General features: G+C 44.8%; 1 protein-coding gene and 1 long non-coding RNA gene across 2 annotated transcripts; one reads left to right on the top strand and one right to left on the bottom strand.

Moving 5' to 3' along the window:
* The first annotated feature begins 25,922 nt into the window (after nt 1–25,922).
* Nucleotides 25,923–37,413, top strand: LOC119272366. Its single transcript, XR_005134738.1, has 4 exons — nt 25,923–26,436; nt 26,674–26,727; nt 27,430–27,768; nt 37,205–37,413. It is a non-coding gene; the product is annotated as an uncharacterized LOC119272366 (long non-coding RNA).
* Nucleotides 37,414–53,823: 16,410 nt separating this feature from the next.
* Nucleotides 53,824–54,731, bottom strand: LOC119272365 (RING-H2 finger protein ATL73-like). The gene has a single exon (XM_037553869.1). The coding sequence runs from the start codon at nt 54,685–54,687 to the stop codon at nt 54,061–54,063; it is 627 nt and encodes a 208-aa protein (XP_037409766.1). The 5' UTR covers nt 54,688–54,731; the 3' UTR covers nt 53,824–54,060.
* Nucleotides 54,732–72,089: the final 17,358 nt, after the last annotated feature.

The raw sequence follows: 72,089 nt of genomic DNA, 5'->3' as shown, positions 1-72,089 counted from the left end.
CTCAAAGCACCTCTCGCAAAACTGCTTGGGGAGATTGTTCCTTGGTATGTGACTCCTCCATTGGTCCAATTAGTTTTTGTTCTAGTGATTTATTCTTTGCAAATTTGTGTTGCATAGGTGACCATGTTCTTGAGCTTGCATGTCAAATTTATATGGTTCCAAGTAGTTCTAATGCTTGATATAGGCTCTAGGCACTTGTAGGAGTAGTTGCTATCAATATTATTGAAGTTGGTTCACTTTTGTTTGAAGTTACTAAAAATTTCAGAATTTTTCAGAAAAAAACAATATGCTTAGGAAGATGTTCCAAGGTGGTTCCTCTAAGAAGCAAGGACCCAGGATTGCTATGCGCGATGCTGACGAGGATCCACCAAGAGACGCTCCAATACGGCCTTGCAAATGGTCGTCAGAAAATTTTATGGACCGTGTGGGAATTAAAGAAGAATTCAAAGCATATTTGCGCAATGCCGGTCTTGAGGATTTTGAGCTTAACAAATGCCCCCAGTATCATGATCTCACAAGTTCATTTGTGAGGAGGTTTGAGTATTCATCTTCGCGTAATTATCCTTCAATCATGTTTGATCTCTATGACAAATCTTATACCATGGACTTAGAGGATTTCACTTCTACTTGCAAACTTCCATCATGGGGTAGTGTTAGGGATCTCCCTAAATCTGAATTTAGAAACTTTCTTGCTAGTATAACTATGGGGGAATCTAGAGATATAACGCAGGCTACCATAGGGAGCATTCACTTTCCTGCTATACATTATTTTGCTCTCTTCATCGGTAGATGCATAAATGCTAAGGATGAAGCATGTCACATGAGTGTCCCTGATCTTGGCATTCTTAGGAGTGCTGTGTTAGGAGACCAATCTTATCATATGGGAGACAGTGTAGCTCGTAGGTTGCATCATAATAGACATAATGGAGATTCCTTTGGAGGAATCTATGCAACCCGCTTAGCTCATTTTCTTGAAATAGACATTCGTGAGGGTGATACGGAGTTGCCTCCTGCATATTTAGATTATAACTCTATGGCTTTGCACTAGTTTGTCGAGAGGCCTGAATCACCTCTCTTATATCGTTTAATTTTTGATAAACGACGTGTTTTCCGTATTACTCTCCCTGCTCCTGCCTTCTTTGATTCACAGACAAAAAGAAGATATGTTATTACCAGAGAGGGGGCAGAAGAGTACGAGAGGAGAGCTGAGGCAGCTCGACTCCACGCTGCAGCTCAGCAGGCGATAAACGCTGCACAACAGTATGATCCCAACTCTTCCTCATCGCAGTACGACCCCAACTATTATTATGGATATCAGCCAGGCCAGCCATGGCCATAGACCAACTTAGGCCAAAAGCCTAAGCTTGGGGGAGTACGTATTTCCACCGACATTACATTTATGTTCACACACACTCATTGCTAGATGTCGGTGCTCATACTTTTTCATTGTATCATCCATGCTAGTTTATTTTTCCTTTTTATGCTTTCCTCTTGTGTGTTTGTTAAACCTTAAGAAAAACCAAAAAATTAGTAGTAGTCTATTTTTCTGCTGTAGTAGTAATAATTAAAAAGAAAACCCAAAAATATTTCTCGTTCTTCTTTTGCTTGTTGGGAGCTTTCCCGTGTAAATAGTTTTATTTCTTTTCTTTTCTTTGGGGGTCAGTAGGAGAAGACCATGATTAAATTGTTGAAGTGGCTCTTATATGCATTATTGATGATTTAACCCGGAGCCCATAATGCCTTGTCTTCTCCTGTTTATTTAATGCTCGCAGATTCCAGCTTAGTCCAATGCACGTACACTCTTATTATTATTCACACCGTTCGGTCGTGCAAGTGAAAGGAAATTATGATGATATATGATGGACTGACTGGGATGAGAAAAGCTGGTATGAACTCGACCTCTTTTGTTTTTGTAAATATGATGAGTCCCTCATTCTTGATTCAGCTTATTATGAATAAACATGTTTGCAATGACAATTAGAGATCGTAGTTGCTTGTACCATGCTTGATTAGCTATGAGTTATAATGATTTACCTTGTGTGCCAACATGCTATTGAGATGGTTATGATGTGGTATGATGGGGTGGTATCCTCCTTTGAATGATTTAAGTGACTTGACTTGGCACATGTTCACGCATGTAGCTGAAACAAATCAACATAGCCTTCACGATATTTATGTTCATGATGGATTATATCCTACTCATGCTTGCATCCAATGTTTATTAATTTTAATGCATGTACATGGCTGTTGTCGCTCTCTAGTTGGTCGCTTCCTAGTCTTTTGCTAGCCTTCACTTGTACTAAGCGGGAATACTTCTTGTGCATCCAATCCCTTAAACCCCAAAGGTATTCCAGATGAGTCCACTATACCTTCCTATATGCGGTATCTACCTGCCGTTCCAAGTAAATTTGTATGTGCCAAACTCTAAACCTTCAAACAAACATTCTGCTTTGTATGCTCGAATAGCTCATGTATCAACCAAGGATGACCTTATCTTCCATTTTAGGTGGGTTATTCTCAAGAGGAGTGGACTCCGCTCCTCACTCACGAGAAAATGGCTAGTCACTGGGATGCCCAGTCCCATGCTTTATGCAAACTAAATCAAAATTAATTGCAAACAAAACTCCCCCTGGGACCTGATGTATGTTGGAGGCACTCGTTGTTTCGAGCAAGCCATGGATTGATGCTTGTTGGTGGAGGGGGAGTATAAACTTTACCATTCTATTTGGGAACCGCCTATAATGTGTTTAGCATGGAAGATATCGCCATCTCTTAGTTGCTACGTTAACAATGAAAGTATACGCTCAAAATACAATTTATCTCTATTTCAAAACCGAGCTCTAGCACCTCTACAAATCCCTGCTTCCCTCTGCGAAGGGCCTATCCATTTGCTTTTATGTTGAGTCATCACCCTCTTATTAAAAAGCACTAGCTGGAGAGCACAGCTGTCATTTGCATTCATCACTATTAATTTATGTTGGGTGTGACTATGATTGGATCTCTTTTACCATGAATTACAATGTCTAGTCAGTCCTTGATCTTTAAAGGTGCTCTGCATTTATGTTTTGCGGTCTCAGAAAGGGCTAGCGAGATACCATCTTGTTATATCATATTATGATTGTTTTGAGAAAGTGTTGTCATCCGAGATTTACTATTATGGCTTGCTAGTTGATTATGCTATTGATATGAGTAATTATGAGACCTGAGAATTATTGCAAATGTGGTTAGTTATGATCTATGCTGAAAACTTGAATGTTGGCTTGACATAGTTACAACAACAAGAGCAAACAAAGTTTGTAAAAGTTTTTCTTTCTTTCTTTCAGTTTGTCAACTGAATTGCTTGAGGACAAGCAAGGGTTTAAGCTTGGGGGAGTTGATACGTCCCCATTGTATCTACTTTTCCAAACACTTTTGCCCTTGTTTTGGACTCTAACTTGTATGATTTGAATGGAACTAACCTGGACTGACGTTGTTTTTAGCAGAATTGCCATGGTGTTGTTTTATGTGCAGAAAACAAATATTCTCGAAATGACCTGAAACTCCACGGAACATCTTAGAAAAAACAATAAAAAAATCCTCTCCAAAGATGAAGGCCAGGGGGCCCACACCCTTCTCACGAGGGTGGGGGGCGCCCCCTCCCCCCTCCCCCAGGGCGCGCCCCCCTACCTCATGGGCCCCCTGGAAACCCTCCGACGCCAACTCCAACTCTATATATTCGCTTTCGGAGAGAAAAAATCAGAGAGAAGAAATCATCGCGTTTTACGATACGGAGCCGCCACCAAGCCCTAAAACCTCTCGGGAGGGCTGATCTGGAGTCCGTTCGAGGCTCCGGAGAGGGGGATTCGTCGCCGTCGTCATCATCAACCATCCTCCATCACCAATTTCATGATGCTCGCCGCCGTGCGTGAGTAATTCCATCATAGGCTTGCTGGATGGTGATGGGTTGGATGAGATTTATCATGTAATCGAGTTAGTTTTGTTAGGGTTTGATCCCTAGTATCCATTATGTTCTGAGATTGATGTTGCTATGACTTTGCTATGCTTAATGCTTGTCACTAGGGGCCGAGTGCCATGATTTCAGATCTGAACCTATTATGTTTTCATGAATATATGTGAGTTCTTGATCCTATCTTGCAAGCCTACTATGTGTTATGATCCGGCAACCCCGAAGTGACAATAATCGGGACCACTCCCGGTGATGACCATAGTTTGAGGAGTTCCTGTATACACTATGTGCTAGTGCTTTGTTCCGGTTCTCTATTAAAAGGAGGCCTTAATATCCCTAAGTTTCCAATAGGACCCCACTGCCACAGGAGGGTTCGACAAAAGATGTCATGCAAGTTCTTTTCCATAAGCACGTATGACTATATACGGAATACATGCCTATATTACATTAACAAATTGGAGCTAGTTCTGTGTCACCCTATGTTATGACTGATACATGATGAACCACATCCGGCATAATTATCCATCACTGATCCGGTGCCTACAAGTTTTCCATATACTGGTTTATGCTTATTTACTTTCCCGCTGCTACTGTTACAATCACTACAAAATACCAAAAATATTACTTCTGCTGTCTTTACTTTTGTTGCCGCTACTTTCCTACTAAACACTTTGCTGCAGATACTAAGTTTCCAGGTGTGGTTGAATTGACAACTCAGCTGCTAATACTTGAGAATATTCTTTGGCTCCCCTTGTGTCGAATCAATAAATTTGGGTTGAATACTCTACCCTCAAAAGCTGTTGCGATCCCCTATACTTGTGGGTTATCAGTCACCCAATTGATCACTACTCTAGGCTCAGCACACTTAACTTGGGAGTTCCTCCCATCCGGTCACCCATCTGATGGCTAATCTACCCTCAGCACACTTAACTTGGGAGTTCTGTTAGATGAGCTATCGGTAGGGAAGCTGGTCCTTGCTGCTATAGGATCCCTCTTTGCATCCTTTATTGGGCACCCTGATGACCGACTATTGCCGCCCAATGGTCAATGCCACATCCCCCGGATGGCAGTTTTTGCAGCGGGTAACTGCATCGTCGCGCCGCGCCCGGCGCAACCACATGTACACGAACGTGCGTTGATCGTGCGCCGGCCCCAAATACTTGCAGCACAACTTATAAATTGACGGATAGAGTACTAGTTATAGTGATGCATATAATTAAGCAAAGGGATCTCACATGTCTGTATTGACTAGAACGAGAATGCAATAGCACAATAAGAATTAAGGCCACGATGATGTGATCGTAGTGGTGGTTACAGGAGGCATGAAGAAAGATGCATCCAGCAACGTACGACCTCATCTTCCTCAACTCAGTTCGTCGGGTCACCGACCGGTGGCTAAGGAGCGGCGACTTTTGTGGCGAGGTCAAGGTGCTTCTCAGCAATGGCATCCAAGGCTTCCAGCCGGTTGAAGAAGGCCAACATCGTAGCGTCCTCACTGGCCTTGTAGATACCTATGTACATGATTCGCTCGTACACATGGATGTGTAGGTCGACGGTTTCTTGCAAGGCGAGGCGCCTCACGGCGAGCGCGGCCTCCAGGTGGACATTCTTCGTGGCGTCGGCAGGCAGTCGCAGGGCCACCAGTGCTTGAAAGAGGTTCATACCATGGAGGCCGATTAGGGTGGTAGGCAATGAGGAGCCTGGGCGCGCGGGCTGGAGGAGTACGGCGATGTCGTTCGCGAGCTTCTTGACGATGGTGAACCTGTTGGTGGTGCAAACGATCAGCTGGTCGTACTGAGATTCATGGTTGGCGTCGACAGCGGCCATCCACCAGCCGGTCACCAACATAGTGTGGAGACGATCCACGGTACCATGCCGCAGGCCGGCGTCGTGGACCATCTGGCACAGCCGCTGGCCACTCGCGCGCATCGCCACCATGGGTCCGGAGTGAGCACTTTTGCGCTTATTAGTGTAGGTGCTTAGGCAAATGCTTAGGTGCGTACGATGTGGTAGATGCATTGGAATGGAGGGCCGCCTTTATATGAGTGCAAACTGCGTTGCATTCACATCATGCTGCCTCTTTTCCTGGTCCTCCTCACATTACTTCGCTCATGCATTCACACGATGCTAATTGAAGGAGGATGCATCATTGGCCGTTCAACATTTCAGGAACCGCTACCCTCTCCCTCGTCTGCACTAAAGCTGTATCGGGAACTGCGCCGCCCGCTATCAAATTGAATAGTATTGCACCGCTCGCTGCACGCCCGACTGAACACGCCTCCTCGCCTCCATATATGCTTAATTACTGAATTTTATTTGCAAAAAGTAGATACTGCTAGTTAGTTTTAGCTTCATATTTTGACAAATCGCAGTGTTACAAGGTTGGAAAATGGCAATGTTACTAGATCAACAAATGTCAATCTTTCTAGTTTAAAAAATGGCAATATACCCAATATGATAGATGCAAATCTTACCAAAAATTTTGTAAGTGGTTCACACGGGTCATCCAAAAGAACTGTTTGTGTTCACGATATGCACAAATCCTACTCCCACTTTGCATAAGGGTGTTCTATTTAAAATGATTGCGATCAAGAGCCATTAAAACCAAGACACGTGGCGTCACGTGAATGGTTAACATAACGCACACGGTTTGAATTATACAAATGTTTAAGATATTAAAGAGGCAGCTATTTTTTCAAAATGCCTTTGTTGGTTGTTATTCAAGTGCGCCTTCCCTCAAAATGGACACAAAAAATACCAGAGCATGTCGGGTGCCACTCCATGGTAGCATGCCAAGTTTCATGAATTTCAGATTAGCTTTAGATTTACTAGAATTTAAAAACCTGGTATCTCAATGTTTCCGGCCGAGTGACGGTGGCAGGGTATTTGATTTTCATTCCCATTTCTTGCATGGTACCTAAGCATGCACCCAAGGATAAAGATTTGATTTTTAAACCAATTTATATGCACTAGAGCATGTGCATGTAGTTCAAATTTGAATTATGCACATAAATGCATTGAAAACTCACTTAATGCGTAAAATGTCCAAACGAACTCCGAAAAATCACAAAAAATAACACAACACTCCTGTTGTCCTATGTTGACACGAGAAAATTTTTGAAAGCAATAAGAGGCAATGGATATCGTTTTGTCCCCAAAGGTGGGGCGTTCCCTACCGAAACCATCATGCTTGTTGTGAGAAGCTCTGGTTTGTGAGAAGCATATACCCAAACCTGCCACAAATGGGACAAAAAATTTACCATGACATGTTGATGCCGCTCCATGATAGCATTCCAAGTTTCATGAATTTCAGACGAGTTTTGGATTTACTAGAATTTAAAAACTAGGTATCTCAATGTTTGCGGCCGAGTGACAGTGGCAGGGTGTTTGACATTCATTCCCATTTCTTGCATGGGACCTAAGCATGCACCCAAGGGCAACGATTTGATTCTTTTAACCAGTATATATGCACTGGAGCAAGTGCATGTAGTTCAAATTTTAATTATGCACATAAATGCGTTGAAAACTCACTTAATGCATAAAAATGTCCAAATGAACCCCAGAAAATCACAAAAAAAACAACACTACTATTGTTCTATTTTGACATGAGAAAATTTTGAAAGCAATAGGAGGCAATGGATATAGTTTCGTCCACAAAGGTGGGGAGTTCCCTACCGAAACCATCATGCTTGTTGTGAGAACCTCTGGTTTGTGAGAAGCATATACCCAAACCTGCCCCAAATGGGACAAAAAATTTACCAAGGCATGTTGATGTTGCTCCATGATAGCATGCCAAGTTTCATGAATTTCAGACGAGTTTTGGATTTACTAGAATTTAAAAACCAGGTATCTCAATGTTTCCGGCCGAGTGACGGTCGCAGGGTGTTTGACATTCATTCACATTTCTTGCATGGGACCTAAGCATGCACCCAAGGACAAAGATTTGATTTTTCAACCAATTTATATGCACTGGAGCATGTGCATGTAGTTCAAATTTTAATTATGCACATAAATGCATTGAAAACTCACTAAATGCATAAAAATGTCCAAACGAACCCCGAAAAATCACAAAAAAATAACACAACACTCCTTTTGTTCTATGTTGACACGAGAAAAAAAAATTGAAAGCAATAAGAGGCAATGGATATCGTTTCGTCCCCAAAGGTGGGGCGTTCCCTACCGAAACCATCATGCTTATTGTGAGAAGCTCTGGTTTGTGAGATGCATATACCCAAACCTTCCCCAAATGGGACAAAAATTTACCACGACATGTTGATGCCGCTCCATGATAGCATGCCAAGTTTCATGAATTTCAGACAAGTTTTGGATTTACTAGAATTTAAAAACCAGGTATCTCAATGTTTGCGGCCGAGTAACGGTGACAGGGTGTTTGACATTCATTCACATTTCTTGCATGGGACCTAAGCATGCACCCAAGGACAAAGATCTTATTTTTCAACCAATTTATATGCACTGGAGCATGTGCATGTACTTCAAAGTTGAATTATGCACATAATTGCATTGAAAACTTACTTGATGCCTAAAAATGTCCAAACGAACCCTGAAAAATCATAAAAAGTAACACAACACTCATGTTGTTCTATGTTGACATGAGAAGATTTTTCAAAGCAATAAGAGGCAATGGATATCATTTCGTCCCAAAGGTGGGGCATTCCCTACGGAAACCATCATTGTTATTGTGAGAAGCTCTGGTTTGTGAGAAGCATATACCCAAACCTGCCTCAAATGGGACAAAAAATTTTACCACGGTATGTTGATGCCGCTCCATGATAGCATGCCAAGTTTCATGATTTTCTTACGAGTTTTGGATTTACTAGAATTTAAAAACCAGGTATATCAATGTTTGCGGCCGAGTGACGATGGCGGGGTGTTTGACATTCATTCACATTTCTTGCATGGGACCTAAGCATGCACCCAAGGACAAAGATCTTATTTTTCAACCAATTTATATCCACTGGCGCATGTGCATGTAGTTCAAATTTGAATTAGCTCATAAATGCATTGAAAACTCACTTAATGCATAAAAATGTCCAAACGAACCCTGAATAATTCCAATTCTTTTATGACACACATATAGTTGCATGTTCATTGCAGATCTAAGGTCTAGTGGTTCAAACACCATACATGGCCACTATGACCCCATTATGTAATTCAAATCAAGACATAAAATCAAGTAGATCCCACACAGTTTATTATAAGCAACTGTGTGAGATGCAGCAGAAAATATCTTGGAGCACCATCGGAGTATAGTACGCATACGGCTTACGCGAGAAGGTGCGACAGCTACAGTCCACAGCCCACTCTGAATAAGGGACCATTTCTGATGACACTTTGCGCGCCAGTTTTTTCGCTGAAGCAATTCCAAATTTTCGGCTTTCGCAGAAATATCTACCTCCCCGCCTCTCCCCCTTACCAAAAGCCACATTTCCCATGCTTCCACCTTCCTTTCCAATTTGAAACCTTCACTCCTTGCTTGCAGCGCCACCTCCTCCCCTCCGGCCCTCCTTCACGCTGCTCGGCCTCGCCTATCCAGGCAGGTAATCCACACCCGACCCCCATCCTCCTCCTCCTTCCACATCCCACATGCCCCAACTGCCGGCGTGAGCGTGACACCTTCCACCCAAATCACCGACCCCTCCACCAAATAAGCGCCGGCCTAAGCCATGGTGCACGCAGTATAGCCAGGATCTCAAGGAGCATTTGGCAGTGGAGAAGCAAATCGCGGCCGCACGCGCGGATGAGGTCACAATGGCTACCATTCGTGCCGACCCCCGGATCTTGGAGGAGCACCTTGCCGTCGAGGCCACTGTTGGCACCTTGCGCGCCGACGCCATGACATGGTTGGCTGCTTTAAATGATAGTTCATGGCGTTTTAGCGAGGCCACCGTTGGTGCCTTCGACGAAGACTACGAGGTGTTTTCTCAACGTGCACGTGCTTACCTCATCTCGAGAGCCAGTAGGTTGGTGCCCGGAGCGGCTCAGGCAACTCACCACTACAACGAGGGCACCCACGATGCGGAGGCCTCGCCCTCTTCCATGTCCAAGGAGCCAATCGTCATTGATATCTCCAACAATGAGGAGTATCTTGTCTTATTAGCTCACTATAAGGACCTATGGGCAGTTTGCTAGCTACTGCCTTTCCTTAACAAATTCTAGTGAATTGTGCTATCTACTTTTACCATGCAATCTTATGCTATAGTGTATATGTTCTATATGTCGTGCAATGTGGTGTTCAGTTAACTGCTTGGTTTAATTCTGCAAATGTGATGTTCAATTCTTCAGGGTACAATATTTCCAAGTTGTTAAGCATGCTTAGTTTGGTTAACTGTCTGATATTATATTAGGACTATGTTATATTGTGCAATGTGGTGCTCAGTTAATGTTTGGTTAACTGTCTGATATTCTATTAGGACTATGTTATATTGTGCAATGTGGTGCTCAGTTAATGTTTGGTTCATTTGTTGTGGTGTTTAGTTAACTACTTGGTTCAATTCTGCAATGTGATGTTCAATTGTTGTGGCTGCATTCTGTTATTGTATACCATGTGAGAAATAAATCGAATTTGGCTGTACTAAATACATGAGAAACAAATACAATTGGTATATTTCCAAGTTGTTAAGCATGCTTCGTTTGGTTAACTGATTGATCTTCTATTAGGAGTTTTATATTGTGCAATGTGGTGCTCATTTAACATTTGGTTCATTTGTTGTGGTGTTTAGTTAACTACTTGGTTCAATTCTGCAATGCGATGTTCAATTGTTGTGGCTGCATTCTGTTATTGTATACCATGTGAGGAATAAATCGAATTTGGCTACACTTAATACATGAGAAACATATACAAGTGCTATATTTCCTAGTTCTTAATCATGCTTGGTTTGGATAAATGGGTTTTCCATGTGGCTTGAATTAATCTGATGAATCTGCAAAGTGCTTATTTATGATCAACATATTTTACTGATAGCATGTGAACCCTTACTTAAACTGATGACTAACTGCCTTATATGTGTTGTAGGGAAACAATGGGAAGCACTGAGGTTTACAAAATGGTACTAACTATTATACCTTGCCTTTTTTATTCCTTTGCCCCATTTCCAATATAGAGAAGATATTTATGCACATCCTTGTTTTTAGGGTTGACTGATGATTACATATCAAACCACCTCTGTGCTCAGGAGGCGAGGAAAGTTTTCATACAACACCCATGGTTCAATATTGAAGTGTTCCTAAAGAGGTGGAAGGATGGACGGTCAATCATCCACAGGCACTGGCCTAAAGTTGCAAAGACCTTCAACATGAATGAAGGCTCAATATTCGCCTTCCGCTTCAGAAGTTTTCCAGATGAGATGCATCTCTCTATGTACCGTCTATGATGCTAATTTTGAAAGGTTCTAGATGATGAATGTGAAACTTGTTGCTGGTGTAGTTGTGTATGGGGTAGCTGAGTGCTAAAGCCATATCATGTTGTACTCCTATGTATTTCAATTATGAAATCCAGCTTCCCTAATATGGAAATGGAATATATTATGTGCTTAATATGAATGTCAATTAGATTAGTAAATGGATTATTAATAATAGGGCAATTAGCCCGCTAATTGGCTAATTAGCTTGCTAATTGGGTTTTCCTATTGCAAATGGTCATTGAGAAAACACCATGGGCGATGACCTCAGGCAGCGCACATAGTTTCTAGGAATAAACCGTGTTGGATCAATGAACAATCACACACGACATTCTCTTGAAAACTGTTGCGTTATGCCACCTTGCGCAAACGTTTTCCTTGGAGTGACTGTGTGGGATGTATATACGAACGGAAACGTTTAGCGGTGACTGACTGTGTGGGATGTACTTACAACCGGAAATGATTTCACATGTATAATTGTATATTTTTAGCACTACTGTACGTATTTCTATATTGGAGTGCTTGTTGGTCGCACACGACCTGATTTTGCTGAGCGTGTGTGCCACGAGGGCATATCCCCGATGGTTTTTGGGTCGTGTGGGAAGGACCCTCCTATCGCCCACACTCACTAGGTGATGGTTCCGAACACCATCACGAAAAGGGGTTAAAACTGTTTGTATAGCACCGACGTGTACCAGTGTCACCTCATCAAAACAGCCTGAGAAAAATATTTTGAGTGAAACGTAATATATTTTTAATGGTATATATGTATATCAAAACAAAAGTGTTTTTTTCAAGTTTGTGAACAAGTACTATGATTCTACTACTTTGGATCTGTTGCAACGCACGGGCACATTGCTAGTAAAAGGAAAAGGCATGCCGTGTTTGTGTCGCACCCCCACACGCCCGGGAATCGGGAGTACTCCACGGCCCGTCCGGCACGCCACATAGCTAGGGAAGGCGTCTTGCCTAGAATTTTCACTTTCATGTGGGACCGCAGTTGAGCGAACCGAGTATTGGCAAACCGCACCCCGCCCGCCGCGTTGGAAAACAGAAACGAGGAGGGGAAGATCTAGCTGTAGCACGAAAGCCAAGAAATTTGGTGTCGGATGGGGCTCGTTGATAGAGTAGGAGCATTCCATACTACTACTCCTACTAGTACGAAGTTTGTACTACCACTATACAACTAGGTACATGCACGGCACAACATCGTAGGAACAAAAAATGGGAAGATCTTGTTTTGGGTTATTTATCTTTTTTCAGTCAATGTAGTATGAATAATATGATGTGGGGGCACCCATGAAGCTTATGTGGCTTGGTTGCCTGGCTAGGAAAGGCTAGAGAAAAATAAATAGATAATGTGTTTAGAGTGCACTCCACTAAATAGATATACTTTGGATCCATTGCAATGCACGGGCCGACACATTGGTAGTAGCAAGAAGCAAATTCCGGGTTTGGCACGAGTTCGTACTGCGGGAGCACCACATGGCCTGCCATAGGAGTTACATTTCGCTCTCGGGGCCCACAGGACCGAGCTTAAGTGGTTAGTGCACCGGCCTATGAGTTAATGACATGTGGACCTTAAATGTGGTTGGCCCACATGTGGTGGCGTGGTTCGCGACTCACTCATTCGAGATGAACCGGCCGGTGGTGGCATGGTCATGGCGAGGGTGCCACAGCTGGGCGTTGGGGCATTACGAGGCGTAGATGGCCACACCGACAGGTACTACATGTAATACAGAAGTACTCTAGCTGAGGATTGATGCTCGGGACGAAATGTGTCACAGCCGCTGGACGAAACTTCGATGGTGCGGGAGTACGGACCGGAGCACGTGAGTGGAGCAGGCAACCCGCATCCAATCGGGTGTGGCTATGGTAGAAACTTGATGGTCGCCACAGTTCAGCTGGCCTGCATGTCATGCGCACAAAGGCAAAGGAGCGGTGGGGCCGAGAGGGATGAAGCGCACGTCGGGGGACGTCGTGCCGTGGGTTGGAGCGGCGTCGTGGGAATCACGTGTGGCAATGGTAGAAACGTGATGGTCGTTGTGGTTCAACTTCCATGGACAAGATGTTACGTATGCTGACACATGCATTGCATACCGCTCACTGCAAGGAGCAGTAGTAGAGAAAACTTGTTCCAAAGATACCATTTTCCGATAAAATTCTTGAGATGTCATTAGTTTTTACACATGGGATTACTCCTACATGGGTCAATCACAACAGGTGTTTTGTAAAAAAATGCATCTTGATGTTCCCTGCAATGCACAGGCATCTTGCCGTTGGGTGTGCCACCGACCCAAACTCAATTTTTTTCAGACGCTTAGGTGCACCGGATGCCGTGGCACGCTACAAAATGTAAAAGAAATAGCTCCAATTTTTTTAAAACCTGTCATCTTCAAACCAGCCACACCCGTCCCTCACCTCATCAAAACAGCCCGAGGAAACCACTAGATTGAGGATGATAGGGCAATGCAATTATATGGTTAACATCATATTTAGCAAGCATTTTACGGAAATCACCATGACTAAAGTGTGAACCACCACCAGTCATTAAATATCTAGGGACTCCAAACCTTGGGAAAATAACTTCTTTAAGCATTTTAATGGAGGTGTTATGATCAGCACTACTAGTTAGAATAGCTTCTACCCATTTAGTGACATAATCAATATCAACCAAAATATGTGTATACCCATTAGAGGAAGGAAAAGGTACCATATAATCAAAACCCTAAACATCAAATGGTTCAATAACAAGTGAATAATTCATAGGTATTTCTTGACGCTTATTGATATTACCTATTCTTTGGCATTCATCACAAGACAAGACAAATTTACGGGCATCCTTGAAAAGAGTAGGCCAATAAAAATCGTACTTTAATACCTTGTGAGCAGTTCTATCTCCCGTGTGATGTCCTCCATAGGCTTCGGAGTGACATTTTCATAGGATTTGTTCCTGTTCATGCTCAGGTACACAACGTCTGACAATACCATCTACTCCTTCTTTATAAAGATGTGGGTCATCCCAGAAGTAATGTCTTAAATCATAGAATATTTTTTTCTATTTTTGGTATGTGAAACTAGGTTGTATAAATTTAGCAACAATGTAATTAGCGTAGTCATCATACCAAGGAGTATTATAAGAAGCATTTATTACAACTAGTTGTTCATCAAGAAAGCTATCATCAATAGGTAGTGGGTCATCAAGAATATTTTCTAACCTAGACGAGTTATCAACTACGGGGTTCTCAGCTCCCTTCCTATCAGTAATATGAAAGTCAAATTCTTGTAGCAAGAGAACCCACCTAATTAGTCTAGGTTTAGCATGTTTCTTTTCCATAGGATATTTTATAGCAGCATAATCGGTGTGAACAATTACTTTCGAATCAACAATGTAGGATCTGAATTTGTCACAAGCAAACACAACTACTAAAAATTATTTCTCAATAGTAGCATAATTTCTTCGGGCACTGTCTAGAGTTTTGCTAGCATAGTGGATAACATTCAATTTCTTATCAACTCTTTGTCCTAGAATAGCACCAACAACATAATCACTAGCATCACACATAATTTCAAAAGGCAAGTTCCAATCAGGTGGTTGTACAATAGGTGCAGAAATTAAGGCTTTCTTAAGTGTTTCCAAGGCTTCTACACAATCATCATAAAAAACAAATGGGATATCCTTTTGTAAAAGATTTGTAAGAGGCCTAGAAATTTTAGAGAAGTCTTTAATAAACCTCCTACGGAAACCAGCATGACCAAGGAAACTATGAACACCTTTGATGTCCTTAGGACATGGCATTTTTGTTAATTGCATCAACTTTAGCTTTATCCACCTCAATACCTCATTTAGAAATTTTATGCCCCAAGACAATGCCTTCATTAACCATAAAGTGGAACTTCTCCAATTCAAGACAAGATTATTTTGTTCACATCTCTTCAAAACTCGATCAAGGTTGCTTAAGCAATCATCAAAAGAAGTTCCGTAAACGGAAAAATCATCCATGAAAACATCAACAATCTTTTCACAAAAAATAGAGAATATAGGAGTCATACATCTTTGAAAGGCAACATGTGCATTGCAAAGGGCATACGTCTATAAGCATAAGTTCCAAAAGGGCAAGTAAAAGTGGTTTTCTCATGATCAGGTTGTGAAACGGGTATTTGAGAGAAACCACAATATCCATCAAGGAAATAGAAGTGTGTGTGCTTAGATAATCTTTCTAGCATTTGATCAATAAAAGGCAGAGGGTAATTGTCGTGGTTTTGTCACGGCAGATGTCCTAGCATGAGGACTTAGTCATTAGGCCAACGCATCTATGTGGTAGCTTGAGAGGGGTTGAGCGGAATCAAGAGACGCAACACAAGACAGGGATTTAGATAGCTTCGGGCCCCGGGAAACATCATCCGGTAACAACCTTACATGTTGTTTGAGGCTAGGTCTCATTATCATCACGAGGGGGTCGCCGTAAACCGACTCTCCTCTTTATGTCTAGCCCTAAGATTGTTTCTTCTTGCTTCTCCCCCTTTGAGGAGCCATGCCCCTCCTTATATATGTTGAAGGGGCGGGTTTCATGTGGAGTCCAACTCGGACTTTAACTTAAACTATTTTGACTTCCCTTCCTGGGCTTGTTAACGTCTGTCGGTTTAACATTGCCTGCCGGTTTAACATCAGCCGGTTTACCGTCTGTCTTAGCCATCTTGTCTTGACTCTCTGTCTTAACTCTCCACTGGTTTACAACTCCAGCCGGGTCATACCGCGGGGTATATCCCCGACATTAGCCCCCAGTTTAATTTGGATTTATCCATGTTAAACTGATCTTGATTATCCTTAAGTCCTTGTCACTTCCTTCTTCTATAAAATCCGAGTCAATAGACCAGCTTCATAATCAATTTGCTGACATCGGTTTGTCATAGAGAAATATTATGAAGAATAACTCCTTTGACTTCAGCTCCCAATGCTTAACAAAAATATTTGCCTTTGAAATACTCATTTGATCTTTAGCCGGTTTAAGAATGTAGAATTTGCCGGTTTGAGAATGTAGAACTGTGCTGGTTTAAGACTTGAACTTGCCGGTTTATCATTGCCGGTTTACAAATATTGATGGCACCAGGTCATAATTGTAGTTAACATGAAGCTTGAAAATATACCTCTTATATGCCTATCACTTGTAGCCCCCAAGTCTTAAGAAGGTAGCATAGCAACAGCTTAAGACTTGCTTCAATATGAATATCACAATCTTGAAGAAATCCAGGTTGTTCATCAATCACTAGGCAGAATTGAGTATTCTACATATGTAGCCCCCAAATGTCGGGTTGTCATGCTTGCAGCAACCTGGGACTTGAAATTGCCTTATTCTCATAAAAACTTCAACCAGTGTAGCCCCCAAGGGCCGGGTCATTATGCAATAATGAGCAGGGACTTTGTAAATATAATCTTGTAAACTTTGATCATCAACGTGTAGCCCCCAAGGGTTGGCTCAGTAAGATAATATTGAGCTGGGACTTTGATATATTCTTCAAGGAAAATAACATCATATGATGTAACCCCCATCATGGGGCTTGAATTCACATCCACAAGGTTAAGAGCCTTGTGCTTTACCAACTGAGCAATGGACCCTTCAATGTAATGGATAAAAAGCTTTGTACCTTAAATTGTTGACAAAGGCAATTGGTAGCCCCCAAGGGCCGGCTCATTACCATGTGATGAGTCGGGTCTTCAATAAGGTGAGCAAAAAAATGACTTTGCATTAGCCCCCAAGTGTCATGGTGCATGCTTGCAGCGACATGAGACTTGTGTATTTTAATGTAATTTCAACTGAAATAATGTAGCCCCCAAGTGCCGGGTCATAAGCCTGCAGCAACTCGGGACTATTCCTTCAATTGTAGAATAAATCATATCTATTGATAATATGATAGCCATTTGCGCTAAAGCGACTTTGAAAACCTTAATCATAATACTGGTTATTAATAACCATAATAAAAATCCAGCCATGTTGGCTATTTGAATAATATACCCAATGATTTATAAGCGCATAATTCCAATGGCGCAATCCAAATATATATTGGCGACTTATAGTCCAAAGCCAGGCCGGGTCAATAAACACCGGATTATAAGTGATTATGTACTGACAACTTTTAGTTGAAAGTCGAGCCGGGTTAACAAACACCGGGTTAATTTGATGACTGATAGTCATGCCGGGTCAATAGACACCGGTTCAACATAAAATTTATCAAAAGAGAAAAAATCTTGACAAAGGCAAATAAAACCGTGTAGTCGAGGCTTTTCAAGGGCTGACAGGCCCAAATTCGAGGCTTTTCATGGGCTGCCAGGCCGCTGAGTTAAACCATTTGACAAAGCCTTTTAAGATGGGCCTCCAACTAACCAATCGTCGTTTTAACTTTGACAAGTTCAGGGTCTCAATGAGAGTAACTGTCAAACGTTTGGCGGGTCATGCCAGGATTACGTGGATAGGAGTGGCTTACTTGATGAAGACAGGTTAACCCAGGGTTTTAGGTGAATACACCAGGCTTCCAAGCCATGGGTCGATACCCAATTACAAGGGTTCTTTCAAGCTCTTTGTTACTTTACACAAAGAGCCCCCAAGTAACTTTGTGAGCTGTGCTCAATGGGTGCCTATGTTTGAGCTGTGCATAGCAACAATACTCTCTTTGGCCCCTTGGGTGTGAAGCTCCCAAGCTTTGTTGTGGCGTGATAACCGGATTAATGGACAGAACTTCCGCTTTGTCAGCTGAAGCCCCCATGTAATCAATAATATGATAAGCCAATAAGGTGGGATACCCATGTTTGAACCGTACATCATGGCAACAGGTCCTCTTCGGCAACTTTTAACTTTTTGCAAGAGATAAATTCTTCTTGAACCGGGATTTTAAACCGGATATTGAGAGCTTCAAAGCTTGGGAGATAAATTTCCCTTGAACCGGATTTCAAATCGGAATCCTTCTTTTTAAGCTGGAAATTTTCTGACGGCCTTTAAATTTGCACCAATATAGCGGTGTAGGGTCCTCCATTAGATAACTTTGCACGCCGGAGTAATTGCTCTTTTAAAAGAAAGCAACATATAATATAAAGACATACTGGATGGATTTCACCTGATATGTTAGGCCAGTTAATATCCACCGTAGGGTTGCTGGTTGCCATGGTGAGGCTGAAAGCAATCATGGCCGAGTCGGCCGTGACAGCTGGCAGATGAGTCGGCCGCGGCGTTTTAAATCGGTGCGGACGAGAGAGTCGGCCGCGACGTTGGAAGACGGCACGAGCGGGAGAATCGGCCGCGGGGGCGGACGAGTGAGTTGTCTGCGGTGTTGTAAACCGGCGCGGACAGGCGAGTCAATCACAGGCGTGGTCCCAGTGAGTCGATGTAGCCCGGGCCGCAGGGGCGGCGTCTTGCGCACGTCCACTGAACAACAATCAAGCGTGATTCCCGGCAAGCTGATGTAGACCGAGCCGCAAAGGCGACGGCTTATGTGCGTTCATTCACCGTGTAATATGTCATAGACAAACGCCGGGTGAAAAGTTGCTAGTGCGTGATCCACACCCGTAGCATAAACCATGTTTGTAGCAAGTACCTGTCCTGTATACAAAAATATATAGACCAAAGTATTGTTCTTTGATGAAAACAGTATGTACTAAATAAAAATATATAGAAAAAATAGCATCTGGTATTTTTTATTTTTTTTGTCGGATGACCATACGACGTAAAAACAGCATATGTGTACGCCAATCTGATGGGACGTGAGAAGCACATTTGCTTGACATCACATGGCTAGCTTGGCCGCTCCTTCTCTGTATTTCTTCTAATGGTTTCGGCCAGGTTTACCTTTGCCATGTGTAACGATTGTCATCAGCTGGTAGTTTCATGGAGTTGTCACATCGCCATCCAGTAGTACTAGTGCTTGAGACTTGTGCCAATAAACAATGTAGTGGAGATCTTTTGCATTCCCAGTTTTTCATGCATGCGCCTTACCGGAACGTCCCCATCCATGGAGACACATCCAGCCGCACCATATTCCTGTCTCCGACTCACTTTCCTTCTCTTTCTTTTTTCTTTTCTGCTCCGATAAACAGCCGCAGCAGGAGCGCTCAAAGATGGCTTGTGCGGACAACTTAGACACGGGCACGGCGGCTCAACAGAGGCAAGCAGGGGCGGAGTCCAGCGCAGCAGGCAGTGAGGCCGGCTTTGTGCAGAGGAGGCCGGCTTGCAGACGGAACCACAGGTCGCGACTCGGCAGTGCAGAGCCGCGCAAGGCGGCGCAGGAGAGGTAGCTCTACCAAATCACGGGGCGCAGCCGGGGCGGCTCGGAGATGAAGAGGACGGCAACTAGCAGCGGTGACCCGACGGCAGAGGTGAACCGGCGATAGCTTGAAGTGGTGGATTGAAGCTGTACTAGCGAGTAGAGCAGAGCAGTGGTGAACTCGGACGGCTGTACGTACACGCGCGAGTAGAGCAGAGCAGTGGTGAGCTCGGACGGCTGTACGTGCACGCGTGAGTAGAGCAGAGCAGAGGTGAACTCGGGGCGAGGCCGCAGGCGTCGAGGAGATACGCCATGGCAAACCTGGATGGTAAACCGGCTCGGGACGTTGCTGTGTTTGCTCGCCTTAACACTGGGGAGCGAACCGGCGTGCGGCTGCGTTGAGAGTACGAGCCGGCAATGCGGCGCAGTGCGAAGAGGCGCAGCGAGGCAAATCACAGAGGGACGGCTTGAGGCGCTGTGGCCAGCCGGCTTGACGAGAGGCCACAGCAGCAGGGCGGTTCCAGGCGTGGGTCGAGCTATGGCGGCCCTGAGCGGAGGAAAACGAGTCCGCTGGCATCTCGAACTCGTCACTGCGACTCAGCGATAGGGCAATCCATAGAGGGTGGCCTTGCGATGCGGAAGCAGCGGGAGGTGACAGGCAGCGCCGGTTTACGGCGACGGTGCAGTGACGCCAGCGGTTCGACCACGGAGACGGGGGAAACGACTCAGAGCCGCGAGCTCGGGCGGTTTAGAAGCAGCACAGCGGCTCCAAGCAAAACGGTGGCAACTCGACGAAACTGGCTGGCTCAGCGGCGGCGACCCATAGCCGTAGAAACAGCAGCATCGGGCAGGAACGGCATGACGCGGCCGCGCCGACTCAGTAGCCACTGGCCATAGCACGGTGGAGCTGGCGACTCGAGGAGCGACGGGTCAACAATGGCTCGGAGCAGAGGGCGGGGCGGCTTAGGACCAGGCCGTGGCAGCGGATTAGTCCGGGGCTGCTCGACGGCAGAGACGAACCGGGCGGCTCGGGGCTGGTCTTGCAACTTGTAGAGGGGCCGGTGCGGGTCACGTTGCAGCTACGGGAACACTACGCAGAGGCGGGCGCTCGGCACAGGACTGGGAGCACCGTAGCGATGACCCGGGGGCGGCCCGGTGGAGACGAGGTGCGAACGCGGCCTGGAGCAGAGGAGCAGCCGACCACGGCAGGTTAGCAAATCTGGCGAAGCAGCATCCGGCTTGAGGCTGAGGTGAACCGGCAATGGCGATTTGACGGAGGCGCGGGATGATTTCGCAATGAACGAGGCAGAGCAATTGGAGGCTCGGAGGAGAACCGGCTGAGATCAATCGGAACAAGCTATGGCGAGTCTCGGTGGTGGCAGTTCAGGCGCTCGAGCGAGGCGTAGCTGCGGAGGACGCCTCAGAGGCAAGGCGAGGCGGCCGCGGCGATTTGACTGGGCTGCGGCCACGCTGTAGAGGTGGCACTGAGGCCCACCGGAGGAGACGGGATAGGCGAGAAGGAGGCGACCCAACAACACGGAGATCGAGCCGGTTTGCGACTGTGACTTGGAGGCTTTAGTGAACCGGAGCGAGGTGTGGGTGAGGCCTGTGATTTAATAAAAAACACTAATCGAGCAACGGACTCGGCGGCTCGGTGATTCTTCTCAGCTGTGGAAACGAGGTCGGCACGACCCTGCTAGCTTGGCGGGCGTAGGGTGACTCGAAGGCTGCAGCGAGGCGCTCGGTCGGGCGACTCAGAGTCCGGATTGCGACCGTGTTCTTTTTTTGATCAGGATTGACTTGCCAAGTTTTTTTTGAAAGAACCGACTTGCCAAGTTTTGTGTGTCATCGTTGGACCATGGATTAAATCCTCCTTTTCTTTTCTCTTGCGAATCAACTTTCTAGCAGTAGTACATGTTGATACGGATTGATCTTGACCCGCGTGCGGCGATTCAGGATTTTTGTGTCCCTCGGTGACGCGTATCACGCCGATAGCACACAAACCGCCAAACCCTAATTTCTTTTGAACTCAAACTTATACTGGCCTTCGATCTCACAATTTGCCTTCGAAAATACAAATCCTTCTTTGATGATTCTTCTTCATCCGAAAATTACTAATTTCTCGAACCTTCAGAGAGATCCCTTCAAGAATTCAACACCATCGTGCGCGAGCCCCACGGTGGGCGCCAACTGTCATGGTTTTGTCACGGCAGATGTCCTAGCATAAGGACTTAGTCGCGAGGCCAACGCATTTATGTGGTAGCTTGAGAGGGATTAAGCGGAATCGAGAGACGCAACACAAGACAGGGATTTAGACAGCTTCGGGCCCCGGAAAACATCATCCGGTAACAACCCTACATGCTGTTTGAGGCTAGGTCTCATTATCATCACGAGGGGGGCGCCGTAAACCGACTCTTCTCTTTGTGTCTAGCCCTAAAATTGTTTCTTCTTGCTTCTCCCCCTTTGAGGAGCCCTGCCCCTCCTTATATATGTTGAAGGGGCGGGTTACATGTGGAGTCCAACTCGAACTTTAACTTAAACTATTTTGACATCCCTTCCTGGGCTTCTTAACGTCTGCCGGTTTAACATTGTCTGCCGGTTTAACACCAGCCGGTTTACCGTCTGTCTTAGCCATCTTGTCTTGACTCTCTGTCTTAACTCTCCGCCGGTTTACCAAGTCCCAGCCGGTTTACAACTCCAGTCGGGTCATACCGCGGGGTATATCCCCGACAGTAATGATCTTTTCTAATAGCTCTATTTAATTTTATAAAATCAATTACCATTGTATAACCAGTAACAATTCTTCGTGGAATAAGTTCATTTTTATCATTAGGAACAACAGTAATACCTCCCTTCTTAGGGACACAATGAACATGACTTACCCATCTACTATCAGCTATGGGATAGATTATACCTGCTTCCAGAAGTTTTAGTATTTTAGTTCTCACCACTTCTTCATCTTAGGATTCAATCGTCGTTGGTGATCAACAACGGGTTTAGCATCAGGTTCCATATTAATCTTGTGCTGACAAAGAATGGGACTAATGCCCTTAAGATCATCAAGAGTATACCAATAGCGGCACGGTGCTTCTTCCGAATTTTTAATAATCTTTATTCTTCATGTTCTGGAAGGTTAGCACTAATAATAACAAGATATATCATCAAGATAAGTATATTTCAAAGTGTGAGGCAAATGCTTTAATTCAAACACAGGATCACCTTTAGGTGGATGAGGACCTGCTAGAGTTTCAATAGGCAAATTGTGTTTAAGGAGAGGTTGATGTTCAAAGAATATTTTATCTATCTCTTTTCTTTCATGCAAGTGCATATCATTTTCAAGGTCTAGCAAATATTGTTCTAGTGGATCACTAGGAGCCATGACAATAGAAGCAAGACCAATTATTTCATCTATACTAGGTAATTCTTTATTACGAGGTTGTCTATGATACTTAGAGAAATTAAACTCATGAGACTCATCACCAAAGCTAACACTGACAGTTTCTTTGTGGCAATCTATTGTAGCATTTACAGTGTTCGGGAAAGGTCTACCAAAGATAATGGGACAAAAGTCATCTTGTGGGGAAGCAAGAACTAGAAAATCAGTATGGTGTTTTATTTTCCCACATAAGACTTCAACATCTCTAATAATCTCAAGTGGTGTGATGGTGTCTCTGTTTGCGAGTTTAATAGTAACATCAATGTCTTTTATTTTAGTGGGTGCTATATCATTCATAATTTCTTGGTATAAGGTAAAAGGAATAGCACTCACACTAGCACCTAAATCACATAAGTCATGATAGCAATGATCTCCTATTTTAACTGAGACAACATGCATGCCAACAACAGGTCTATGTTTATCTTTTTCATCGGGTTTGGCAATTCTAGCAACTTCATCACAGAAATAAATAACATGCCCATCTATGTTTTCAAACAAGAGATCTTTAACTGTAGCAACACTAGGTTCTACTTTGATTTGTTTCAGCGGGTTTTGGTGCTTTAATATTACTTTTGCGAACCACAGTTGATACCTTTGTGTGTCCCTTTATCCTAATAGGGAAAGGTGGTTTTTCAATATAAGCATTGGGCACAACTGGATCAACATTGTAAATGATAGTTTCATCTTTAGCGATAACTGATTCTTTAATTTCTTCTTTAATAGGGGGATCATACTTAAACCACTTCTCCTTAGGGAGATCAACATGAATAGCAAATGACTCATATATATAATGAGGCCACTATCTCAGAGTCAACTCCATATTTAGTGCTAAACTTGTGAAAAGCATCGGTATTCATAAAACATTTAACACAATCAAACTCAAGCTTAATACTTCACTCTTTACCTTCATCGAGTTCCCAATCTTCAGAGTTGCATTTAATTCTTTCTAAAAGATTCCATTTGAATTCAATAGTCTTCATCATAAAAGAACCAGCAACGAAGTATCGAGCATGGATTGATCATCACGAGAAAGTCGAGCATAAAAATTCTGAATAATAATTTCTCTTGAGAGCTCATGATTGGGGCATGAATATAACATTGACTTAAGCCTCCTGATGACCCACAAGTATAGGGGATCAATTGTAGATCTTTTCGATAAGTAAGCATGTCGAACCCAATGAGGAGCAGAAGGAAATGACAAGTGGTTTTCAGCAAGGTAATGTCTGCAAGTGCTGAAACTGTAAGTAGTGGAGTAGTTTGATAGCAAGATAATTTGTAATGAGCAAGTAACGATAATAGTAGCAAAAGTGCAGCAAGGTAGCCCAATCCTTTTGAGTCAAAGGACAGGCCAAAACGGTTTCCTATGATAAGCAAAGCGTTCTTGAGGGTACACGGGATTTTAATCTAGTCACTTTCACCATGTTGGTTTGATTTGTGTTCGCTACTTTGATCATTTGATATGTGGGTGGACCGGTGCTTCGGTGTTGTTCTTACTTGAGCAAACCTCCTACTTATGATTAACCCTCCCGCAAGCATCCGCAACTATGAGAAAAGTATTAATAATAAATTCTAACCATATCATTAAACTTTTGGATCCAATCAGTTCCTTATGGAATAGCGCATAAACTGGGGTTTAAGCTTCTGTCACTCTCGCAACCCATGGTCTAATTGCTACTCCACAATGCATTCCCTTAGGCCCAAATATGGTGAAGTGTCATATAGTCGATGTTCACATGACACCACTAAGGGAATCACAACATTCATACTATCAAAATATCGAACACATATCAAGTTCACATGATTACTTGCAACATGATTTCTCCTGTGACCTCAAGAACAAAAGTAACTACTCACAAATGATAATCATGCTCAAGATCAGAGGGGTATTAAATATCATATTGGATCTGAACATATAGTCTTCCACCAAATAAACCATATAGTAACCAACTACAAGATGTAATCAACACTACTAGTCACCCACAAGCACTAATCTATAGTTCCGGTAACAAGATTGAACACAAGAGATGAACTAGGGTTTGAGATGAGATGGTGTTTGACGGGGATATACCCCGCGGTATGACCCGGCCAGATGTATAACCCGGCCGGACTTCGCGACTTACTAATGACCCGCCTGACTGGACGACTCACTAAGTGACCCGCCCGAGCCTGGCGACTTATGGGTGACCTGGCAAGCAGATCAAAGGAGCGACAAGACCCGGGGGCCCAAGAGGCTCAAAGCCCAGAAGGCCAGCTACGTTATGGTAGGCCGGCTTAAGAGAAAAGGCATGAGGAATATCTCCTTTACGAGGAAGCAAGACCCAGACTTGTAATCAACTTGTAAGAGAAGATAGACTAATCCTAGTCCTACTAGGACTCCACATGTAACCCGCCCCTCTAACTTATATAAGGAGGGGCAGGGCTCCCCAAAGAGGGACAAGCAACAAGAAACAATATCTAGGGCTAGACACCAAGAGGAGAGCCGGCTTACGGCGACTTCCTCATAATCATAATGAGACCTAGCCACAAACAGCATGTAGGGTTATTACCGGATGATGTTTCCCGGGGCCCGAAGCTGTCTAAATCCTCGTCTTGTGTGTTGCGTCTCTTGATTCCACTCAACCCCTACAAGCTACCACATAGATGCGTTGGCCTCGCGACTAAGTCCTTACACTAGGACATCTCACTACAAGAAATCAGTTAATACATGACGGATTTCTCGTGACGTTCTGGGAATCCATCATGAACCGGCCTAGTACGGCCCCAAAGCCTGCCGAAGCCCGCTAGAGCCCGTCTAACCCATTCCTCATATAAAATCTAACCCTAAGCCTCTCCCTGCCCCCATCTCGTTCTCCCTCCCCCGCCGCCCCATCATCTTCTTCCTTCCCCCAGATCCACTCCTTTCTGTATTTCCTTCCTCGACCCAATCCCCACCTCCCCGGCCTCTCCCGGCCTTCCTTCACTCGCAATCCTAGTGGCAACCATCACCCCCACACACCATTGTGTACCTTTCCGGCTATCCCCTCCCCCTCGGAACTATCTTCACGACGATGGTTGATCTGCAGCATGTGCAGCTGATCTGCCGAGTTTGACGGCGGCAGCAGCCCGAGTGATGAGATCCGCGTCTTGGGCGCGCGCAGATCTAGCAAGGGCTCAACCCCCGATGTTGGCCTTGTCGGAGAGGAGCGACCGTGTGGTGGCCGGTCTAGGACAATGGCTCGCGGGAGGCCGTAGTGTACCCTAGCCGCCACTGGATTCCGGTGTGGCTTCCGCCCCTTCTGTTGGCTTCCTCGACATCATGGCTGCTTCAACCACATGTCAGGTTCATTTGCCTAAGCTGGTACCCATAACAGCCGTTCGTGGGCAAGGTGCGAAGCCTAAGGCTGGTGCGTGGCCACCCTCTTCAATAGATTGCTTAATCTTGGCTACTGCCTTCTCCAAATCTTATGGTGTTGTGTGTGTGTGTGTGTGCTGACATGGCGGCGGCAGCGGCTATCGAGGGCTAGTCATGTATACGAGTGAGATGTGTGTGTGTGCAGCAGCCGGTGTGTTGTGTTTCCGGGTTTCCTCTCTGAATCTTTAAATCTTTAACACTGAATTTTCTCTGTATCTTTACACTGCAGGGTACCCAGTAGAGACAAAAGGCACATGTTCGTCAACCGGCTACACTGTGCTATGTGGGCTTCTATCAAGATCTAATTTTCTTTAATTTTCTACCAAGATCTAATTCAGTTTATATTTTTCTGAAAGTTTGATGTATCTATGTTCTCTAAGTCAATAAAATTCAGTGTTTTGTATGCATTCAGTTTAGTTTTCTATCAAAATATAATTCAGTATGAACCAATGTAATCAAGTAGTGAATAATAAGGAGACATGATTTCTGTTATTGTTAATATGGCGACATGTTCTGTCTAGAATTTTATCCATACACTTCTATCCATATTGTCAACTGCATCTCAGTGAATATATATAACCAGAATTAGGTTTAGTCTGAATCTAAGAAGAAAATTACATCGGTACAGTGTGGCAGTCCTACAGTTATAATATAGAGGTTTAAACCTGTTCATTTGTGTAATAAGCACATGTAGGACTGCTACTATTAGTTGTGTGCCTATTAGTACTAGAACCAAAGCCACGTTAGTTCACTCTACCTCAACCTAGAGGCACACACCAAGCTAGCACTTGCCAACAGTGACACACATTTCTTCTTCAACTCATGTGCTCCCTGCCTCCAAGCCAGGTCGCCCTCCGCAATTGTTTTGCTGACAATGGTTGATGTCTACTGTCTGATCCTATTTATTTTCCCTGATGTTCTCCCTTTTTAACGATAAATTAACACTGTTATCTCCCTGATTATGATCTCTGTTTTTGGGATGTAGGTCTAGGTGGTGCTATACAAGCCGTGCGGCTGCATGGCGCACAATAGGGGGCTGTTTGGTTGGGAGCCCCAGTCTGCCACGCCAAATAATTGGCGTTGACAAAGGGCTCAGGCGTCGCTTGGATCGTAGCCCAGGTTTTGTCTCGCCAATGCAACCCTCGCTTCATCAGTTCATTTTTGCGCCAACGATTGGCTGAGATGCGGGTAGCGAAAAGCTGCGCCAATATTTTGGCTCGCCTGTGCGTTGGCACGGTTAGCCTGGGCAAAAAAAACAGCCCCTAGAAGCTCGAGAGGGCGGCCGTGATAACTGTGGTGGAGCTACTCCGTGATCAAACCAGGGGTTGGTTCTGTACTGCCACTCCTATTATTCTCCAGTATTTCCATTCCCCAGCTCAACTGCTACTGAAATGCACCTATTTAGTTTATCTAGTTCTGAGTTAGGCATTTTTCACCATGGTGTTATTTTCTACTAATTTGTTTGTGCCCCTTGGATCTTGGTGGTGAAATTTATCTTCTCATGCACTTGAATTAAAAGTAACCCCATCATGCATGTTGTTAAGGGCAATAACTAATACATCCTATCTAGTATCTCTTAAGAGAACCATTTGCCACTTTGTTCTATAGATTTATTAGTGGCCATGGCTCATAGTTATTTTGCATGCCATTTGAAGTTTACTTGACACGCAATTTTTTTACTACTGTAAGTGCCTCAGATAAACATTTAGTTTCATGTGTATACTTGTTGACACATGAAAAATTTGAAGCTTACGCCCACCAGCTCGATAAGTAGCTGATGAGTAGCGGTTGCGCTTCATTTATATTGTTTGTTAGTGATGCCATTTTCTCGGCGGGTTTATATGGCCTTAACTGCTATTAAGTACTTGTGTTCTGTGATGTATGTTCTATTACCTTGTCACTTATATGTCAACTTGACTAGACTTTCACTTGACCCACTTTTATTTGGATTAATTTTAGGCAACCTCATGTTTATTTTTGTTTTAAAGTAGATGTTTTGTTATTCTTATATGTAGGCATGATAAAATTTAAGAATTTTGAATAACAAATAATTTATTTATGAAGTCTGTTCTAATTCTCTTATTTCTACTATCTGGTATCTAATGTTGTTGTAAATGTTGGAAATATGCCCTAGAGGCAATAATAAAAGTGTTATTATTATATTTCTTTGTTCATGATAATAGTCTTTTATTCATGCTATAACTTTATTATCCGGAAATCGTAATACACGTGTGAATACATAGACCACAATATGTCCCTAGTGAGCCTCTAGTTGACTAGCTCGTTGTGATCAACAGATAGTCATGGTTTCCTGGCTATGGACATTGGATGTCGTTGATAACGGGATCACATCATTAGGAGAATGATGTGATGGACAAGACCCAATCCTAAGCATAGCACAAAGATCGTGTAGTTCGTTTGCTAGAGCTTTGCCAATGTCAAGTATCTCTTCCTTTGACCATGAGAGCGTGTAACTCCTGGATACCGTAGGAGTGCTTTGGGTGTATCAAACGTCACAACGTAACTGGGTGACTATAAAGGTGCACTACAGGTATCTCCGAAAGTATCTATTGTTTTATGCGGATCGAGACTGGGATTTGTCACTCCGTGTAAACGGAGAGATATCTCTGGGCCCACTCGGTAGGACATCATCATAATGTGCACAATGTGACCAAGGGGTTGATCACGGGATGATGTGTTACGGAACGAGTAAAGAGACTTGCCGGTAACGAGATTGAACAAGGTATAGGTATACCGACGATCGAATCTCGGGCAAGTAAAATACCGCTAGACAAAGGGAATTGTATACGGGATCGATTAAGTCCTTGACATCGTGGTTCATCCGATGATCATCGTGGAACATGTGGGATCCAACATGGGTATCCAGATCCCGCTGTTGGTTATTGGCCGGAGAACGTCTCGGTCATGTCTACATGTCTCCCGAACCCGTAGGGTCTACACACTTAAGGTTCGATGACGCTAGGGTTATAAAGGAAGTTTGTATGTGGTTACCGAATGTTGTTAGGAGTCCCGGATGAGATCCCGGACGTCACGAGGAGTTCCAGAATGGTCCGGAGGTAAAGATTTATATATGGGAAGTCCTATTTTGGCCACCGGAAAATGTTCGGGATTTTTCGGTATTGTACCGGGAAGGTTCTAGAAGGTTCCGGAGTGGGGCCCACCTGCATGGGGGGCCCACATGAACGTGGGTAGTGGGGGAAAGGCCCCACACCCCTGGTCAAGGCGCTCCAAGATCCCCCCTTAGAAGGAATAAGATCATATCCCGAAGGGATAAGATCAAGATCCCTAAAAAGGGGGGATAGCAATCGGTGGGGAAGGAAATGATGGGATTTCTTTCCTCCCACCTTGGCCAACGCCCCAATGGACTTGGAGGGCAAGAAACTAGCCCCTCCACCCCTATATATAGTGGGGAGGCGCATGGGAGCTTCACCACGAAGTTCTGGCGCAGCCCTCCCCCTCTCCAACTCCACCTCCTCCTGAGTAGTGCTTGGCGAAGCCCTGAAGGATTGCCACGCTCCTCCATCACCGCCACGCCATTGTGCTTCTGCTGGATGGAGTCTTCCTCAACCTCTCCCTCTCTCCTTGCTGGATCAAGGCGTGGGAGACGTCACCGGGCTGTACATGTGTTGAACGCGGAGGTGCCGTGCGTTCGGCACTTGATCATCGGTGATTTGAATCACGACGAGTACGACTCCATCAACCCCGTTCACTTGAACGCTTCCGCTTAGCGATCTACAAGGGTATGTAGATGCACTCTCCTTCCCCTCGTTGCTGGTCTCTCCATAGATAGATCTTGGTGATACGTAGAAAAATTTTGAATTTCTGCTGCGTTCCCCAACAGTGGTATCAGAGCCAGGTTTATTGCGTAGATTCTTTGCACGAGTAGAACACAAAGTAGTTGTGGGCGTTGATGTTGTGCAATATGCTTACCATTACTAGTCCAATCTTGTTTCGACGGTATTGTGGGATGAAGCGGCCCGGACCAACCTTACACGTACTCTTACGTGAGACAGGTTCCACCGATTGACATGCACTTGGTGCATAAGGTGGCTAGCGGGTGCCAGTCTCTCCCACTTTAGTCGGAACGGATTCGATGAAAAGGGTCCTTATGAAGGGTAAATAGCAATTGGCATATCACGTTGTGGTTTTGTGTAGGTAAGAAACGTTCTTGCTAGAAACCCATAGCAGCCACGTAAAACATGCAAACAACAATTAGAGGACGTCTAACTTGTTTTTGCAGGGTATGCTATGTGATGTGATATGGCCAAGAAGAATGTGATGAATGATATGTGATGTATGAGATTGATCATGTTCTTGTAATAGGATTCACGACTTGCATGTCGATGAGTCTGACAACCGGCAGGAGCCATAGGAGTTGTCTTTATTTATTGTATGACCTGCGTGTCATTGAACAATGCCATGTAATTACTTTACTTTATTGCTAACCGTTAGCCATAGTAGTAGAAGTAATAGTTGGCGAGACAACTTCATGAAGACACGATGATGGAGATCATGATGATGGAGATCATGGTGTCATGCCGGTGACGATGATGATCATGGAGCCCCGAAGATGGAGATCAAAAGGAGCAAAATGATATTGGCCATATCATGTCACTATTTGATTGCATGTGATGTTTATCTTGTTTATGCATCTTGTTTACTTAGGACGACGGTAGTAAATAAGATGATCCCTTACAAAAATTTCAAGAAGTGTTCTCCCCTAACTGTGCACCGTTGCTACAGTTCGTCGCTTCTAAGCACCACGTGATGATCGGGTGTGATGGATTCTTACGTTCACCTACAACGGGTGTAAGACAGTTTTACACAGCGAAAACACTTAGGGTTAACTTGACGAGCCTAGCATGTACAGACATGGCCTCGGAACACGGAGACCGATAGGTCGAGCATGAGTCGTATAGTAGATACGATCAACATGAAGATGTTCACCGATGATGACTAGTCCGTCTCACGTGATGATCGGACATGGCCTAGTTGACTCGGATCATGTAATCACTTAGATGACCAGAGGGATGTCTATCTGAGTGGGAGTTCATAAGATGAACTTAATTATCCTAAACATAGTCAAAAGACCTTTTGCAAATTATGTCGTAGCTCGCGCTTTAGTTCTACTGTTTTAGATATGTTCCTAGAGAAAATATAGTTGAAAGTTGATAGTAGCAATTATGCGGACAGTAGAAAGCTTATGTCCTTAATGCACTGCTCAGTGTGCTGAACCCCAAACGTCGTTTGTGGATGTTTCGAACATCGAACATACACGTTTTGATAACTACGTGATAGTTCAGTTAAATGGTTTAAGTAGAGGCACCAAAGACGTTTTCGAAACGTCGCGGAACATATGAGATGTTTCGAGGGCTGAAATTGGGATTTCAGGCCCGTGCCCACGTCAAGAGGTATGAGACCTCCGACGATTTTCTTAGCCTGCAAACTAAGGGAGAAAGCTCAATCGATGAGCTTGTGCTCAGATTGTCTGAGTACAACAATCACTTGAATCGAGTGGGAGTTGATCTTCCAGATGAGATAGTGATGGTTCTCCAAAGTCATTGCCACCAAGCTGCTAGAGCTTCGTGATGAACTATAACATATCAGGGATAGATATGATGATCCTTGAGGTATTCACGATGTTTGACACCGCGAAAGTAGAAATCAAAAGGAGCATCAATTGTTGATGGTTGGTGAAACCACTAGTTTTAAGAAGGGCAAGGGCAAGAAGGGATACTTCATGAAACGGCAAATCAGCTGCTGCTCCAGTGAAGAAACCCGAGGTTGAACCCAAACCCGAGACTAAGTGCTTCTGTAATAAAGGGAACAACCACTGGAGCAGCATTACCCTAGATACTTGGTAGATGAGAAGGCTGGCAAGGTCGATAGAAGTATATTGGATATACATTATGTTAATGTGTACTTTACTAGTACTCCTAGTAGCACCAGGGTATTAAGATACCGGTTCAGTTGCTAAGTGTTAGTAACTCGAAATAAAAAAGCTACGAAATAAAAGGAGACTAGCTAAAGGTGAGCTGACGATATGTGTTGGAAGTGTTTCCAAGGTTGATGTGATCAAGCATCGCACGCTCCCTCTACCACCGAGATTGGTGTTTGCATTAAGCATAGACATGATTGGATTATGTCTATCACAATACGGTTATTCATTTAAGGAGAATAATGGTTACTCTATTTATTTGAATAATACCTTCGATGGTCTTGCACCTAAATAAATGGTTTATTGAATCTCGATCGTAGTGATACACATTTTCATGCCAAAAGATATAAGATAGTAATGATAGTACCACTTACTTGTGGCACTGCCATGTAAGTCATATTGGTGTAAAACGCATGAAGAAGCTCCATGTTGATGGATCTTTGGACTCACTCGTTTTTGAAAAGTTTGAGACATGCAAACCATGTCCATTGGTGTATACGCATGAAGAAACTCCATATAGATGGATCATTTGGACTCACTTGATTTTGAACCACTTGAGATATGCAAATCATACCACATGGGCAAGATGACTGAAAAGCCTCGTTTTCAGTAAGATGGAACAAGATAGCAACTTGTTGGAAGTAACACATTTTGATGTGTCCAGTCCAATGAGTGCTGAGGTATGCAGTGAATATCGTTATGTTCTTACTTCACAGATGATTCGAGTAGATGTTGAGAATATTTACTTGATGAAACACAAGTCTGAATTATTGAATGGTTCAAGTAATTTCAGAGTGAAGTAGATGATCATTGTGACAAGAGGATAAAATGTCTATGATATGATCATAGAGATGAATATCTGAGTTACGAGTTTTGGCACACAGTATTAAGACATTGTGGAAATTGTTTCACAACTAATACAGCCTGGAACACCATAGTGTGATGGTGTGTCCGAACATCATAACTGCACCCTATTGGATATGATGCATACCATGATGTCTCTTATCAAATTACCACAATAGTTTATGGGCTAGGCATTAGAGACAACCACATTCACTTTAAATAGGGCACCACGTAATTCCGTTGAGATGACACTGTATGAATTATGGTTTAGAGAAACCTAAGTTGTCGTTTCTTAAAGGTTTGGGGCTGCGACACTTATATGAAAAAGTTTCAGGATTGATAAGCTCGAACCCAAAGCGGATAAAATGCATCTTCATAGGACACCCAAAACAGTTGGGTATACCTCCTAATTCAGATCCGAAAGCAATATGAATTGTTTCTTGAATCGGGTCCTTTCTCGAGGAAAGGTTTCTCTCGAAAGAGTTGAGTGGGAGGATGGTGGAGACTTGATATGGTTATTGAACCATCACTTCAACCAGTGTGTATCAGGGCACAGGAAGTTGTTCATGTGGCACCTACACCAATTGAAGTAGAAGCTTATGATAGTGATCATGAAGTTTCGGATCAAGTCACTGCCGTACCTCGTAGGGTGACAAGGATACGTACTACTTCAGAGTGGTACAGTAATCCTGTCTTGAAGGTCATGTTGCTAGACAACAATGAACCTACGAGCTATGGAGAAGCGATGGTGGGCCCGGATTCCGATAAATGGCTCGAGGCCATAAAATCCGAGAGAGGATCCATGTATGAAAACAAAGTGTAGACTTTGAAAGAACTACTTGATGGTCGTGAGGCTATTAGGTACAGATGGGTTTTAAAAGGAAGACGGACGATGATGGTAAATGTCACCCTTAAGAAAGCTCGACTTGTCGTTAAGATGTTTTCTGACAAGTTCAAGGAGTTGACTATGGTGAGACTTTCTCACTTGTAGCGATGCTAAGAGTCTGTTGGAATTATATTAGCGATTACTGCATTATTTATGAAATCTTGCAGATAGGATGTCAAAACATTGTTTCCTCGACGATTTTCTTGAGGAAAGGTTGTATGTGATACAACCGGAAGGTTTTGTCAATCCCGAAAGATGCTAATAAGTATGCAAAGTTCCAGCAATCCTTCTAAGGACTGGAGTGAGCATCTCGGAGTTGGAATGTATGCTTTGATGATGATCAAAGATTTTGGTGTATACAAAGTTTATGAGAAACTTGTATTTCCAAAGAAGTGAGTGGGAGCACTATAGAATTTCTGATGAGTATATGTTGTTGACATATTGATGATCAGAAATGAATTTCTGGAAAGCATATAGGGTTATTTTGAAAGTGTTTTTCAATGGAAAGCCTGGATTAAGCTACTTGAGCATTGAGCATCAAGATCTATAAGGATAGATCAAAACGCTTAATGGTACTTTCAAATGAGCACATACCTTGACATGATCTTGAAGGTATTCAAGATGGATCAGTCAAAGAAGAAGTTCTTGCCTGAGTTGTAAGGTACGAAGTTAAGACTTAAAGCTCGACCATGGCAGAATAGAGAGAAAGGACGAAGGTCGTCTCCTATGCTTAAGACATAGGCTCTACAGTATGCTATGCTGTATACCGCACCTGAAGTGTGCCTTGCCATGAGTTAGTCAAGGGGTACAAGAGTGATCCAAGAAGGGATCACAGACAGCGGTCAAAGTTATCCTTAGTAACTAGTGGACTAAGGAATTTTCTCGGTTATGGAGGTGATAAAGAGTTCGACGTAAAGAGTTACGACGATGCAAGCTTAGCACCTATCCGGATAGCTCTGAGTAGAGATACCGGATACGTATAATGGAGTAACAATTTAGAATAGCTCCAAGTAGAACAGTTATTTGGAATGGCTCCAAATAGAGCGTGGTAGCTGCATCTAGGAGATGACATAAAGATTTGTAAAGCACACACGGATCTGAAAGGTTCAGACCCGTTGACTAAAAACCTCTCTTGCAAGCAAAACATGATCAAACCCCTGAACTCATTGAGTCTTAATCACATGATGATGTGAACTAGTTTAGTGACACTATTAAACTCTTTGGATGTTGGTCACATGGCGATGTGACCTGTGAGTGTTAATCACATGGCGATGTGAACTAGATTATTGACTCTAGTGCAAGTGGGAGACTGTTGGAAATATGCCCTAGAGGCAATAATAAAAGTGTTATTATTATATTTCTTTGTTCATGATAATAGTCTTTTATTCATGCTATAACTGTATTATCCGGAAATCGTAATACACGTGTGAATACATAGACCACAATATGTCCCTAGTGAGCCTCTAGTTGACTAGCTCGTTGTGATCAACAGATAGTCATGGTTTCCTGGCTATGGACATTGGATGTCGTTGATAACGGGATCACATCATTAGGAGAATGATGTGATGGACAAGACCCAATCCTAAGCATAGCACAAAGATCGTGTAGTTCGTTTGCTAGAGCTTTGCCAATGTCAAGTATCTCTTCCTTTGACCATGAGAGCGTGTAACTCCTGGATACCGTAGGAGTGCTTTGGGTGTATCAAACGTCACAACGTAACTGGGTGACTATAAAGGTGCACTACAGGTATCTCCGAAAGTATCTATTGTTTTATGCGGATCGAGACTGGGATTTGTCACTCCGTGTAAACGGAGAGGTATCTCTGGGCCCACTCGGCAGGACATCATCATAATGTGCACAATGTGACCAAGGGGTTGATCACGGGATGATGTGTTACGGAACGAGTAAAGAGACTTGCCGGTAACGAGATTGAACAAGGTATCGGTATACCGACGATCGAATCTCGGGCAAGTAAAATACCGCTAGACAAAGGGAATTGTATACGGGATCGATTAAGTCCTTTACATCGTGGTTCATCCGATGAGATCATCGTGGAACATGTGGGAGCCAACATGGGTATCCAGATCCCGCTGTTGATTATTGGCCGGAGAACGTCTCGGTCATGTCTACATGTCTTCCGAACCCGTAGGGTCTACACACTTAAGGTTCGATGACGCTAGGGTTATAAAGGAAGTTTGTATGTGGTTACCGAATGTTTTTCGGAGTCCCGGATGAGATCCCGGACGTCACGAGGAGTTCCGGAATGGTCCGGAGGTAAAGATTTATATATGGGAAGTCCTATTTTGGCCACCGGAAAATGTTCAGGATTTTTTGGTATTGTACCGGGAAGGTTCTAGAAGGTTTCGGAGTGGGGCCCACCCATGCAGGTGGGCCCACATGAACTTGGGTAGTGGGGGCAAGGCCCCACACCCCTGGTCAAGGCGCTCCAAGATCCCCCCTTAGAAGGAATAAGATCATATCCCGAAGGGATAAGATCAAGATCCCTAAAAAGGGGGGATAGCAATCGGTGGGGAAGGAAATGATGGGATTTCTTTCCTCCCACCTTGGCCAACGCCCCAATGGACTTGGAGGGCAAGAAACCAGCCCCTCCACCCCTATATATAGTGGGGAGGCGCATGGGAGCTTCACCACGAAGTTCTGGCGCAGCCCTCCCCCTCTCCAACTCCACCTCCTCCTGAGTAGTGCTTGGCGAAGCCCTGTAGGATTGCCACGCTCCTCCATCACCGCCACGCCGTTGTGCTGCTGCTGGATGGAGTCTTCCTCAACCTATCCCTCTCTCCCTGCTGGATCAAGGCGTGGGAGACGTCACCGGGCTGTACGTGTGTTGAACGCGGAGGTGTCGTGCGTTCGGCACTTGATCATCGGTGATTTGAATCACGACGAGTACGACTCCATCAACCCCGTTCACTTGAACGCTTCCGCTTAGCGATCTACAAGGGTATGTAGATGCACTCTCCTTCCCCTCGTTGCTGGTCTCTCCATAGATAGATCTTGGTGATACGTAGGAAAATTTTGAATTTCTGCTACGTTCCCCAACAGTAAATATGTTAGGTACGATTTGGTAGCGGGCTTGGTGATGGCCATCACAATCTGCTATGACATGATACTTACCATCAGGAGGGCCGATGACAAGACCTGAATAACAACCTCAATAGTATCATATGTTCTGTTGTTGTAAATTGGATTGTACTAGTTCCTAACCTTGTTGTGTGATATATTTTGTCAATATATTATGTAAATTATCATTTCATGGAGGATTTTGTTAACTGATGTGGTGTAGATACCAATGCATGGTTGCATATTGAATATCCGTGTAATATATGATCACACTTTGTCTTGGCCCAGATTTGGTATTATAATTTGTGTAATGCATCATGCTAAAAAATGTATTGGTTCAAAATTGGTGCGGGAGATGTTTGCTGGATGAAATTAAAATTGCGCCTAAATCCATGACGATTTCTGTGACGAAAAATGATGTCCACGTAGGCAGCCACGTCATTCCAATTGGTCGATCAGAAATCCTATGTGGCGTTGGTCCTGTGACAGTTTGTTCCATCATGAATGGCTGGGCCTGGTTTGGGCTGGGCGGGCTTGGGGGCAGATCCATGACGGCCAAGGACTGTCATGGAAGACCTGATGTCAAATTATGACGCGATATACATGATGGAATACAAATCCATCATCGATGGGCACCCATGACAGTTTTGCACTGATGCGTGACGGACGAGTACCGTCATGTATTAACACGTTTCTTGTAGTGTCTGCCGTGTTAATTCCACGACAGTTGGCGCCCACCGTGGGGCCTGTGCACGGTGGTGTTGAGTTCTTGGAGGGTTCTTTCCAGGGTTTTGAGAAGTTCGCGATTTTCAGATGAAGTAGAGCCGGATTGCGTCTATGTGCACCGTGACACGCAACCAGGCGATCTGTCTTGGCGGGATCACTTTCCGCTGCTTCATCGTGAGAAGCTAAGGCAGAGGAGGTTCCGTCAGTATGGATCAAAATCATCAAATTACAGTTGTTTTGGTTTGATTTGGCAAGTCGCCGCCGCCGCGTACAGGGGTCGCCGAGACCGAGGCGCTGCCAGATTCGGACGCACAACCGTGTTTTTTCCGTTTCACAAGTAATTTCATGTCGTGAGGGGCTGATCTGGCTGGCTGTTCGCTTCCCTAGCATACGCCCGCCGCGTCACGCGGGTGCCTGACCGCTGCTTGGCTGTTGTTGCTTCTCCACCCGTGATGCACTTCCATCTGACGATCTGCTAGTCGGTCGCAGCCTAGCATCCTGTATGCGTTTCTGCTGTTACTACACCTCCGAGGCTGAATCATGCTAGTCCATGAGAAGATCGAAGCCAACATCTATTACTACGTTGTTTACACCTCAAGTCAAAAGAAAGAAAACAAAGCCAAGAGGAGACGTATTCAGCTACTCCCGTGTGAAAAAACAGTTGAATTGGTCAAAGCAACTACGACCCGGAGAAAGACAGGGATGTGGACAAGGATTTGGCCCTGGCCTGTGATGCTCTAGCTTCTGCCTGTGAGCCGGCCGAGCGGACATCTGAGTCGCCTGACCCGCCGTAGCTACCGCCTTCGCCGGCCCTGCCTTCGCGGTCCTCTGCCCACGCCTCGTTGGAGTCGCCGAGCCGCTGCTCCTGTCGCTGCATGTTGCGCCGGGGCCGCCGCACCCCGCGCCCACCTCTGCCGCAAGGCTGCCTGTATGAGCCGCCGGTTTCAATATCGTCGCCTTGTCGCGTCCTCTGCTCCTCTACCAGGACCTCGACTGCCTCCGAGCAGGCGCTGCTGTGTCCTCGCCTCTGTACGAGCCGCTGCGCTGGGCCGCCCCTACCGCAAGTCGGCCCTGCCTCGCCGACCTCTGCTAGCGTCGCCGGCGAGTCACCTTAAGCCGCCACTACGGCCAGGGACCCGCCTCAAGTCGCCACTGCTCATGTTGAGCAGACATCATCGTTGTGTTTTCTTGGCCGGCCTCCGCTGTCGTTTCCTGCACCGTGAGTCGCTGTTCAGTTTCCGACCCACCGCCTTTTGGGTCTGTCCTTGACCCGGCCTGACTGCCGTGCCGTGGGCCGCCTTCACCGTCGTTTCCTTTGCAACACAGCATACAGCCAATGCTGGAGCTAATGGTTCAAAACCACAGCCTCGATGGTACTTCAATCAAGACGTTCTGTGAACGTGCAAGTTCACCCTATGTGAAACAAGAAAAAGACAAAGAAGGAAAGGACGGGCAGGGTGTTGTTATCATTTTGCCACTTAAAGGAATGAGGAGATAAAATTTGCCCAGAGTCACGTCAAAGATGCCAGGCAATTTGACCTAGCACTGGGTTGCTGGATGTTGTCCATAATTTCAACTGTGGATTTATCGGCGTGTTGAAACTTGGTCTGCTCCGTCTTTGTCTGTCTGACAAAAAAAATGCCAGGTGATATCAATCAAAGTTTATTTTATTAAACATATTGTTTTCATCAAAAGAATAATTACTTTGGTCTGTATATTTTTATGTGCAACAAAGGTGGTGCCATGTTGTGCCTATGAAGTGTACGTCAGCACCATCACGCATTGGCATCTGCGCCTGCTTACTGATGGAACAGGTTTGCGCAAGTCGCCGCCCGTGCAGCTTAATCTACGTCAACCCGGCGGAGCCGCGCTGAGCCGCCCTTGCCGCTTTGAGCCACCAGGGTTATATTAAGTCGCTGGTCTGCCTGAGCCACCTCTGTCGCGATAAACGGATCATCCAACGTCCAAACAAATCAGGTGATATCCATTCAAGTTTGATTTATTAGCACATGTTGTTTTTGTCAAAGAACAAGTTTATCTTTGCCTTGGTCTGCAATATTGTTTATGCAAGGCAATTATTTATGACAAAAAGTGATATTATACCGCGGAGATGGAGGCACGCCAACATCTTTTGGCACAGGTGGTCGTCGTTACTCAAGGAATTTCCGCACCGGTTTACATCACCGTGGCCGCCTCTCGTGACCGCACCAGCTTACAACGCCGTGGCCGTCTCTCGTGACCGCACTGGCTTACAACGACGTGGCCGTCTCTCATGACCGCACCGGCTTACAACATCGTGGCCGTTTCTCGTGACCGCAGCGGTTTACAACGCTGCGACCGACTCTCCCGTCCACACCGGTTTAAAACGCCGCGGCCGAAAAATCTGTCAGCACCCGCGGCTGACTCGGCCGTAATTGACTTTAGTTTCACCATGGTGATCATCAACTCTGCGGTGATAATTGCTGACCTGACGCATCAGGTGAAATCCATCCAGCATATTTTTATATATTATATATTGCTTTCTTTAAAAAAAGCAATTACTCTGGTTTGCAAGTTGTCCCATGTAGGATTCAAACCGATCTATATCATGGTTAATTATGAAGAATCTCAAGCCAACTCCTCAAGTTGGCTTAAGACTCGGGGGCTACAATGGTATGGCTCGGCAAAACTTAGCCGGTTTCAATGAATTCAAGAACTCCGGGTCATTGAAGGGAAGATAACCCGACCCCGGAGGCTACTCTTTATTGGCGAATATTTAAAGGCCGTCAGAAAAATTTTCGGCTCAAAATGAAGATTCCAGTTTAAAATATAGCTCAAGAGACATCTCTCTCCCGCAAAGCTTTGAAGCTATCAAATCCGGTTCAAAATCTGGCTCAAGGTAAATTTGTCTTTCACAAAGTTTCGAAGTTTTTAAATCCGGTTTAAAGTTCCGGATTCAAAAAGATTTAAATCTCTCGCAAGTTCGAGTTCTCAGAAAAATTAAAGGTTGCCAAAAGAACTTGCTGCCATGATGCGCGGTTCAAACTTGGATATCCTGCCTTACGGCTTATCTTATTATGGTCACTTGGGGGCTTCCTGTTCAAACATAGGTCGTATTCGAACCAAAGAGAACATAGCTGTCGATACCCTTTTGATTAGCAAATTGCTGAACCTACTTGGGGGCTTCTTGATCGTATCCGAATCATAGCTCAACCCCTTTGGGAATCGACGTGGATCGTATTCGAATCAGCGTCGTTAAACAACTCTCAAGGTCATTTGGGGGCTTCCTGTTCAAACATAGGTCGTATTCGAACCAAAGAGAACATAGCTGTCGATACCCTCTTGATCGGCATCGCCAAAGCCACTGGGGGCTATATGATCGTATTTGAATCTTAGCTTAACCCCTTTGAAACGGTTTACTGATCGTATCCGAATCAGAAGCCTCAAAAAGTTTTATTCTGTCTCTGGTAAAGTTTATTGCAGCCATAGTTACTTAACTTGAGACCTTTTTGGGATTATATCTCAAATATATATAAGTGTTTTATGCTTAACCCGACTTGACTTTTGATTTTAAGTCGCCAGTTTATGACAATCATCATCTATGTGGAAGCATTGGCTTCTAAGGATTGGGTTATCACCCTTACTGCACAGGTTATGTAAGCCGGCAGTACAAATTCAATATCACAGTAGTTATATGTGAGATATTATGACCCGCCCTGGTTTTGACGTTAAGTCCCCAGGGCATATGTTGTTTAAACTCTCTGCAGGATTTGCAGAAATATGACATGTAAATGATTAAGTTCAAGCTCATTACCAAAGTTGATGCTTCAAAATGCTTATCCGTTCTGGATTTTTCTCAAAAGGCTATAAGCCACCGGGTCATGAAAATTCCGGTTTACAATGAAGGCGTATTGAATCGCCATCGGCCAAGAGCCGCCGGGTATTTAAACTCCGGATTTACTTATCAACAGATAAGGTATTTGAATTCTTTAAAATAGCCAACATGGCTGGATTTTCAATGATGATATTGAATGATTGAGGTTTTCATACCGGATTATATTATTCAAATTTTGAATAGCCAACATGGCTGGATTTCTATTATGATTATCAATAACCGTTATTATGATTGAGGTTTTCAAAGTCGCTTTAGCACCACAGCTATTATCTTTATCAATGGGCATGATTTATTTTACAATGGAGGAAATAGTCCCGAGTCGCTGTAGGCTTACGACCCGGCACTTGGGGGCTACATTATTCAAGTTGAGGTTACACCAAATATTCAAGTCTCATGTCGCTGCAAGCATGCACCATGACACTTGGGGGCTAATGCAAAGTCATTTTTATTGGCCTTATTGAAGACCCGACTCATCCCATTGTAATGAGCCGGCCCTTGGGGGCTACCAATTGCTCCTGTTAAAATTCAAGATACACAAGCCTTATTCCATTATATATTGAAGGATCCACTGCTCAGTTGGTAAAGCATAAAGCTCTTAACCATGTGGACGTGGGTTCAAGCCCCAGGATGGGGGTTACATCATATGATATTATTTTCAATGAAAAGTCCCAGCTTAGGATTATCTTACTAAGCCGGCCCTTGGGGGCTACATGTTACTGCTCAAATTTACATCATCATATTTACAAAGTCCCTGCTCATTATTACATAATGACCCGACACTTGGGGGCTAATGCATATTACTCTTTGCTTAAGACAATTCTAGGATGACCCGGCTACACAACTGGATTTCATTTAAAGCCATGGTGATACGTCTCGGCTTATTCATGCTGATTAAACCAGCCCTTGGGGGCTATAGGTATTATGGATATAAGGGAGAAATATCTTCAAATTTTTAGTTTGAGTAAATCAGATTGACCTGGTGTCTGCAAAAATCATAAACCGGCGTCGACGACAATTATGACTCAGCATCATCTATTTATAACCCGGCAATTTTGGTAATCATAAACCGGCAAGTTTTATATCTCAAGTCGGCTGAGTATAAGTTGAATATTTGAAGACCAATATTTTTGTCAAGTCAGAGCATTGAAGGCCGACTCAAATGGATGCTTTATTTACAATATTTCTTCTACAAGCAAATTGACTACAAAGTTGGTCCATTGACCCGGATTTTCCAAAAGGAGGAGATGACAAGGACTTAAGGATGATCAAGTGCCGGCTTACAAGAATATTTAACCCGGAGTGCAACCTGTCAATTTGTTCTTGTGTTTATGTTGCAGATCAGTTTAACATGGATAAATCCAAATTAAACTTGGGGGCTAATGTCGGGGATATACCCCGCGGTATGACCCTGCCAGATGTATAACCCGGCCGGACTTGGCGACTCACTATGACCCGCCCTGACTGGACGACTCACTAAGTGACCCGCCCGAGGCTGGCGACTTATGGGTGACCTGGCAAGCGGATCAAAGGAGCGACAAGACCCGGGGGCCCAAGACGCTCAAAGCCCAGAAGTCCGGCTACGTTATGGTAGGCCGGCTTAAGAGGAAAGGTGTGAGGAATATCTCCTTTACGAGGAAGCAAGACCCGGACTTGTAATCAACTTGTAAGAGAAGATAGACTAATCCTAGTCCTACTAGGACTCCACATGTAACCCGCCCCTCTAACTTATATAAGGAGGGGCAGGGCTCCCCAAAGAGGGACAAGCAACAAGAAACAATATCTAGGGCTAGACACCAAGAGGAGAGCTGGCTTACGGCGACTTCCTCATAATCATAATGAGACCTAGCCACAAACAGCATGTAGGGTTATTACCGGATGATGTTTCCCGGGGCCCGAAGCTGTCTAAATCCTCGTCTTGTGTGTTGCGTCTCTCGATTCCGCTCAACCCCTTCAAGCTACCACATAGAAGCGTTGGCCTCGCGACTAAGTCCTTACACTAGGACATCTGCCGTGTCAATTCCACGACAGTGTTGATGAAGATGTTGATGGAGATTGCCCTCCCCAAGATAGGAGAGTTGTTGGTGATGATGATCACGATGATTTCCCCCTCCGGGAGGGAAGTTCCCCCGATGGAATCGCTCCGCCGGAGGGCAAAAGTGCTCCTGCCCAAGTTTCGCCTCAAGACGGCGGCGCTCTGTCCCGAAAGTCCTATCCTTATTTTTTCTAGGTCAAAATGATTTATATACCAGAAGATGGGCACCGAAGGTGGGCCTGGGTGAGCACAACCCACCAGGGCGTGCCTGGGCTCCCTGGCGCGCCCAGGTGGGTTGTGCCCACCTGGTGGGCCCCCTCTGGTACTTATTTGCTCCAATATTCTTCATATATCCCATAAAAATTCTCCGCAAGGTTTCAGCTTGTTTGGAGTTGTGTGCAGAATAGGTAGCCTGGTGTAGCTTTTCCAGGTCCAGATTTCCAGCTACCGAAATTCTCCCTCTTTGTGTATACCTTGCATTTTATGAGAGAAAAGGCATTAGAATTACTTCAAAAAGCATGTATGAGATGCATATCAGGATGCAAAATGGACGTATCACCTCCCCCAAGCTAGAGCGATACTTTCTCCTTCACGAGGTCGAAAATTATATATATATATAATTCCGATCACGATGAACTAGATGCATAGGATAATTTTTTGGTGAAATTCCAATTTCAATCGATTCCAGTTCCAAGATCCAGTATCATCGCATAGCCTATACCATGTCAATGCTTTTCCCTTCAAAGATAAAGGTAAAACCTTCTTCTTAACTTCATCTCTGGTAAACCTGCAAGCTTAAATAATCCACAAATTTCATCCACATATATGAGATGCATATCAGGATGTTCAGTTCCATCTCCTACATAAGGATTAGATAGCAGTTGTTCTATCATACCCGAAGGAATTTCATAACCAATATTTTCAGTAGGTGCAGTAGGTTGCGGGGCAACTCTTTGTGTTTCCAGTCGAGGTGAACATACCCCGAACAAACCCCTCAGATGATGGTTTTCCATAGTAGCAAGTGATAATAAATTTTAGCACGTAATATAAGTTTTTCCTTACCGATTTCCACTTACCAAGAGTGCTTCACTCCCAGGCAATGGCGCTAGGAAAGAGTCTTGATGACCCATAAGTATAGGGGATCAATCATAGTCCTTTCGATAAGTAAGAGTGTCGAACCTAACGAGGAGCAGAAGGAAATGGCAAGTGGTTTTCAGCAAGGTAATTTCTGCAAGCACTGAAATTGTTGGTAACATGTAGTTTGATAGCACATAATTTGTAACGAGAAAGTAATGGTAATGGTAAATAAACTACAACAAGGTAGCCCAATCCTTTTTGTAGCAAAGGACTGGTTAAAACGGTCTCTTATGATAAGCAAAGCATTCTTCAGGGCACACAGGAATTTCATCTAGTCACTTTTCATCATGTTGGTTTGATTCGCGTTCGCTACTTTCACAACTTGATATGTGGGTGGACCGGTGCTTGGGTGCTGTTCTTACTTGAACAAACCTCCCACTTATGATTAACCCCCTCGCAAGCATCCACAACTACGAGAAAAGTATTAAGATAAAATCTAACCATACCATTAAACATATGGATCCAAATCAGTCCCTTACGAAGTAGCGCATAAACTAGGGTTTAAGCTTCTGTCACTCTAGCCTCCCATCATCTAATAACTACTCCACAATGCATTCCCTTAGGCCCAAAGATGGTGAAGTGCCACGTAGTCGACGTTCACATGACACCACTAAGGGAATCACAACATACATATCATCAAAATATCGAACACATCAAATTCACATGATTACTTCTCCTGTGACCTCAAGAACGAAAGTAACTACTCACAAATGATATTCATGCTGAAGATCAGAGGGATATTAAATAGCATAATGGATCTGAACATATAATCTTCCACCAAATAAACCATATAGTAATCAACTACAAGATGTAATCAACACTACTAGTCACCCACAGGTACCAATCTGAGATTCTGGTACAAAGATTGAACACAAGAACTAGGGTTTGAGAGGAGTTGGTGATGTTGAAGATGTTGATGAAGATTGGCCTCCCAAAGATGAGAGGGTTGTTGGTGATGACGATGGCTTTGATTTCCCCCTTCTGGAGGGAAGTTCCCCCGGCGGAATTGCTCTATCGGAGGGAAAAATTGCTCCTGCCCAAGTTCCGCCTCGAGACGGTGGCGCTCCACCCCGAAAGTCCTCTCCTTATTTTTTCTAAGTCAAAAGACCTTATGTACCAGAAGATGGGCACCGGAGGTGGGCTGGGCTAGCCACAACCCACCAGGGCGCGCCCCAGTGTCTTGTGGTCACTAGGTGGCCCCCCTCTAGTAGTTCTTTTCTCCAATAATTAATAAATATTCCAAAACCATTCTTCGTAAAATTTTAGCTCATTTGGAGATGTGCAGAATTTCAGCTGCCGGTATTCTCCCTCTTTGTGTAAACCTTGCATATTATGAGAGAAAAGGCATTCGAATTACTCCATAAAGTATTATTATGCATAAAAAATTATAAATAACTGTAGGAAAACACGATGCAAAATAGACGTATCAGTGCGGTGCTTGGATCGGATTGGATTGCGACACGAGTAGGACTACGTCAACTATGATCTTTAGATCGTTAACGCTTTCGGCCTACTAGGGTACATAGACCATAGACACACTTCCGTCTCTTGTTGCTAGCATCTCCATAGATAGATCTTTGGGTGTCTCGTAGGGAGTTTTCTTTTGATTTTCCATGCAACGTTCCCCCTCATAAACATGCGGTCATGATTATCGAGTAGAGCATTCACTTGAGGACAAGCGATGTCTAATTTTGGGGGAGTTGATACGTGCATTCTGCATCATTTTTTCCTAATGTTATTATAGTGTTTTTGATCAATATTTCACTTTATGATGCAATTCTAATGCCCTTTCTCTCTTATTATGCAAGATCTACATGAAGAGAGAATTTGCCGCAGCTGGAATTCTGGACCTGAAAAGACCTATAGCACAGATAGCTATTCTCCATAGCTCCAAATGACTTGAAAATTTATTGAGATTTATTTTTAAATTTATAAAAAAATACTGGAAGAAGAATCACCAATAGGGGCCCCACCAATGAGCCACAAGCAGGTCTTTGTGGCCCATCTTCTCCTATATGAAGCCATTTGCCCTAAAAAAAAATCAGAAAAATACTTTCGGGATGAAGCGCTGCCGTCTCGAGGCGGAACCTGGGCAGGAGCACTTTTGCTCTCCGGTAGAGCGATTCCGCCAGAGATACTTCCCTCAAGACGGGGGAAATCGAAGCCATCGACATCACCAACATTCCTCTCATCGTGGGAGGACACTTCTCCATCAACATCTTCATCAATACCATCTCATTTGAAACCATAGTTCCTCTCTTATAATCAATCTTTGTCTCAAAACCTCATATTGGTACATGTGGGTTACTAGTAGTGTTGATTACATCTTGTAGCTGATGCTATTAGGTTTATTAGATGGAAGATTAGATGTTCAGATCCTTAATCATACTATAGTCCTCTTATCTTGAACAGTAATATGATTTGTGAGTAGTTTCGTTTGTTTTTTAGGTCATGTAAGAAGTCTTGTTCGACACTCTTACTTATAGAAAGGTCTACAACTGATCCCCTATACTTGTGGGTCATCAATAATCAAGATTTTTTATACACATTTAACATTTTTCATATGCTTGATTAACATTTTTGAATACTTGTTTACCATTTTTTCAAATGCTTGACTAATATTTTATAAATAGATGAACACTTTTTTTCACATACATTGTATATTTTTTCTATACATTTTTCATATATATGAGAAACATTTTATTTACATAGATTTTACATTTTTCAAATAGAACTTTAACTTTTTTAATACATGGTCAACATTTTTTCTATACACACTTTAAACATTTTTCAAATGCTTGATATAAAATGATTTTTCAAATACAAGATTAACATTTTTATTGATACATGATCAAAAAAATTATATACATATTAACATTTTCAAATGCATTATTAAGATATTTTTTTTCAAATACATGTTTGACATTTTTGAATACATGGTCAACATTTTTCAAATGCTTCACTAACATTTTCAAATATATCTTTACCATTTTTAAATGCTTGGTTAATTTTTTTAATACAATGAACTTTTTTGAAACACACTATTTTTTGTACACAGTTTTTGTATACATAAGAAATATTTTATTTATACACATTTATCTTTTTCAAATATTTTATTCACATTTTTTTCAAATGTTTTATGTAACGTGTTTTTAATACATTTATTTAGAACATTTTAAAGTATAAACGACAGTAAAACAAGAAAGAAAAACGTAAAGAAAAAGTGAAAGAAATCACGGAGGCCATGGTCTCCTGCGCTCCTGAGCCGGTCCATTTAGGCAGGCACCTGACGCCAGAGCAGACTAGGTCTTGCTTTAAGCGAGACATAGCGCTGCCCTCAAGGACGCGAACGTGTGTGTTCGTTCGTTGTGTCCTTCTCATGGCTTCGTGAGGTCAACTAAGCTAGAAATATCTAGTCAACTCGTTAGCAAAGTCGCATATGCACCTACAAGAAAGTCACATGTGATAAACAACAAATGGATATGCGCAAAACAAAAAAAAAGAACAAATGGAGCCGCATCGTTTTTCCACTCCAGCATTCACTTTCTACGGTTCTACCAAGTGCGATCCGAGCTCACAGAAATTTTTACAGCGTAGCTGCACGAGTAAAACGCCGAGCATTAGTCACCCCGCAACAAAGATCCACCCCCTCCTCCTCCGCCGCATGATCGCGATCTTCGCCGCAAGCGACCGGCTAACTAACGAGCTAGTACGATGCGAGGCACCATCTCTCTGTCAAGTCCGAACATCCTCCTCAGCTCATGCCTCGTGACTCAGAACTCCGTCAACACCTGACACGACTCCACCGGCCGATTGGACCACGGACGCCACAAGGAGCTCCGCCATTAGAGCACTGTCGCCGCACTACCACTCGCCGCCGCTGGATCCTGAAACCGAACTCCCGGGGTTTAACAAGCCCAATAATTGCCTTTCTCACAAAGTTTGACGTAACAGACGCTGCTCCTCTGACGCTGGAGGCCTGCAGGGTGATACCCCGTTGGTGCTTTCAGCACTCCGGGATCTGATAAGGTGATACGCATATGCCTAGCCTAGACCAGAGCCCTAGATCTTCATAACGAGCACGTGCGTTACGTAGTGGTGGGGGGAGCACAAGTGGCTGCATTATTGGCAACTGAAAGTGTATTTCGCCAGGGGGCGCGCGCTGCGCGCTGCCGTACACAGTTTCATGGCCTGAAGCTTCCACTAGTGGAAGGCCTGAGGAGAACCCATTAGGCGCGTCGGTACGTGAGGCAATAATGCGGAAAAGGAGGTCCATGCGGTGGCTGCAGCTAGCAACCCACTCTGGCCGGCCGGCCGGCCGGAGAGCGCATGCAGGAGGAAGTTTCCCGGCTACGTGCGAGTTAGAATCGTGTTTCGTGCATCCTCAGTTTAGCTTTGCTGTCGAGCTAAACAGCACTAATTAAAGAAATGAGAATGAAGGTTTGATGGGAAAACAGTCAAATGTGGCACATGGTATTCTGGAGAGGAGCAAAGGCTCTTTGTTTGTGTGAACTTTGGAGTGTTATCGTGGAGTGAAAGTTGAGAGTCGGTGGCGCGTGGCGGCCTGACATACTTCAGACCCACGTTTATGTCTAGTTGGACTCATGATGGCCTCATTAGATGAACTATCAAGCAAGCATTTCTTGCGGGATTAGAGTGAGCAGCAAATTACAATCTTAATTTACTTCCTCCTATCAAAATTAATTGATGCAGCGCTCTAGTACAAGTTTACAATCTTAATTTAGTAGCATATTTTCTACAACAGAGATGTCAAAGGGCAAATCATGGTATCATGGTCGTCACACCTCACAAGTGAGACCACGTCAGATCCATCTTACTTACAAGTGCTAAGGGCATCTTCAGCCGTTCGCCTCTCAGGAGGGGCAAAAAATCGCCCCCTGGAGGCGCATCGGCGCTAAACCGTGCACTGGGGGCGTGATGCCCCCCAGTCGCGGCCCCCCCCACGAGTTTTTAAAATGTTCAAATTCGGCGCAAACACAACGCAAACACGGGCGAGTTCGTTCAAATTTAAACATATTTTACAAAAAAAGAAAAAAAACTACCGCGGGCTACCCCCGCCGTCTCCCTCGCCGCCCGCCCACGCAGTTCTACATGCCGAGGAGGTTGTAGAACCGCGTGTAGTCACCGCCGCCGTCGTCGTCGTTGTCGTCGCCCCCGCCTACGCCTCCGCCGTCCCTGCTGCATCCCTCCCCCGGTTGGCGCGGCGGGTTGGACGGTCCGGGGGCGTCGTCGTCGTCGCTATCGAGGACGACGACACCGTCCTCGTCCTCGCGCCCACATTTGCGGGCGGCGATCTCCTCCAGGGCCCGGCGTTGCCGGATCATCTCCTCGCGTAGGTAGTCGTCGCGCGACGACCGCATGGCGTCCTCGTCGGAGAAGCCGCGCCGGGCTATCTCCTCGTACTCCGGGGGGAGGCTGGGCTTCACCTTGGGCTCGACGAGGGCGCCAGAGCTGCGGGTACGCGCGCTGACAGGCGTGTCCTGGGGCTCCGGCTTGACGGGGCGGAGGTGGAGGCAGGGAGAGCCGCCGGACGAGGAGGAGGACACCCCGGTCTCCATGCGCCTCGGCGTCCAGGAGCTTCCCTGGCGGCCCCGGCGGCGTGAGAAGGACGGGGGAGCGGGGTACTCGAGGCGTGGCGTGTTGCCGCCCTCGATGTACTCGAGGACGGACTCCAACGTGCGCCCGGGCACGCCCCACCACCGACGCCGGCCGACGGCGTTGAACCTGCCGGAGGGCACGACGCCGTTGGTGGCCTCGAGCTGCTCGTCGTGCCGGCGGCGGAAGTACGGCTCCCAGATTGGGCTGTCGGGGACGTACTGGGGCCCCTCCCTCGCCGCACGCGGCAGGGACGAGTGGATGCGTGCGATCTCCGCACGCCGCGCCGCGCCGGTGGGTACCGGGGGCACCGGCACGCCGCCGGCGCTGATCCTCCACGCCCCGGGCACCCGCATGTCCGACGGTACCGGGTACTCGGCCTCGAAAAGGAGGCGAGCCTCGTCCTCGTGCAGATGACAGCGCCCGAATCCGTTCGCTGCCGCGCCGTCGCCTGGGAAACACTCGACCATGCTTTCTCAACTGGTGACGGCGAGAGGAGGAAAGGGGAAGAAATGAGCGCGTCGTCGGTGGATGATCGGGGTCAGTCTCTCCGGCGCGCTTGCAGTCGGCTTTTATAGGCGGAGACGCCGCGTGGTAGGCTTGGCCGGCGTGATTGCGTGGCGGCCGAGGGACGCGTCGCCCAGCCTTCACTGCGCCGCCCGTGAGGCATCAATGGAGGTTGACCGGCGCGGTAGCGCGCGCCAGCTTTGGCATTGATTCGCCGCGGGAAACGAGGCGATGAGGACGACGAAGGGGCGAGAAGAGATTAGAGTCGCTGATGCGGCGGGCCCGCGGCTCTTCACGCCAAAAACGATTCGCCCGGCACCCCCGAGCGACCCCCAGCGCGCCGGGTTCGGGTTGGGTCCGCCGGCGCCAATTTCGGCCCGAGCCGGCGAAAACTGGGCTCTTGGGGGCGCGACTGGGCCGTTTTTTGGCGCCGGCGGATGAAAAAACGCCTGGGGGGCCTTCTTGGGGGCGCGACTGGAGATGCCCTAAGATACATGCGAGGTGCAAAGCTGTACCTTGTAATCGTGCAACTATGTTTCATCTAGGAAAAAGGATAAAAAAAATAGCATGCCCTACCTGGCTACCTCTGATTTTCTTTAAGCTAGTACGTTGAAATTTTACATGTCAACAATTTTTTAGCTGGACTAGAAGGAATCACTAGATATGATGTACAATTACTTGGTGTATGCCACTATGTCAACATGTTTGCACAAAACTACTAAAGGTTTTTCCCTTGAACCACTTCACATGAGAGTCCAGCAAAAGTGTTTTTCTAATCCTGAGCTCAAATGCTCCTCCATGAACTGTAAAATAGGAAAACATTCAAAATATTTTGATCTTTTGACAACAAACATTGCCTTAGTTTTTTTCCTGCATGCAAACATTGTGACGAAATCACATTCGTCGAGTTCTGGGAGAAAAATAACAAAATCGGCACTCCAAAATGCTTTAAAAATAGTCTTTTCTGGAGATTCAATTTCTTTTCTTTTCCCAGAGCATTACGAATGTTTTCTTAACAAAATTTTGGGCGCATGTAGAACATTCAACAATGTTTGTTGCAAAAAAATCATTTTGGTTGACTTTTTTATTGTTATTTACGAGGGTGCATTTGTGCTCAGAAGCAGAAACTCCAAATCCAAGAGCTCGTCGAGGGACTTGTTACTCTTGGAGACCACCACCATTGTCTCAACAATCTCTTCGAGAAGCTTGTGAAGCAACCGAAATCTTCTTGTGAAGTGTCCCATCTCCATGCATACTGGATCGAGGACAATTCCTCGAGAGAAGAGTGACTCGAGAGAGGGTCCGCGCGTTGGCACCACAACAAAGTATAGAATAGGTGGATGTTTGAACTCCGGGAAATTTCTTGGGTCTTCATACTTGATATTATAAACCTTCTGCATAATTCAATTTGCTTGCTAGTTTTTTCCCTTATTTGCAAAACTTTCTTAGCACGGGCTGTTGGCGCACTTCCTATCATATTTAAGGTTTGTGCTTGAACAAACTCTACTAGGTTGGTTCCACATTAGAATTAAGTTACATATGTAATTGTTTTAAAACACTAACACCCCCTCCGAGGAAACATCTAGCTCACCTAGACACAAGTTGATTTTAAGATATATTCTCTCGAATTATAGTAATAAAAATATCGTACCGAGATGGAAAGGAATACCGCTGGCGCATCCTGTAAGTTGAGCCACCACATGAAAAGGAAGCGGTATTTGTCCTCTTCTTAATGTTTTATGGAGCTGGAGTGACCTAAAAAGACGCCATAGTAGCAAGATAGACAGAGAGGATGGTGGTAGACTACGAAGGGTTGAGTGATGTTTATTTTCTGCTACTCTATTTCAAAATAATTAAAGTTTTAGGTTTGTTCCAAGTCAAGTTTCATTGAGTTTGAATATATCAGTGTCTATAAACCAAATTTGCTTCATTGGATTCAGTATGAAGTATATCGTCATATAATATATACATTTGATATTATTCGCCGAAAAAATATTTGATATCATAGAACTTTGCAGATTTCTCTATCGGCTTGATCAAGCTTTTTTTACCCATAAAAAGGAAAGACTTGATCAAACTTTAAAAAGTCTAACTTAAGATATTCTTACACCATCTATCGCAGTGAGCCGAACATGTCCGGTTGCCCTACCTTTTGTTGACATGCTCCCAAGAACCCACATAGCAGCACTTATGATTTCTCATGGGTTCATCCCTTAACGGAAGAGGTGTGTCTGTGTTGTGTGTGTATGTTTCTGAACATGCGTGTGTTAGTGTGTATGCAGGCGTGCGAGCATGTGTGAGAACGGGTGATGCTGCCTATGGAGGCACCTGAGTAGGTGTAAACTGTCGATAGAGTAGAATAGGGTGAGAAAAGAAAATGAGCTAATGGGCTAGGCCACTTCAAGGGATGACCGTATAAACAATTGCAGTCCTTGGCCCAGATATCTTCAGTGGTTAGTGGGCCGTTTTGATATATATTTTTGGCAGATATAATTTGCTAACTTCATGTCGGAACAACGAACCTGGATAGCCCGAACGTCGTTGTCCAACAAGAATGCATAATCGTGTCTAAAAAAATACTAGGATGCATAATTTGCATAAAAATATCCTTAAAAAATATACATTGCTTGAGTGTATGTGTGTATATATGACCGTCTCTGATTGTACCGTGTAAAAAACACATAAATTGCACAAAAGTTTATCCATGTGGTTTCACTCGCAACTTATTTCATCGGACATTCGGACACGGGTCACTTCTACTGCCTCAACAAGATATGCAACAAGAAAGATCACGACCACGGTATCACAGACGACAACAGAGCTGCAACATTTTTTTTTTAAAAAAAGACGACAACAGAGCTGCAAAATTGTTCACTATTCATATATTTTTTTCCCACCGTTTCACTAGTACTGTACAATTTCCTCGAACGATTTTTCACACACATGTGGCTAGGTTGTCTAGATCGTCTCGAGCTGTGCAGCGTCCACCTGCACCTGCACGGCCGCCGGCTCCTCGGGTCGGGCCTGCGGCGCGAACGGCTCTTGCCTGCAGGTGGGGCACGTCTGGCGCGCGGAGAGCCATCGGTCAATGCACCGGACATGGAAGCCGTGGTGGCAGCGCGGCAGCACGCGGACGCGCTCGCCCTTCTTCAGGTCGGCGAGGCAGATGGCGCACTCGGTGGAGCAGCACACGGCGAGCTCGATCCCCGCCGAGTACTCCATCGTCGGGATCGCCCGGATGGCGGCGCCCTTGCCCGCCCGCTTCTTCTTGCCGCCGGCGCCGGCTCCGGCGTGCAGCGCGGCCCTCTCCAGGCCATCGGCCTCGGCGTCGCCGGGGGCCTCCGCCGGGCCGTAGCACACGCGCCGCGTGACGCGGCACGCGCACTGGACGAACGCGCGGACCACGAGCGCCACGACGAGGACGCAGAGGAGCAGCGACAGGATCGAGATCACCGTCGCGTCCACGGAGCCGAAGGGGCTCGAGGGCGGCGTCTGCCCCGACGGGCCGGGCGACGCCACCGCCACCGCCGGCGTCGCCGCGGCGTGCGACAGAAGCCTCCTGGCATGCATGCGTCCCACGTCCATCGTAGCAACCTCTACTGTCTCCTGTACTCCTGCTTGTGCGTGTGCGTCTGTGTTTTTTTTTCGACAAGCGGGAGAGTTCTCTTGTGGCGCGGCGAGAAGCCGCTTATATAGCAGCTGAAGGGGGACAATGTGCATGGCATTTTCTTTCAAAATATTTCGTGTCGCCATCGCAGTAGTGGGCCTTGTGTATATGCTGCAGGCGATCGATGAGGGAGATGTTTCGTGGAATGTGGAGCAGCCGAGTCACTCAGGGAGATAAGAAAGATGCACTTCGCTGGGTGGCGATTCCGAACGGGCGGCAAAATCCGGAGAAGCTTTTGACTGGAACACCGAAATGCTTTCTTACTGTGCGTATTGGAGCATCGGTCAGAACACTGTAACGCCTTCAGAGGCCACGCCTCAAATCACACGCAGAGCTAGTATCTCGCGTGGGAGCATGGGAGCATCGGCCATGCATGGGCATGGCCCATGGATTTCAGCTACCATTCAAGTAGGGCACCTTTCGTAGTAGTGCAGGATGATTAGTGTGGCGCAAGTGCTACAGTGTCGTTGTCTCAAGCGAAAAGCACAAGTTCTCAAACGTTCTCAGGGTTCAAATTGATGCAAACCACTATGCTTCTGCTTCAGTGCATCTAGTTTATGTCCACAAGTACACAAGATAGATGCAAAACCACTATGCTTTGCTACATCTAGTTTATGTCCACAAGTACTCAAGATAGATACAATACCACAACATGCCGACAGTGCTGCCTGTCTGGAACGAGTTCCGTAGGGCCACGACGTGCCAAGAGGGGTAGCTTGCTCCGGAAACTCGAAAAGTAGGGCGGGATTTGCCAGACCGCACTTACGCCCATCATTAGCGATTAATCTAAATTTTAAAAGCCCCGATCATAATCCTGCATGTCATTGGAGCCTCCACTAACCGCGACCTGCCAGCGCGCCAGCGGGTGACAAGTGGACCGGCGGGCGCCAGCGTGGTGCTGACTTGTCTATACGCGGCTGGTTCGGCGCAGGCCGCCTTCGACGACGTGGCGTCCGATGTGTCTCTCTCTGTCGTTCTTGCCGGCTGCTTTCAGTTTCTGTTGGCGCCAGTGGGTTCCCGCGTGGGAGTGGTCAGGAGAGACGGCATGTATGGGCTGGGCTGGGCTAGGCTGGGCTGGGATAAAGTCGTGCGTTCATGGGACAAATGTCACCTCACCCACATGAATTTTCACTATATTTCAAATCTTTGTAACAATTCTTATTGGTCAATAGCGCTAAAAAAAACTCCTATGTTTTGCAAATCCTAGAACCTAGAGGATTGTTCTAAAAATGTACATTTCAAATTTTGATATATGCAATCATACTACATTTCCCACACATGAAGCTGTTTTTTTTTCCTTTGATCCTAGAAAAAATAAAGCTTCACCCAAAAAAGAAACAAAAAAATGTACTCCCTTCTATCCAAAATAAGTGTTGTGGTTTTTTAGTTCGGGCGTAGCCATTTTCTATACTAGCATTCATTTATTTCTAAAGGAGGCCTTGGATCCATCGATCAAACTAGCAGTACACACCTCTCTGAGAATAAAGAAAGTACATTAAGATCTCTGAGGGTCGATTGTCTTCTTCATCCTGAATAGACCATGGTGTGCCATGGTCACCGTGTCTCTATCGCCGAAACGAGTCAGTCGCTATTGATTGCAAACGGGAAGTAATAGAGCCATGTCCCTGCGGGATGAGCATCCTAGAGAAGAAATCTTCAAATCGGTCGCCACCGGAAGATGCACAAATCCAATACCCCAACCTCCAAAGAAACTCACAGGCTCCGCAAGGCCATCGAAGGCCGCACCAACGTGGCGGCGAAGAAGCTGAAGAACAAAATTGCAAATGAAGTTACTGACCCCGTCATGCCGACAATCCCTAGAAACCATAACCTCACTAACTAGATAAGTCGGCAAGAAGTTATGCCAACAAGCCACTGAGGCCGCCACAAACCGATATTATTGAGATGAGCTCCACCGGGTAGATCGAGGCCTCCCCGCACTCCAACACCAGTGAAAATCTCCTCCCTGGGTTTGAGTGGGAGAGAACATATATCTTGCTAGCCCATGATAACTTACTTTTTATATACTAGCAATCATCTATGTGCACTATGGACCCTAAAACAACTATGTCCAATGAATGTTCTTCACAATAAGAACTATAACCAACATATGCTAGTGTACCCTGTCATGACATGTTATGTTATAATTGTGTGAATGTAGATGTAATTGTAGATCAGATACAACCTAATTCACGGTCTGTTGATGTCAATGATTGATAAATAGTAGCATGTCCAAATATACTTTTATATTTATTGATATTGTTCTTTATATATACGAAATATGTATATGGCAACCGTGTGGCAGATTGCGAAACTGCCACACGCATCTAACGCCATCAATTCTCTCCCGATTTCCTTTCCTTTCCCGCACGACCTCCCGATTTCTTTCCTTTCCCGCACATCCTCCCCGATTTTATCGGGCACACCCGCTCGTGCCTTCCTAATTTTCGTATAATCGTCATTTATGGCCCCACATGCCTTCTCGATTTTTAACAAAAATAATGCTTCGACTAGGATTTGATCTCTGGTCTGCAGGTAATTGTTGGGGAACGTAGTAATTTTAAAAAATTTCCTACGCACCCGTAAGATCATGGTGATGCATAGCAACGAGAGGGGAGAGTGTGATCTACGTACCCTTGTAGACCGACAACGGAAGCGTTAACAACGCGGTTGATGTAGTCGTACGTCTTCACGGCCCGACCGATCAAGCACCGAAACTACGGCACCTCCGAGTTTTAGCACACGTTCAGCTCGATGACGATCCCCGGACTCTGATCCAGCAAAGTGTCGGGGTAGAGTTCCGTCAGCACGGCGGCGTGGTGACGATCTTGATGTACTATCATCGCAGGGCTTCGCCTAAGCACCGCTACAATATTATCGAGGATTATGGTGGAAGGGGGCACCGCACACGGCTAAGAATATGATCACGTGGATCAACTTGTGTGTCTAGGGGTGCCCCCTGCCCCCGTATATAAAGGAGCAAGGGGAGGAGGCCGGCCGGCCCCTATTGGCGCGCCAGGAGGAGTCCTCCTCCTAGTAGGAGTAGGACTCCTACTAGGAGGGGGGAGGAAGTGGGGAGGGAGAAGGAAAGGGGGGCGCCGCCCCCCTCTCCTAGTCCAATTCGGACCAGGGGGAGGAGGTGCGCGGCCCACCCTGGCTGCCCCTCTCTCTCTCCACTAAGGCCCATATGGCCCATTACTTCTCCCGGTAGGGTTCCGGTAACCCTCCGGCTCTCCGGTTTTCTCCGAAATCACCCGGAACACTTCCGGTGTCCGAATATAGCCGTCTAATATATCAATCTTTATGTCTCGACCATTTCGAGACTCCTCATTATGTCCGTGATCACATCCGGGACTCCGAAATAACTTCGGTACATCAAAACTCATAAACTCATAATATAACTGTCATCGAAACCTTAAGCGTGCGGACCCTACGGGTTCGAGAACAATGTAGACATGACCGAGACACGTCTCCGGTCAATAACCAATAGCGGAACCAGGCTGCTCATATTGGCTCCTACATATTCTACGAAGATCTTTATCGGTCAGACCGCATAACAACATACGTTGTTCCCTTTGTCATTGGTATTTTACTTGCCCGAGATTCGATCGTCGGTATCTCAATACCTAGTTCAATCTCGTTACCGGCAAGTCTCTTTACTCGTTTCGTAATACATCATCTCGCAACTAACTCATTAGTTGAAATGCTTGCAAGGCTTATGTGATGTGCATTACCGAGAGGGCCCAGAGATACCTCTCCGACAATCGGAGTGACAAATCCTAATCTCAAAATACGCCAACCCAACATGTACCTTTGGAGACACCTGTAGAGCTCCTTTATAATCACCCAGTTACGTTGTGACGTTTGTGTTGGAAATATGCCCTAGAGGCAATAATAAAATCATTATTATTATATTTCCTTGTTCATGATAATTGTGTTTATTCATGCTATAATTGTGTTATCCGGAAATCGTAATACATGTGTGAATAATAGACACCAACATGTCCCTAGTAAGCCTCTAGTTGACTAGCTCGTTGATCAACAGATAGTCATGGTTTCCTGACTATGGACATTGGATGTCATTGATAACGAGATCACATCATTAGGAGAATGATGTGATGGACAAGACCCAATCCTAAACATAGCATAAGATCGTATAGTTCGTTTGCTAGAGTTTTCCAATGTCAAGTATCTTTTCCTTAGACCATGAGATCGTGTAACTCCCAGATACCGTAGGAGTGCTTTGGGTGTGCCAAACGTCACAACGTAACTGGGTGACTATAAAGGTATACTACAGGTATCTCCGAAAGTGTCTGTTGGGTTGACACGGATCAAGACTGGGATTTGTCACTCCGTATGACGGAGAGGTATCACTGGGCCCACTCGGTAATGCATCATCATAATGAGCTCAAAGTGACCAAGTGTCTGGTCACGGGATCATGCATTACGGTACGAGTAAAGTGACTTGCCGGTAACGAGATTGAACGAGGTATTGGGATACCGATGATCGGATCTCGGGCAAGTAACGTACCGATTGACGAAGGGAATTGTATGCGGGGTTGCTTGAATCCTCGACATCGTGGTTCATCCGATGAGATCATCGAGGAGCATGTGGGAGCCAACATGGGTATCCAGATCCCGCTGTTTGTTATTGGCCGGAGAGTCGTCTCGGTCATGTCTACATGTCTCCCGAACCCGTAGGGTCTACACACTTAAGGTTCGGTGACGCTAGGGTTGTAGGGATATGTATATGCAGTAACCCGAATGTTGTTCGGAGTCCCGGATGAGATCCCGGACGTCAAGAGGAGTTCCGAAATGGTCCGGAGGTAAAGAATTATATATAGGAAGTGCTATTTCGGGCATCGGGACAAGTTTCGGGGTCACCGGTATTGTACCGGGACCACCGGAAGGGTCCCGGGGGTCCACCGGGTGGGGCCACCTGCCCCGGGGGGCCACATGGGCTGTAGGGAGTGCGCCTTGGCCTATATGGGCCAAGGGCACCAGCCCCAAGAGGCCCATGCGCCTAGGGTTCAAGGAAGGGAAGAGTCCCAAAGGGGGAAGGCACCTCCTAGGTGCCTTGGGGAGGAGGGATTCCTCCCTTGGCCGCACCCCCCTAGGATATTGGGTCTCCTAGGGCCGGCGCCCCCCCCCTTGGACTCCCCATATATAGTGGGGAAAGGAGGGCCTCTCAATCCAAGCCTTTGGTGCCTCCCTCTCCCTCTCCAACACATCCTCCTCCTCCATAGAGCTTGGCGAAGCCCTGCCGGAGTACTGCAGCTCCATCACCACCACGCCGTCGTGCTGCTGCTGGAGCCATCTTCCTCAACCTCTCCTTCCCCCTTGCTGGATCAAGAAGAAGGATACGTTACGCTGACCGTACGTGTGTTGAACGCGGAGGTGCCGTCCGTTCGGCGCTAGGATCTCCGGTGATTTGGATCACGTCGAGTACGACTTCCTCATCCCCGTTCTTTGAACGCTTCCGCGCGTGATCTACAAAGGTATGTAGATGCAATCCGATCACTCGTTGCTAGATGAACTCCTAGATGGATCTTGGTGAAACCGTAGGAAAATTTTTGTTTTCTGCAACGTTCCCCAACAGTGGCATCATGAGCTAGGTCTATGCGTAGTTCTCTTGCACGAGTAGAACACAATTTGTTGTGGGCGTTGATGTTGTCAACTTTCTTGCCGCTACTAGTCTTATATTGCTTCAACGGTATTGTGGGATGAAGCGGCCCGGACCAACCTTACACGTACGCTTACATGAGACCGGTTCCACCGACTAACATGCACAAGTTGCATAAGGTGGCTGGCGGGTGTCTGTCTCTCCCACTTTAGTTGGAGCGGATTCGATGAAAAGGGTCCTTATGAAGGGTAAATAGAAGTTGACAAATCACGTTGTGGCTTTCATGTAGGTAAGAAAACGTTCTTGCTAGAACCCTACTTCAGCCACGTAAAACATGCAACAACAATTAGAGGACGTCTAACTTGTTTTTGCAGCAAGTGCTTTGTGATATGATATGGCCAAAGTTGTGATGAATGATGAATGATATATATGTGATGTATGAGATGTTCATGCTATTGTATAGGAATCACGACTTGCATGTCGATGAGTATGACAACCGGCAGGAGCCATAGGAGTTGTCTTTATTTTTTGTATGACCTGCGTGTCATTGAGAAACGCCATGTAAATTACTTTACTTTATTGCTAAACGCGTTATCCATAGTAGTAGAAGTAATAGTTGGCGAGCAACTTCATGGAGACACAATGATGGAGATCATGATGATGGAGATCATGGTGTCATGCCGGTGACAAGATGATCATGGAGCCTCAAGATGGAGATCAAAGGAGCTATGTGATATTGGCCATATCATGTCACTATTATTATTTGATTGCATGTGATGTTTATCATGTTTTGCATCTTGTTTACTTAGAACGACGGTAGTAAATAAGATGATCCCTCATAATAATTTCAAGAAAGTGTTCCCCCTAACTATGCACCGTTGCGACAGTACGTTGTTTCGAAGCACCACGTGATGATCGGGTGTTAGATTCTAACGTTCACATACAACGGGTGTAAGACAGATTTACACATGCAAACACTTAGGTTGACTTGACGAGCCTACCATGTACAGACATGGCCTCGGAACACAGAAGACTGAAAGGTCGAGCATGAGTCGTATAGAAGATACGATCAACATGAAGATGTTCACCGATGTTGACTAGTCCGTCTCACGTGATGATCGGACACGGCCTAGTTAACTCGGATCATGTTATACTTAGATGACTGGGGGGATGTCTATCTGAGTGGGAGTTCATTAAATAATTTGACTAGATGAACTTAATTATTATGAACTTAGTCTAAAATCTTTACAATATGTCTTGTAGATCAAATGGCCAACGTTGTCCTCAACTTCAACGCGTTCCTAGAGAAAACCAAGCTGAAAGACGATGGCAGCAACTATACGGACTGGGTCCGGAATCTGAGGATCATCCTCATAACTGCCAAGAAAGATTATGTCCTACAAGCACCGCTAGGTGACGCACCCATCCCACAGAAGCAAGACGTTATGAACGCTTGGCAGACACGTGCTGATGATTGTTCAGTGCGGCATGCTTTACAGCTTAGAACCGGGGCTCCAAAAACGTTTTAAGAGACATGGAGCATACGAGATGTTCGAAGAGCTGAAAATGGTTTTCCAAGCTCATGCCCGGGTCGAGAGATATGAAGTCTCCAACAAGTTCTTCAGCTGTAAGATGGAGGAAAATAGTTCTGTCAGTGAGCACATACTCACAATGTCTGGGTTACATAACCGATTGACTCAGCTGGGAGTTAATCTCCCGGATGACGCGGTCATTGACAGAATCCTCCAGTCGCTTCCACCAAGCTACAAGAGCTTTGTGATGAACTTCAATATGCATGGGATGGAAAATACCATTCCTGAGGTATTTGCAATGCTGAAATCAGCAGAGGTAGAAGTCAAAAAGGAACATCAAGTGTTGATGGTGAATAAAACCACTAAGTTCAAGAAGGGCAAGGGTAAGAAAGCCTTCAAGAAGGACGGCAAGGGAGTTGCCGCGCCCGGCAAGCAAGCTGCCGGGAAGAAGCCAAAGAATGGACCCAAGCCCGAGACTGAGTGCTTTTATTGCAAGGGAAGTGGTCACTGGAAGCGGAACTGCCCCAAATATTTAGCGGACAAGAAGGCCGGCAAAACAAAAGGTATATGTGATATACATGTAATTGATGTGTACCTTACCAGTATTCGTAGTAGCTCCTGGGTATTTGATACCGGTGCGGTTGCTCACATTTGGAACTCAAAGCAGGAGCTGCGGAATAAGCGAAGACTGGCAAAGGACGAGGTAACGATGCGCGTCGGGAATGGTTCCAAGGTCAATGTGATCGCCGTCGGCACGCTGCCTCTATATTTGCCTTCGGGATTAGTTTTAAACCTTAATAATTGTTATTTAGTGCCAGCTTTGAGCATGAACATTGTATCAGGATCTTGTTTAATTCGAGATGGCTACTCATTTAAATCCGAGAATAATGGTTGTTCTATTTATATGAGAGATATGTTTTATGGTCATGCTCCGATGGTGAATGGTTTATTCTTAATGAATCTCGAGCGTAATGCTACACATGTTCATAGTGTGAGTACCAAAAGATGTAAGATTGATAATGATAGTCCCACATACTTGTGGCACTACCGCCTTGGTCACATGGGTGTCAAACGCATGAAGAAGCTCCATGCTGATGGACTTTTAGAGTCTCTTGATTACGAATCATTTGACACGTGCGAACCATGCCTCATGGGTAAAATGACCAAGACTCCGTTCTCAGGAACAATGGAGCGAGCAACCAACTTATTGGAAATCATACATACTGATGTGTGCGGTCCAATGAGTGTTGAGGCTCGCAGTGGCTATCGTTATGTTCTCACCCTCACTGATGACTTGAGTAGATATGGGTATGTCTACTTAATGAAACACAAGTCTGAAACCTTTGAAAAGTTCAAGGAATTTCAGAGTGAGGTTGAGAATCAACGTGACAGGAAAATCAAGTTCCTGCGATCAGATCGTGGAGGAGAATACTTGAGTCACGAGTTTGGCACACACTTAAGAAAATGTGGAATAGTTTCACAACTCACGCCGCCTGGAACACCTCAGCGAAACGGTGTGTCCGAACGTCGTAATCGCACTCTATTAGATATGGTGCGATCTATGATGTCTCTTACCGATTTACCGCTATCTTTTTGGGGCTATGCTTTAGAGACTGCCGCATTCACTTTAAATAGGGCTCCGTCGAAATCCGTTGAGACGACACCGTTTGAATTATGGTTTGGGAAGAAACCTAAGCTGTCGTTTCTAAAAGTTTGGGGATGCGATGCTTATGTCAAGAAACTTCAACCTGAAAAGCTCGAACCCAAGTCGGAAAAATGCGTCTTCATAGGATACCCTAAAGAAACTATTGGGTATACCTTCTACCTCAGATCCGAAGGCAAGATCTTTGGTGCCAAGAATGGATCCTTTCTAGAGAAAGAGTTTCTCTCGAAAGAAGTAAGTGGGAGGAAAGTAGAACTTGATGAAGTATTACCTCTTGAACCGAAAAATGGCGCAACTCAAGAAAATGTTCCTGAGGTGCCTGCACCGACTAGAGAGGAAGTTAATGATGATGATCAAGATACTTCTGATCAAGCTCCTACTGAAATTCGAAGGTCCACAAGGACACGTTCCGCACCAGATTGGTACGGAAACCCTGTCTTGGAAATCATGTTGTTGGACAACGGTGAACCTTCGAACTATGAAGAAGCGATGGCGGGCCCGGATTCCGACAAATGGCTAGAAGCCATGAAATCCGAGATAGGATCCATGTATGAAAATGAAGTATGGACTTTGACTGACTTGCTTGTTGAGGGGCGAGCCATAGAAAATAAATGGATCTTTAAGAAGAAGACAGGCGCGGATGGTAATGTGACCATCTATAAAGCTCGGCTTGTCGCTAAGGGTTATCGACAAGTTCAAGGGGTTGACTACGATGAGACTTTCTCACAAGTAGCGAAGCTAAAGTCCGTCCGAATCATGTTAGCAATTGCCGCATTCTATGATTATGAAATATGGCAAATGGACGTCAAAACGTCATTCCTTAATGGTTTCCTTAAGGAAGAATTGTATATGATGCAGCCGGAAGGTTTTGTCGATCCTAAGAATGCTAACAAGGTGTGCAAGCTCCAACGCTCGATTTATGGGCTGGTTCAAGCATCTCGGAGTTGGAACATTCGCTTTGATGAGATGATGAAAGCGTTTGGGTTTACACAGACTTATGGAGAAGCCAGTGTTTACAAGAAAGTGAGTGGGAGCTCTGTAGCATTTCTCATATTATATGTAGATGACATACTTTTGATGGGAAATGATATAGAACTCTTGGACAGCATTAAGGCCTACTTGAATAAGAGTTTTTCAATGAAGGACCTTGGAGAAGTTGCTTATATATTAGGCATCAAGATCTACAGAGATAGATCAAGACGCCTCATAGGTCTTTCACAAAGCACATACCTTGATAAGATATTAAAGAAGTTCAATATGGATCAGTCTAAGAAGGGGTTCTTGCCTGTGTTACAAGGTGTGAGATTGAGCTCAGCTCAATGTCCGACCACGGCAGAAGATATAGAAGAGATGAGTGTCATCCCCTATGCCTCAGCCATAGGTTCTATTATGTATGCCATGCTGTGTACCAGACCTGATGTAAACCTTGCCATAAGTTTGGTAGGAAGGTACCAAAGTAATCCCGGCAAGGAACACTGGACAGCGGTCAAGAATATCCTGAAGTACCTGAAAAGGACTAAGGAAATATTTCTCGTTTATGGAGGTGACGAAGAGCTCGTCGTAAAGGGTTACGTCGATGCTAGCTTCGACACAGATCTGGATGACTCAAAGTCACAAACCGGATACGTGTATATTTTGAATGGTGGGGCAGTAAGCTGGTGCAGTTGCAAGCAGAGCGTCGTGGCGGGATCTACATGTGAAGCGGAGTACATGGCAGCTTCGGAGGCAGCGCATGAAGCAATTTGGGTGAAGGAGTTCATCACCGACCTAGGAGTCATACCCAATGCGTCGGGGCCAATCAAACTCTTCTGTGACAACACTGGAGCTATTGCACTTGCCAAGGAGCCCAGGTTTCACAAGAAGACCAGGCACATCAAGCGTCGCTTCAACTCCATTCGTGAAAATGTTCAAGATGGAGACATAGATATTTGTAAAGTTCATACGGACCTGAATGTAGCAGATCCGTTGACTAAACCTCTCCCTAGAGCAAAACATGATCAACACCAGAATTCCATGGGTGTTTGATTCATCACAATGTAACTAGATTATTGACTCTAGTGCAAGTGGGAGACTATTGGAAATATGCCCTAGAGGCAATAATAAAAGCATTATTATTATATTTCCTTGTTCGTGATAATTGTCTTTATTCATGCTATAATTGTGTTATCCGGAAATCGTAATACATGTGTGAATAATAGACACCAACATGTCCCTAGTAAGCCTCTAGTTGACTAGCTCGTTGATCAACAGATAGTCATGGTTTCCTGACTATGGACATTGGATGTCATTGATAACAAGATCACATCATTAGGAGAATGATGTGATGGACAAGACCCAATCCTAAACATAGCATAAGATCGTATAGTTCGTTTGCCAGAGTTTTCCAATGTCAAGTATCTTTTCCTTAGAACATGAGATCGTGTAACTCCCGGATACCGTAGGAGTGCTTTGGGTGTGCCAAACGTCACAACGTAACTGGGTGACTATAAAGGTATACTACATGTATCTCCGAAAGTGTCTGTTGGGTTGACACGGATCAAGACTGGGATTTGTCACTCCGTATGACGGAGAGGTATCACTGGGCCCACTCGGTAATGCATCATCATAATGAGCTCAAAGTGACCAAGTGTCTGGTCACGGGATCATGCATTATGGTACGAGTAAAGTGACTTGCCGGTAACGAGATTGAACGAGGTATTGGGATACCGACGATCGGATCTCGGGCAAGTAACATACCGATTGACGAAGGGAATTGTATGCGGGGTTGCTTGAATCCTCGACATCGTGGTTCATCCGATGAGATCATCGAGGAGCATGTGGGAGCCAACATGGGTATCCAGATCCTGCTGTTGGTTATTGGCCGGAGAGTCGTCTCGGTCATGTCTACATGTCTCCCGAACCCGTAGGGTCTACACACTTAAGGTTCGGTGACGCTAGGGTTGTAGGGATATGTATATGCAGTAACCCGAATGTTGTTCGGAGTCCCGGATGAGATCCCGGACGTCACGAGGAGTTCCGGAATGGTCCGGAGGTAAAGAATTATATATAGGAAGTGCTATTTCGGGCATCGGGACAAGTTTCGGGGTCACCGGTATTGTACTGGGACCACCGGAAGGGTCCCGGGGGTCCACCGGGTGGGGCCACCTGCCCCGGGGGGCACATGGGATGTAGGGGGTGCGCCTTGGCCTATATGGGCCAAGGGCACCAGCCCCAAGAGGCCCATGCGCCTAGGGTTCAAGGAAGGGAAGAGTTCCAAAGGGGGAAGGCACCTCCTAGGTGCCTTGGGGAGGAGGGATTCCTCCCTTGGCCGCACCCCCCTAGGAGATTGGATCTCCTAGGGCCGGCGCCCCCCCTTGGACTCCCTATATATAGTGGGGAAAGGAGGGCCTCTCAATCCAAGCCTTTGGTGCCTCCCTCTCCCTCTCCAACACATCCTCCTCCTCCATAGAGCTTGGCGAAGCCCTACCGGAGTACTGCAGCTCCATCACCACCACGCCGTCGTGCTGCTGCTGGAGCCATCTTCCTCAACCTCTCCTTCCCCCTTGCTGGATCAAGAAGAAGGAGACGTTACGCTGACCGTACGTGTGTTGAACGCGGAGGTGCCATCCGTTCGGCGCTAGGATCTCCGGTGATTTGGATCACGTCGAGTACGACTTCCTCATCCCCGTTCTTTGAACGCTTCCGCGCGTGATCTACAAAGGTATGTAGATGCAATCCGGTCACTCGTTGCTAGATGAACTCCTAGATGGATATTGGTGAAACCGTAGGAAAATTTTTGTTTTCTGCAACGTTCCCCAACAGTTTGGTAGCACACAAAGTGTTCCTCCGGTAAACGGGAGTTGCATAATCTCATAGTCATAGGAACATGTATAAGTCATGAAGAAAGCAATAGCAACATAGTAAACGATCGGGTGCTAAGCTAATGGAATGGGTCATGTCAATCACATCATTCTTCTAATGATGTGATCCCGTTAATCAAATAACAACTCTTTTGTTCATGGTTAGGAAACATAACCATCTTCGATTAACGAGCTAGTCAAGTAGAGGCATACTAGTGACACTCTGTTTGTCTATGTATTCACACATGTATTATGTTTCCGGTTAATACAATTCTAGCATGAATAATAAACATTTATCATGATATAAGGAAATAAATAATAACTTTATTATTGCCTCTAGGGCATATTTCCTTCAGTCTCCCACTTGCACTAGAGTCAATAATCTAGTTCACATCGCCATGTGATCCAACACTAATAGTTCACATCACCATGTGATTAACACCCATAGTTCACATCGTCATGTGACCTATATCCAAAGGGTTTACTAGAGTCAATAATCTAGTTCACATCATTTATGTGATTAACACCCAAAGAGTACTAAGGTGTGATCATGTTTTGCTTGTGAGATAATATTAGTCAACGGGTCTGTCACATACAGATTCGTAAGTATTTTGCGAATTCTATGTCTACAATGCTCTGCACGGAGCTACTCTAGTTAATTGCTCCCACTTTCAATATGTATCTAGATCGAGACTTAGAGTCATCCAGATCTGTTTCAAAACTTGCATCGACGTAAGTTTTTACGACGAACTTTTTGTCACCTCCATAATTGAGAAATATTTCCTTATTCCACTAAGGATAATTTTGACTGCTATCCAGTAATCTACTCTTAGATCACTATTGTACTCCCTTGCTTAACACAGTGTAGGGTATACAATAGATCTGATACACAGCATGGCATACTTTATAGAACCTATGGCTGAGGCATAGGGAATGACTTTCATTCTCTTTCTATCTTCTGCCGTGGTCGGGCTTTGAGTCTTACTCAATTTCACACCTTGTAACACAACCAAGAACTCTTTCTTTAACTGTTCCATTTTTGAACTACTTCAAAATATTGTCAAGGTATGTACTCATTGAAAAAAAACTTATCAAGCGTCTTGATCTATCTCTATAGATCTTGATGCTTAATATGTAAGCAGCTTCACCGAGGTCTTTCTTTCAAAACACTCCTTTATGCTTTGCAGAATAATTCTATATGATTTCCAATCAACAATATGTCATTCACATATATTTATCAGAAATGTTGTAGTGCTCCCACTCACTTTCTTGTAAATACAGGCTTCACCGCAAGTCTGTATAAAACTATATGCTTTGATCATCACATCAAAGGGCATATTCCAACTCTGAGATGCTTGCACCAGTCCATAGACGGATCGCTGGAGTTTGCACATTTTGTTAGCACCTTTAGGATTGACAAAACCTTCTGGTTGTATCATATACAACTCTTCTTTAATAAATCCATTAAGGAATGCAGTTTTGTTTATCCATTTGCCGGATTTCATAAAATGCGGCAATTGCTAACATGATTCGGACAGACTTAAGCATAGATACGAGTGAGAAACTCTCATCGTAGTCAACACCTTGAACTTGTCGAAAACCTTTTTGCGACAATTCTAGCTCTGTAGATAGTAACACTACTATCAGCATCCGTCTTCCTCTTGAAGATCCATTTAATCTCAATGGCTTGCCGATCATTGGGCAAGTCAATCAAAGTCCATACTTTGTTCTCATACATGGATCTCATCTCAGATTTCATGGCCTCAAGCCATTTCGCGGAATCTGGGCTCATCATCGCTTCCTCATAGTTCATAGGCTCGTCATGGTCAAGTAACATGACCTCCAGAACTGGATTACCGTACCACTCTGGTGCGGATCTCACTCTGGTTTTACCTATGAGGTTCGGTAGTAACTTGATCTGAAGTTACATGATCATCATCATTAGCTTCCTCACTAATTGGTGTAGGTGTCACAGAAACTGGTTTCTGTGATGTACTACTTTCCAATAATGGAGCAGGTACAGTTACCTCATCAAGTTCTACTTTCCTCCCACTCACTTCTTTCGAGAGAAACTCCTTCTCTAGAAAGTTTCCGAATTTAGCAACAAAAGTTTTTCCTTCGGATCTGTGATAGAAGGTGTATCCAATAGTTTTCTTTGGATATCCTATGAAGACACATTTCTCCGATTTGGGTTTGAGCTTATCAGGTTGAAACATTTTCACATAAGCATTGCAACCTCAAACTTTAAGAAACGACAACTTTGGTTTCTTGCCAAACCACACTTCAGATTGTCTCGTCTCAACAGATTTAGATGGTGACTTAGATGGTGCCCTTTTAAACGTGAATGCAGCTGTCTTTAATGCATAACCCCAAAACGATATTGGTAGATCGGTAAGAGACATCATAGATCGCACCATATCTAGTAAAGTACGATTACGACGTTAGGACACACCATTACGCTGTGGTGTTCCGGGTGGCGTGAGTTGCGAAACTATTCCGCATTGTTTCAAATGTACACCAAACTCGTAACTCAAATATTCTCCTCCACGATCAGATCGCAGGAATTTTATTTTCTTGTTACGATGATTTTTAACTTCACTCTGAAATTCTTTGAACTTTTCAAATGTTTCAGACTTATGTTTCATTAAGTAGATATACTCATATCTGCTCAAATCATCTGTGAAGATCAGAAAATAATGATACCTGTCGCGAGCCTCAATATTCATCGGACCACATACATCAGTATGTATGATTTCCAACAAATCTGTTGCTCGCTCCATTGTTCCGAAGAACAGAGTCTTAGTCATCTTGCCCATGAGGCATGGTTCGCAAGCATCAACTGATTCATAATCAAGTGATTCCAAAAAGCCCATCAGCATGGAGTTTCTTCATGCGCTTTACACCAATATGACCTAAATGGCAGTGCCACAAATAAGTTGCACTATCATTATTAACTTTGCATCTTTTGGTTTCAATATTATGATTATGTGTATCACTATGATCGAGATCCAACGAATTATTTTCATTGGGTGTGTAACCATATAAGGTTTTATTCATGTAAACAGAACAACAATATATTCTCTCACTTCAATGAATAACCGTATTACAATAAACATGATCAAATCATATTCATGCTCAACGCAAACACCAAATAACACTTATTTAGGTTCAACACTAATCCCGAAATTATAGGGAGTGTGCGATGATGATCATATCAATCTTGGAACCATTTCCAACACACATCGTCACTTCACCCTTAACTAGTCTCTGTTTATTCTGCAACTCCCGTTTCGAGTTACTAATCTTAGCAACTAAACTAGTATAAAATACTGAGGGGTTGCTATAAACACTAGTAAAGTACACATCAATAACATGTATATCAAATATACTTATGTTCACTTTGCCATCCTTCTTATCCGCCAATCACTTGGGGTAGTTCCGCTTCCAGTGACCAGTCCCTTTGCAGTAGAAGCACTTAGTCTCAGGCTTAGGACCAGACTTGGGCTTCTTCACTTGAGCAGCGACTTGCTTGTTGTTCTTCTTGAAGTTCCCCTTCTTCTCTCTGCCCTTTTCTTGAAACTAGTGGTCTTGTCTACCATCAACACTTGATGTTTTTCTCGATTTCTACCTTCGTCAATTTCAGCATTACGAAGAGCTTGGGAATCGTTTCCGTTATCCCTTGCATATCATAGTTCATCATGAAGTTCTACTAACTTGGTGATGATGACTAGAGAATTCTGTTAATCACTATTTTATCTAGAAGATTAACTCCCACTTGATTCAAGCAATTGTAGTACCGAGACAATCTGAGCACATGCTCACTAGTTGAGCGATTCTCCTCCATCTTTTAGCTATAGAACTTGTTCGAAACTTCATATCTCTCAACTCGGGTATTTGCTTGAAATATTAACTTCAACTCCTGGAACATCTCATATGTTCCATGACATTCAAAACGTCTTTGAAGTCCCGATTCTAAGCCGTTAAGCATGGTGCACTAAACTATCAAGTAGTCATCATATTGAGCTAGCCAAACGTTCATAATGTCTGCATCTGCTCCTGCAATAGGTCTGTCACCTAGCGGTGCATCAAGGACATAATTCTTCTGTGCAGCAATGAGGATAAACCTCAGATCACGGATCCAATCCGCATCATTGCTACTAACATTTTTCAACACAATTTTCTCTAGGAACATATCAAAATAAACACATGAAAGCAACAACGCGAGCTATTGATCTACAACATAATTTGCAAAATACTACCAGGACTAAGTTCATGATAAATTTAAAGTTCAATTAATCATATTACTTAAGAACTCCCACTTAGAAAGACATCCCTCTAATCTTCTAAGTGATCACGTGATCCAAATCAACTAAACCATGTCCGATCATCACGTGAGATGGAGTAGTTTCAATGGTGAACATCACTATGTTGATCATATCTACTATATGATTCACGCTCGACCTTTCGGTCTCCGTGTTCTGAGGCCATATCTGTATATGCTTGGCTCGTCAAGTATAACCTGAGTATTCTGCGTGTGCAATTGTTTTGCACCCGTTGTACTTGAACGTAGAGCCTATCACACCCGATCATCACGTGGTGTCTCAGCACGAAGAACTTTCACAACGGTGCATACTCAGGGAGAACACTTCTTGATAATTAGTGA

This window comes from Triticum dicoccoides, chromosome 3A (assembly GCF_002162155.2).
Source record: "Triticum dicoccoides isolate Atlit2015 ecotype Zavitan chromosome 3A, WEW_v2.0, whole genome shotgun sequence".
Lineage (NCBI taxonomy): Eukaryota > Viridiplantae > Streptophyta > Magnoliopsida > Poales > Poaceae > Triticum > Triticum dicoccoides.
The sequence above is the reverse complement of the archived record's forward strand: the minus strand, read 5'-3'. Positions and strand labels throughout refer to the sequence as shown.

Bases quoted from the DNA above. Each gene is read 5' to 3' on its own strand.
- LOC119272365 (XM_037553869.1), bottom strand. From the start codon at position 54,687: ATGGACGTGGGACGCATGCATGCCAGGAGGCTTCTGTCGCACGCCGCG.